This window comes from Entelurus aequoreus, linkage group LG16 (assembly GCF_033978785.1).
Source record: "Entelurus aequoreus isolate RoL-2023_Sb linkage group LG16, RoL_Eaeq_v1.1, whole genome shotgun sequence".
Lineage (NCBI taxonomy): Eukaryota > Metazoa > Chordata > Actinopteri > Syngnathiformes > Syngnathidae > Entelurus > Entelurus aequoreus.
The window spans coordinates 45,131,586-45,203,674 of NC_084746.1; the positions used below are offsets into that span (position 1 = coordinate 45,131,586).

At 38.5% G+C, this 72,089-nt stretch overlaps 4 protein-coding genes across 11 annotated transcripts in view; 1 reads left to right on the plus strand and 3 right to left on the minus strand.

Moving 5' to 3' along the window:
- Positions 1–5,049: 5,049 nt before the first annotated feature.
- On the minus strand, positions 5,050–10,217 carry LOC133631215 (gap junction delta-4 protein-like). The gene is made up of 2 exons (XM_062023373.1): positions 10,160–10,217; positions 5,050–5,915 (listed from the first exon to the last, which is right to left on the minus strand). Exons 1-2 carry the CDS (start codon positions 10,215–10,217, stop codon positions 5,050–5,052), a joined length of 924 nt encoding a protein of 307 aa, XP_061879357.1.
- A 4,082-nt stretch (positions 10,218–14,299) lies between these two features.
- Positions 14,300–34,234, minus strand: LOC133631073 (cyclin-Y-like). 2 transcript variants are annotated; one of them, XM_062023101.1, is made up of 10 exons: positions 33,979–34,234; positions 22,731–22,805; positions 22,362–22,396; positions 22,172–22,269; positions 20,507–20,542; positions 20,387–20,441; positions 20,189–20,308; positions 17,029–17,195; positions 16,795–16,957; positions 14,300–14,467 (listed from the first exon to the last, which is right to left on the minus strand). In XM_062023101.1, exons 1-10 carry the CDS (start codon positions 34,118–34,120, stop codon positions 14,351–14,353), a joined length of 1,008 nt encoding a protein of 335 aa, XP_061879085.1. In that variant the 5' UTR covers positions 34,121–34,234; the 3' UTR covers positions 14,300–14,350. The 2 variants fall into 2 exon arrangements, with proteins under 2 accessions (XP_061879085.1, XP_061879086.1); XM_062023102.1 differs by lacking the exon at positions 22,362–22,396 and having other exon boundaries at positions 22,172–22,255; positions 22,676–22,805.
- Positions 34,235–39,394: 5,160 nt separating this feature from the next.
- On the minus strand, positions 39,395–57,139 carry LOC133631074 (cAMP-responsive element modulator-like). Of its 2 annotated transcripts, XM_062023103.1 has the most exons (8): positions 57,005–57,139; positions 56,368–56,466; positions 53,174–53,236; positions 53,024–53,097; positions 52,818–52,951; positions 52,575–52,745; positions 41,647–41,806; positions 39,395–41,544 (listed from the first exon to the last, which is right to left on the minus strand). In XM_062023103.1, the coding sequence occupies exons 2-8, from the start codon at positions 56,452–56,454 to the stop codon at positions 41,400–41,402; spliced, it is 834 nt and encodes a 277-aa protein (XP_061879087.1). In that variant the 5' UTR covers positions 56,455–56,466; positions 57,005–57,139; the 3' UTR covers positions 39,395–41,399. The 2 variants fall into 2 exon arrangements, with proteins under 2 accessions (XP_061879087.1, XP_061879088.1); XM_062023104.1 differs by lacking the exons at positions 52,575–52,745; positions 52,818–52,951; positions 53,024–53,097; ... (1 more) ...; positions 56,368–56,466; positions 57,005–57,139 and adding an exon at positions 49,567–49,770.
- A 14,180-nt stretch (positions 57,140–71,319) lies between these two features.
- Positions 71,320–72,089, plus strand: part of LOC133631076 (partitioning defective 3 homolog) — a 412,449-nt gene continuing 411,679 nt past the window's right edge. For all 6 annotated transcript variants that reach the window (XR_009821393.1, XR_009821392.1, XM_062023105.1 and 3 more), the window contains exon 1: positions 71,320–71,678. Coding sequence is in view for 4 of the 6 variants with exons in the window: in XM_062023105.1 (XP_061879089.1) it covers positions 71,559–71,678 (120 nt within the window). In the remaining 2 variants the exon portion in view is untranslated. The remainder of the gene's footprint in view (positions 71,679–72,089) is intronic.

Consider the following 72,089-nt stretch of genomic DNA (forward strand, 5'->3'; position numbering starts at 1 on the left):
TTCTTTGTTATGCATTTTCGGCAGGTGCGACTTATACTCCGGTGCGACTTATACTCCAGTGCGACTTATATATGTTTTTTTCCTTCTTTATTATGCATTTTCGGCAGGTGCGCCTTATACTCCAGTGCGACTTATATATGTTTTTTTTTCCTTCTTTATTATGCATTTTCGGCAGGTGCGACTTGTACTCCGGTGCGACTTATACTCCAGTGCGACTTATATATGTTTTTTTCCTTCTTTATTATGCATTTTCGGCAGGTGCGACTTATACTCCAGTGCGACTTATATATGTTTTTTTCCTTCTTTATTATGCATTTTCGGCAGGTGCGACTTATACTCCAGTGCGACTTATATATGTTTTTTTTTTTTTTCTTTATTATGCATTTTCGGCAGGTGCGACTTATACTCCGGTGCGACTTATACTCCAGTGCGACTTATATATGTTTTTTTCTTTCTTTATTATGCATTTTCGGCAGGTGCGACTTATACTCCGGTGCGACTTATACTCCAGTGCGACTTATATATGTTTTTTTCCTTCTTTATTATGCATTTTCGGCAGGTGCGACTTATACTCCGGTGCGACTTATACTCCAGTGCGACTTATATATGTTTTTTTCCTTCTTTATTATGCATTTTCGGCAGGTGCGACTTATACTCTGGTGCGACTTATACTCCAGTGCGACTTATATATGTTTTTTTTTCTTCTTTATTATGCATTTTCGGCAGGTGCGACTTATACTCCGGTGCGACTTATATATGTTTTTTTCCTTCTTTATTGTGCATTTTCGGCAGGTGCGACTTATACTACGGTGCGACTTATACTCCGGTGCGACTTATATATGTTTTTTTTCCTTCTTTATTATGCATTTTCGGCAGGTGCGGCTTATACTCCGGTGCGACTTATACTCCAGTGCGACTTATATATGTGTTTTTCCTTCTTTATTATGCATTTTCGGCAGGTGCGACTTATACTCCAGTGCGACTTATATATGTTTTTTTCCTTCTTTATTATGCATTTTCGGCAGGTGCGACTTATACTCCGGTGCGACTTGTACTCCAGTGCGACTTATATATGTTTTTTTCCTTCTTTATTATGCATTTTCGGCAGGTGCGACTTATACTCCGGTGCGACTTATACTCCAGTGCTACTTATATATGTTTTTTTTCCTTCTTTATTATGCATTTTCGGCAGGTTTGACTTGTACTCCGGTGCGACTTATACTCCAGTGCGACTTATATATGTTTTTTTCCTTCTTTATTATGCATTTTCGGCAGGTGCGACTTATACTCCGGTGCGACTTATACTCCAGTGCGACTTATATATGTTTTTTTTCTTCTTTATTATGCTTTTTCGGCAGGTGCGACTTATACTCCGGTGCGACTTGTACTCCAGTGTGACTTATATATGTTTTTTTCCTTCTTTATTATGCATTTTCGGCAGGTGCGACTTATACTCCGGTGCGACTTATACTCCAGTGCGACTTATATATGTTTTTTTCCTTCTTTATTATGCATTTTCGGCAGGTGCGACTTATACTCCGAAAAATACGGTACTCAAGCGCATAGGCGCAGGTCTACATTTCTGCCAGTGGGTGCTCGGTGTGTGTGTATTTAAAAAAAACAATAGACGTTCAGCGAAGTTAATATCCCATATGATTTTAGGCTTCAGACCAAACTTGCCACAAAATTTATTTTTCAAAAATTATTTTAAAGATTGAAAGTTGCCATCAATCCCACGTGGGTGCTCGGGCCCCGAAGCACCCACAGGATCGGCGCCTATACTCAAGCGAATTTGATTGAGACTTTTATTAGTAGATTGCACAGTACAGTACATATTCCGTACAATTGACCACTAAATGGTAACACCCGAATAAGTTTTTCAACTTGTTTAAGTCGGGGTCCACTTAAATTGATTCATGGTATAAATGCCAACACATTAGCATTAAATTGTGCATAGGTACCTTATGAAGTGGTCAGACTAGTAACAGTCATGTGTATCTAATGCCTGCAAACTCTTTATGGACAAATAATTCAAGCATGTTGGTTTTGGGTCAAATGTCTTCTGAGGTGATTGACAGCAACGACAAATAGATGTGAAATGGGGTCAGGGACGTGTGAACAGTTCAGAGGTCGGCCGGGCCTCATCCGACAGCTGAGCTCTGCGAGAACAACCTGCTAAGGTCAGCTCGCTCTTAAGTATCCTATTTTGATTTGTCTACAGCAGTGATTCTCAAACCGTGGTACATGTACCACTAGTAGTACGCAAGCCCAGTCTAGTGGTACGCCAAAGAATCACTTGATTAAAGTACAACGTTTTGTTTTCCTTTCTTTAAACTCAGTGTTACTGTTCAAACTGTGTGTTACAGTGGCCAAAAATATTACATATACTTTGCCTTGTTTTTAATCAATACTTAGCTCTACTGCGCTACTATATTTTAATGATGGTCATAATTAGGGATGTCCGATAATGGCTTTTTGCCGATATCCGATATTCCGATATTGTCCAACTCTTTAATTACCGATACCGATATCAACCGATACCGATATCAACCGATATATGCAGTCGTGGAATTAACACATTATTATGCCTAATTTGGACAACCAGGTATGGTGAAGATAAGGTACTTTTTTTAAAAAATTAGTAAAATAAGATAAATAAATTAAAAACATTTTCTTGAATAAAAAAGAAAGTACAACAATATAAAAACAGTTACATAGAAACTAGTAATGAATGAAAATGAGTAAAATTAACTGTTAAAGGTTAGTACTATTAGTGGACCAGCAGCCCGCACAATCATGTGTGCTTACGGACTGTATCCCTTGCAGACTGTATTGATATATATTGATATATAATGTAGGAACCAGAATATTAATAACAGAAAGAAACAACCCTTTTGTGTGAATGAGTGTAAATGGGGGAGGGAGGTTTTTTGGGTTGGTGCACTAATTGTAAGTGTATCTTGTGTTTTTTATGTTGATTTAATAAAAAAAAAACAAAAAAAAACGATACCGATAATTTCAGATATTACATTTTAACGCATATATCGGCCGATAATATCGGCAGGCCGATATTATCGGACATCTCTAGTCATAATGCATACTTGCCAACCTTGAGACCTCCGATTTCGGGAGATGGGGGGGGGGGGGGGGGGGTTGAGGTAGGGGGGGTGGGGTTTGGTGGTAGCGGGAGGTGTATATTGTAGATGGGGGGGGGGGAGGTTTGGTGGTTGCGGGGGGTGTATATTGTAGCGTCCCGGAAGAGTTAGTGCTGCAAGGGATTCTGGGTATTTGTTCTGTTGTGTTTATGTTGTGGGGACGCCGTGGCGAAGTTGGGAGAGTGGCCGTGCCAGCAATCTGAGGGTTACTGGTTCAATCCCCACCTTCTGCCATCGTAGTCACGTTCGTTGTGTCCTTGAGCAAGACACTTCACCCTTGCTCCTGATGGGCCTGGTTAGCGCCGTGCATGGCAGCTCCCGCCATCAGTGTGTGAATGGGTGAATGTGGAAAATAGTGTCAAAGCGCTTTGAGTTCCTTAAAAAGGTAGAAAAGCGCTATACAAGTACGACCCATTTACCATTTACGGTGCGGATGTTCTCCCGAAATGTGTTTGTCATTTTTGTTTGGTGTGGGTTCACACAGTGTGGCACATATTTTTAATAGTGTTAAAGTTGTTTATACGGTCACCCTCAGTATGACCTGTATGGCTGTTGACCAAGTATGCATTGCATTCACTTGTGTGTGTGAAAAGGGACGGCACGCAAAGGCAGTGCCTTTAAGGTTTATTGTCGCGCTGTACTTCTCCCTACGTCCGTGTACCCCTCCGTACAGCGGCGTTTTAAAAAGTCATAAATGTTACTTTTTGAAACCGATACCGATAATTTCCGATATTACATTTTAAAGCATTTATCGGGCAATAATATCGGCAGTCCGATATTATCGGACATCTCGGGGGGTGTTTATTGTAGCGTCCCAGAAGAGTTAGTGCTGCAAGGGATTCTGGGTATTTGTTCTGTTGTGTTTATGTTGTGTTACGGTGCGGATGTTCTCCCGAAATGTGTTTGTCATTTTTGTTAAGTGTGGGTTCACACAGTGTGGCGCATATTTTTAACAGTGTTAAAGTTGTTTATACGGTCACCCTCAGTGTGACCTGTATGGCTGTTGACCAAGTATGCATTGCATTCACTTGTGTGTGTGAAAAGCCGTAGATATTATGTGATTGGGACGGCACGCAAAGGCAGTGCCTTTAAGGTTTATTGTCGCGCTGTACTTCTCCCTACGTCCGTGTATCCCTCCGTACAGCGGCGTTTTAAAAAGTCATACATTTTACTTTTTGAAACCGATACCGATAATTTCCGATATTACATTTTAAAGCATTTATCGGCCGATAATATCGGCAGTCCGATATTATCGGACATCTCGGGGGGTGCATATTGTAGCGTCCCGGAAGAGTTAGTGCTGCAAGGGATTCTGGGTATTTGTTCTGTTGTGTTTATGTTGTGTTACGGTGCGGATGTTTCCCCAAAATGTGTTTGTCATTCTTGTTTGGTGTGGGTTCACAGTGTGGCGCATATTTGTAACAGTGTTAAAGTTGTTTATACGTCCACCCTCTGTGTGACCTGTATGGCTGTTGACTAAGTATGCCTTGCAGTCACTCATGTGTGTGTAAAAACGCATAAATTATGTGACTGGGCCGGCACGCTGTTTGTATAGAGGAAAAGCGAATGTGACAACAGGTTGTAGAGGACGCTAAAGACAGTGTCTTTAAGGCACGCCCCCAATATTGTTGTCTGGGTGGAAATCGGGAGAAATTCGGGAGAAAGGTTTCCCCGGGAGATTTTCGGGAGGGGCACTGAAATTCGGGAGTCTCCCGGGAAAATCGGGAGGGTTGGCAAGTATGTCATAATGGTGGAGAGCCAAGTTCTTCCTGAGGTGGTACTTATACCAGTTGACTTGAGTCACAATCCTTTTATTGGTTCTGTGACTCAAGAAGTGTTTGGATGTAAACATAAAAGACTACATGAGTAGAATTGAAGTAAAGTCTAGTCGCCATCAAACCCACGCCCTCTTGTCTTTGGCAGACCAGTTGTTACTGGACCTGACCCGGCCCGGCTCTTTGGGTGTTGCAGGTCTGCTGCAGAGCGACACGGGAGATCTGGCCTGGTCGTGGAGGACAAAGTGCATCACAGAGAAAGGCGATACGTCCGTCTGAGCTTGCCTGCGATCTTGAAGCTTCTTGAGTTGACCGTTTGGAAGAGGCGGCTCCTCCTTGTGGTCGTTCATGGAGGTTCCGCTGGTGCTTGTTCTTTGGGTTAGGAGCCCATCAGGGACGCTACCTTGTTCTCCTTTGCACAGCTGGTCACTCAGCATGTGTCTCGCTCTCCTCCGGCTCAGCGTGGCTTTGATTGTGCAGACCAAGTCCAGCAGACTCAACATGGCTGACAAGGATGCCAAGGCCAGCATCAGGTGGAGCATCAGGGTCTTCTCTGTAGGTCTGGAGACGAAGCACTCCACCCCCGAGCTGCAGGGGGCCTCGTAGCACAGCACGCTCTTCGGGATGGACAAACCAAAAAGGAAGAACTGTCCCGCACCAAAAGACACTTCCAGAAGGATGCGAAGAATGACGGCGACGACGTAGGCGCAGGAGAACCTCGGCACCCCTCCACCTGGGTAGCCAGCGGTGGTTCTGTGGGTGACGTAGGTGGCGAACAGGATGTGGGGCAAACACAGCAGGATGAGCTGGAAGAGCCACAGGCGCAGAAGACACACCGGAGACAAGACGTCAAAGCAGACCACCGAGCAGCCCGGCTGGAGGCTGTTGCACACAAACCTCGCCTGGTCGTCTTGGAAGAGGCTCGAGGCGCCCAGACACAGCACCAGAACGCGGCCCAGAACCATCAGAACCCACCACACTTTGCCTGAGGAACACAGGTACACTTCATCAGGTACACCTTCCTAGGAGCTCCAATAGAAACATGCTTCAGTTATGTAACAGTGGTGGTCATCCCGCACAGTACTGCCCTGCACACGCCAGGCTCGAACCAGCAACCCACACATCCCTGCTGATTGAGAGTGAAGTGGAGCAACACTAGCCAAGAGCAACAGGCGGTCAGCTCCTTGTGCAGCACAGCTCTTAAAGGTGAGCCATGATGATTTTAATCTAATTTACAATGTGTTGTGCATTACAAACTCAAATCTGTATTTATATTATTCACATGTGAATAATGCTGTATAAAAGACTATTTATATTATTCACATGTGAATAATGCTGTATAAAAGATTGTATTTATATTATTCACATGTGAATAATGCTGTATAATAGACTGTATTTATATCATTTACATGTGAATAATGCTGTATAATAGACTGTATTTATATTATTCACATGTGAATAATGCTGTATAATAGACTGTATTTATATTATTCACATGTGAATAGTGCTGTATAATAGACTGTATTTATATTATTCACATGTGAATAAGGCTGTATAAAAGACTGTATTTATATTATTCACATGTGAATAATGCTGTATAAAAGACTGTATTTATATTATTCACATGTGAATAATGCTGTATAAAAGACTGTATTTATATTATTCACATGTGAATAATGCTGTATAATAGACTGTATTTATATTATTCACATGTGAATAATGCTGTATAATAGACTGTATTTATATTATTCACATGTAAAAAAAATACCTAAGTGTTTATTGTGAGCGAACTGTGGTGCTGAATTTCCCCCAGGGATCAAAAAAGTACTTTCTATTCTATTCTAAAAGCATTTTAGCTGCTGATGCAAAAAGCCAGCGTATGGCTAATGACATTGAAAGGCGATGTGTTACTACGCTAGAAAAACAAAGTTGCTACAGCTGTGCTGATCCGTTGCCCGGATCATGTTTTGTTTTAGTTTAAGACTCCCTTAGTTCTGTCTCAGCACCCTGGGGTTTGTGTTTCGTGGTTGCCATGGGTGCTGATTATTTTCACCTGCCTCTGATTAGTGTTTGGGACGCTCACCTGCTCTCGGGCACTAATCAGAGAGCTATTTGTTCCTGCCTTTCGCCACACTCGGTCTGACTGTTTTGTTTGCTCCCTAGCTTCTTGTTCCCGTTCCTGTGCTTAGCTCTACCCTAGTTTCCCGTGCAATCGTCATAGTTTTCTGTTCTTGTTTTCTTGCCTGATTTATGAAAATAAATAATTTTTTCCTACCTGGTCGCTGCTTCCCGAGTTCCGTCTGCATCTTGGGAAAACAACCTGCGCATAACTATGCAACCCCCCCAACCGTAACATCTTGGTTGTTACGCAGGTTACGGAACGTAAATTAAGTATTGTTGGCGGTTTTTGAAAACATTTTTAAAGTGAATTAGAGGCAAAATGAATTATACCTATTAGCTGCATTGCTAGCCACCAAGAACAAGCCGATTATTACAAATTAAAATAAGGAATGTCCGATAATGGCTTTTTTTCCGATATCCGATATTCCGATATTGTCCAACTCTTAATTACCGATACCGATATCAACCGATACCGATATATACAGTCGTGGAATTAACACATTATTATGCCTAATTTGGACAACCAGGTATGGCGAAGATAAGGTCCTTTTTTCAAAAATTAATAAAATAAGATAAATAAATTAAAAACATTTTCTTGAATAAAAAAGAAAGTAAAACAATATACAAACAGTTACATAGAAACTAGTAATTAATGAAAATGAGTGAAATTAACTGTTAAAGGTTAGTACTATTAGTGGACCAGCAGCACGCACAATCATGTGTGCTTACGGACTGTATCCCTTGCAGACTGTATTGATATATATTGATATGTACTGTAGGAAACAGAATATTAATAACAGAAAGAAACAACCCTTTTGTGTGAATGAGTGTGAATGGAGGAGGGAGATTTTTTGGGTTGGTGCACTAATTGTAAGTGTATCTTGTGTTTTTTATGTTGATTTAATAAAAAAAACAAAAAATAAAGATACCGATGATAAAAAAAACGATACCGATAATTTCCGATATTACATTTTAAAGCATTTAACGGCCGATATTATCGGACATCTCTAATTAGAATGCAAACTTGGAGGATTGTGAACAATGGGCAAAAAGTGCAGTTCCCCTTTAAATATTAATTGTGAAGTTGTCCACTGCTACACTTTTTCCAGACGTGGTCGAAAATTAACATTATATAGATTCACCAGGTCACAACATTAGGTTCACCTGCACACACTCTGATCAATTGTGAATTATATTTATATAGCGCTTTTCTCTAGTGACTCAAAGCGCTTTACATAGTGAAACCCAATATCTATATTACATTTAAACCAGTGTGGGTGGCACTGGGGGCAGGTGGGTAAAGTGTTTTGCCCAAAGACGCAACAGAAGTAACTAGGATGGCGGAAGTGGGAATCGAACCTGGAACCCTCAAGTTGCTGGCACGGCCACTCTACCAACCGAGCTATTCAGACTCTGCTTTAAGAAATTGCCTTTGGCAGCATTAATGTCACTTCATGTCGCACTTTGGTGTTATTGTGTGCATGCCACGATTAGTTAAACATATTACTTTATCTTACCTTTATGTATGTGTCCACATAGCCTAAAGCAGTGTTTTTCAACCTTTTTTCAGACAAGGCAAATTTTTTGCGTTGAACATATCCGGAGGCACACCACCAGCACAAATCATAAACTCAGTTGACAGTTAAAAGTCATTGTCGCAATTGTTGGATATGACTTTAAAGCATAACCAAGCATGCATCACTATAGCTCTTGTCTCAAAGTAGGTGTACTGTCACCACTTGTCACATCACACCCTGATTTATTTGGAGTTGTTTGCTGTTTTCCTGTGTGTAGTGTTTTAGTTCTTGTCTTGCGCTCCTATTTTGGTGGCTTTTTCTCTTTTGTTGGTATTTTCCTGTAGTAGTTTCATGTTTTATATTTCCCGCATCTACTTTGTTTTAGCAATCAAGAATATTTCAGTTGTTTTTATCCTTCTTTGTGTGGACATTGTTGATTGTCATGTCATGTTCGGATGTACATTGTGGACGCCTTCTTTGCTCCACAGTAAGTCTTTGCTGTCGTCCAGCATTCTGTTTTTGTTTACTTTGTAGCCAGTTCAGTTTTACTTTCGTTCTGCATAGCCTTCCCTAAGCTTCAATGCCTTTTCTTAAGGGCACTCACCTTTTGTTTATTTTTGGTTTAAGCATAAGACACCTTTTTACCTGCATTTACAAAGCAATTAGCTACCGGCTGCCACCTACTGACAGCACTGACACTCAGCAACAACACATAATTTGCAGACTATAATTACTTGTTTGCAAAAAATGTTTTCAACCCAAATATGTGAAATTAGATAATCTCCCACGGCACACCAGACTGTATCTCACGGCACACTAGTGTGCCGCGGTACAGTGGTTGAAAAACACTGGCCTAAAGCATAAGGGGAAGAGCTCCTCCCCCCCTGGCAAAAATGCATGAACCTTATAATTTGATCATTTGGCATTGTTTAACACGAGTATCCAACAATGTAACATTTATGAGACAGAAAAGACTAAATTTATCATAGGTCCCTTTTTAAAGTGAGATTTTCACAGAGTTCTATAACACAGCCAGACGAACTGGCAGACGTTACTTTTACAAAAAATAACATTAACTAACTTAACAATTATTTATCGTTCTGCTTAGAACGGTCTTTGAAACACTCGTACAATCAAGTACTCGAGTAGTACATAAAAACGTACTGCTTCTTATTATGTTCGTAGTAGCATTTGCCTATTAGCCGAAATATCTCCGCTATTGATTCAGTTGACCTTTGTAGTCCAGAGAACATTCCATATGGTGATCTGTTACGATACAATCTATATCTAAGTTAGCATAAATATGCCATTCCTGAGTTACTAGCATTAGCTTGTGTTCGCATTATCTTAGTACAAATACTCAATCTTAGTTAAATCTAACAGACACATCTACTTCCACAAAGATAATAATGCTCATTTCAACTATTGAATCAACACTATGTTTATTTTACCATCATGTCGTTCGACATGGCACAATACTGTAAATTAATTTGAAAAAATAATAACTTTTAGAGGCCTATTTATTATTTTGTTCTCATTGTATCCAGTAGGTTTTGTCGTGAATTCTTGGAAATAAAATAGCGAGACTCACCGATGAAGGATACGTTGTGACTGATGGTGATGAAGACCAGATCGTAGAGTGTCACCATGGCTCAGCGTGGACATAAAAACACGGGAGTTCTTGAACAGACCCGATTCACTCTGCTGCACTCCTCCTCGGCCGCTGACTCGTATTGAGGAGTCCAAGACCTGTGCGGCTATTCTTACCCAGATGCCTTCAAAGCATTGTTGGCATGACGAGGTACAATGGAGGACCACCAATCATACTGGACAGCTTATAGAGCAGCATCTTAGATGTTCTTCCATTAACACCTTAGAAGTAGAGACGTTTAGAAATATGGGCAAAATACGGCCCGTGGGCCACATTAAGTTCAAAGTTAAAGTACCACTGATTGTCACACACACACTAGGTGTGGTGGAATGTGTCTTCTGCATTTAACCCATCCCCTTGTTCACCCCCTGGGAGGTGAGGGGAGCAGTGGGCAGCAGCGGTGGCCGCGCCTGGGATTCATTCTTGGTGATTTAACCCCCAATTCCAACCCTTGATGCTGACTGCCAAGCAGGGAGGTAATGGGTCCCATTTTGATAGTCTTTGGTATGACTCGGCCGGGGTTTGAACTCACAACCTATTGATCTCAGGGCGGACACTCTAACCCAGGGGTCACCAACGTGGTGCCCGCGGGCACCAGGTAGCCCGTAAGGACCAGATGAGTAGCCCGCCGGCCTGTTCTAAAAATAGCTCAAATAGCGGCACTTACCAGTGAGCTGCCTCTATTTTTTAAATTGTATTTATTTACTAGCAAGCTGGTCTCGCTTTGCTCGACATTTTTAATTTTAAAAAAATTTTTTTTTTTTTTTTTTAATAATGTCCTGCCCAGCTTCTCAGGCATATCATATAGTAGATGTAGATGCCCATATCGGCTGTTCAGATTTTATCGGCTGTTCAGATTTATTTATTATTTATTTATTTACATTTTTAATTCTAAGAGAGACAAAACTCAAATAGAATTTCAAAATGCAAGAAAATATTTTAAAGACTTGGTCTTCACTTGTTTAAATAAATTCATTAATTTTTTTTTACTTTGCTTCTTATAACTTTCAGAAAGACAATTTTAGAGGAAAAATACAACCTTAAAAATGATTTTAGGATTTTTAAACACATATACCTTTTAAATCCCTTCCTCTTCTTTCCTGGCAATTTAAATCAATGTTCAAGTAAATAAGTACATTTTTATTGTAAAGAATAATAAATACATTTTAATTTAATTCTTCATTTTAGCTTCTGTTTTTTCGACGAAGAGTATTTGTGAAATATTTCTTCAAACTTATTATGATTAAAATAAATAAAAAATGATTCTGGCAAATCTAGAAAATCTGTAGAATCAAATTTAAATCTTATTTCAAAGTCTTTTGAATTTCTTTTAAAATTTTTGTTCTGGAAAAACTAGAAGAAATAATGATTTGTCTTTGTTAGAAATATAGCTTGGTCCAATTTGTTATATATTCTAACAAAGTGTAGATTGGATTTTAACCTATTTAAAACATGTCATCAAAATTCTAAAATTAATCTTAATCAGGAAAAATTACTAATGATGTTCCATAAATTCTTTTTTTTAGTTTTTCTCTTCTTTTTTTCGGTTGAATTTTGAATTTTAAAGAGTCGAAATTGAAGATAAACTATGTTTCAAAATGTAATTGTCATTTTTTTTCGTGTTTTCTCCTCTTTTAAACCGTTCAATTAAGTGTAAATATCATTAATTATTAATAATAACATAGAGTTAAAGGTAAATTGAGCAAATTGGCTATTTCTGGCAATTTATTTAAGTGTGTATCAAACTGGTAGCCCTTCGCATTAATCAGTACCCAAGAAGTAGCTCTAGGTTTCAAAAAGGTTGGTGACCCCTGCTCTAACCACTACGCCACTGAGTTGGGCCCGTTAAGATTTTCAATCCGGCCCGCCGGACGTTCTACATAATTTTTTTAGACCTTTAACATTAAAACTGCAGTGCAGTACTGTTTTTAAATGACCGTAGGTCTTGAACTATAGAAAGTATTTCAATGGTTGAAATCTGCACTTTTGAGTGTTATACGAGGAACAAACCAGAGTGGGCGGGGTTTGTTTTCAGAGCACCCAGCCCAAAACGCGTGTGTCAGAAACAGCCGCGGAAGCAGATTTTTACCTCATAATATATCATATTGTAGGTGTTGATTACACTTTGCCTTCATATTTTGCTGTTTGTTACATTTTAGTTGTGTTTTGCTTGATTGTAAAAGACGTCTATCAAAGATCTGGTCTGAGTAGTAAAAGAGGTGTCACGATTGGGTCGCATCTGTCAGGTTCAAACACTGATGACATATATTAAACAAGACAAAAAGCAAGGAATTAAACGGAGACAGAATTAAATTTGGCTCAATTGAGGAGAGCCGCTTGGACGCTGTACCCTCGAACAGTGTCTCACCACGATCTGGCGAAAGATTGTACGCCTCCTCTTTTATTTGGACTTTCCCTGATTACATGGCAACAGCTGTTTCTAAGGGACGGGGGTCGTAAACAGCCATCGCCTTTGATTAAAACAGTTCAAAGAAAAGATCGTAAAACAGTTCACAGAATAGGTCGCCTTGATGGGAGTCAGGCCCTGCTTCCTCTCCGCTTTGTAGTTTTTGGGTCACGACAATATCTTTCTGTTGATTACAATACATGAAAAAAACAACACCTTCATGTTGCTTCCCATCCTACACAGTGGAGTTTTACAAGCCTTCTTCTTGGTAGGTTCAAAGACAGCTTTTGTCTTCTCGCCGGGAACTCATTTCAACACAAAGTTTTGTGATAACTTAGATACAATTATTCTGACAGCATCTTACTGCGGGGGTCGTTCTCCAAGGATGCAGACGGAAAACTCTGGACGATATGATTTATTTTTCATGAATCGTACAACATACAAAAAAAACAGGAAATAAACAAAAGAGAAGCACGGGGAGCTAAGGTCAAACTTAGCACAGGAATCAAAAGAATCAACAAGCATAGAAACGAGAAGCAAGGTAAACATCCAACGTGACTGTTGCATAAAGCAAACAAGGAAACCAGACCGAGTGTGGCACACAACGTGAATAAGTAGCTCTCTGATTAGTGCCCGGCAGCAGGTGAGCATGCCAAGCACTAATCAGAGGCAGGTGAGACTACCCGTGGTAACCAAAACACTAACCCAGGGGTGCTAAAAAACAGAACTTAGGTAGTGGAACTAGTAGAACAAAACTAAACATGATCCGGGCAACGGATCATGACAAGAGGAGTGATGTTCATATGTTGTTAATATTCAGTGTTTTATGGTTAATAGTTAATATATATAAATCCCACTTTCTTTATTTTAATGTACAATTTGGGTCTCTTTCAGTAAAAAAAACTGTAAAATTCCAATCCGTTTTTTTGAGGTGGTCTATCATAATGTTTTTAGAACTCTATCGGACATTGTGACTTTTGGTATTAGTGTTCCTGAAAAAAAGGGACCCAAACACATACACTGTACAGCAGATTTTTACAGCTACATGTGTATTTATCATTTATATACACATACACCTTGGCCCCCCTGACACATTTTTTTCTCTAAATGTTGCCCCCCCTTAGTCAAAATATTAGCCCACCTCTGGTTTAGAAAATAGTGAGGGATTGTTGACAGTCATTGATTGATTGATTGAAACTTTTATTAGTAGATTGCACAGTACAGTATGTATTCCGTACAATTGACCACTAAATGGTAACACCCCAATAAGTTTTTCAACTTGTTTAAGTCTGGGTCCACGTGAATGTAGTATGTAGTCCAAGGAGGGCAGACCAAGGCACTCATTTTGGATCATCAGCACAGGTGTGGATCAGAAGTGATCATACAGAGCTGATGTCAAACAACAGCAAACATACTAAATCCGAAAATATTTCCTTCTCTAGTCGAGGTAATAAGCTAGAACACCGGAATTACTTGACAAAAACCTCTGAAGACTCATTTTCAATGTTTTTATTTTTCTAGGAATGAACAGAACACGTAGAAAGTCACTCCACTCTACCAGCTGTTCAAATATAGAAATAAAAAGGAACTAAAAAAATAAAGTTTCTGTTAAATGTCAGAGGCGATTTGTTCTAGAAAGTCTATTTGCGTCAGACCTTTCTCTCAAACCCAGACATCCCCTGACATTCAAGATGGAGTCCAGCACGCCATCAGTCCAGTCTGTGTTAGGAGAGGATAGCGGGAACCCAGGTGACCCCGTATAGGTCGTCCTGGCTGGCGGAGTGCTTCCTGGCGGCTCGCCGCGCGTCCTTGAAGCTGTCGTCACACAGTCTGGAAATAGCCTGGAAGGCGGGGAACGCAATTTCACTTACCAGGTCTTCCTGCTCACCTCAAGACCACCACTGCTGTTAGATTTCAAAACATGGAGACTTTCTTGGGCTGTTGACAATGTACTCAGAGAACTTGTAAACGTGTCCACATGCTGCTTGGTGAGGTAGTGATGACATATGCAATGCTTCAACAGGACACTAGAGCAGTGGGCCGAGGCCATAACATATTTGCTACAGGACCGCACAGAAATACAAAATAATTTACTGACGACCGTATTTTCTGACTTAACAGTTGCCTGTCCCACTAGAACACACCAGTAAGCGTCTTCATAGATGTACAAACCCAAAACCAGTCAAGTTGGCACCTTGTGTAATTAGTAAATAAAAACAGAATACAATGATTTGCAAATCCTTTTCACCTTATATTCAATTGAATAGACTGCAAAGACAAGATATTTAATGTTCGAACTGAGAAACGTAATTTTTTTTTTGCAAATATTCGTTAACTTAGAATTTAATGGCACCAACATATTGGCAAAAAAATTGGCACAGGGGCATTTTTACCACTGCGTTACATGGCCTTTCCTTTTAACAACACTCAGTAAACTTTTGGGAACTGAGGAGACCAATTTTTAAAGCTTTTCAGGTGGAATTCTTTCCCATTTTTGCTTGGTACAGCTTAAGTTGTTCAACAGTCTCCGTTGTGGTATTTTACGCTTCATAATGCGCCACACATTTTCAATGGAAGACAGGTCTGGACTACAGGCAGGCCAGTCTAGTACCCGCACTCTTTTACTATAAAGCCACACTGTTGTAACACGTGGCTTGGCATTGTCTTGCTGAAATAAGCAGGGGCGTCCATGATAACGTTGTTTGGATGGCAACATAAGTTTCTCCAAAACCTGTGTGTACCTTTCAGCATTAATGGTGCCTTCACAGATGTGTAAGTTACCCATGCCTTGGGCACTAATACACCCTCATACCATTACAGATGTTGGTTTTTGAACTTTGCGCCTATAACAATCCGGATGGTTCTTTTCCTCTTTGTTCCGGAGGACACGACGTCCAAAAACAATTTGAAATGTGGACTCGTCAGACCACAGAACACTTTTCCACTTTGCATCAGTCCATCTTAGATGAGCCCGGGCCCAGCGAAGCCGACAGCGTTTCTGGGTGTTGTTGATAAACGGTTTTCGCCTTGCATAGGAGAGTTTTAACTTGCACTTACAGATGTAGCGACAAACTGTAGTTACTGACAGTGGGTTTCTGAAGTGTTCCTGAGCCTGTGTAGTGATATCCTTTACACACTTACGTCGCTTTTTGATGCAGTACCGCCTATGGGATCGAAGGTCCGTAATATCATCGCTTACGTGCAGTGATTTCTCCAGATTTCCTGAACCTTTTGATGATATTACGGACCGTAGATGGTGAAATCCCTAAATTCCTTGCAATAGCTTGTTGAGAAATGTTGTTCTTAAATTGTTTGACAATTTGCTGACGCATTTGTTCACAAAGTGGTGACCCTCGCCCCATCCTTGTTTATGAATGACTGAGCATTTCCCTGGAAGCTGCTTTTATACCCAATCATGGCACCCACCTGTTCCCAATTAGCCGGTTCACCTGTGGGATGTTCCTAATAAGTGTTTGACGAGCATTCCTCAACTTTGTCAGTCTTTTTTGCCACTTTTTTTAAACATGTTGCAGGCATCAAATTCAAAATAAGCTAATATTTGCAAAAAAAAACAAAGTTTTCCAGTTCGAACGTTAAGTATCTTGTCTTTGCAGTCTATTCAGTTGAATATAAGTTGAAAAAGATTTACAAATCATTGTGTTCTGTTTTTTTTACGATTTACACAACGTGCCAACTTCACTGGTTTTGGGTTTTGTAGTGATAATATTTAGTGATGTACTTTTTTTTAAAGCGAACGTTGTGATGCATTTTTTAAATTAATGCTTAAAATGGTCAAAATATGTAATTATGTTATTATTGTTGTTATTATTGTGTATGTTACCACATTACACATATAATTACATAATTTATATAAAACCTTAATGGACGTGTTTGGATGTTTTTTTTAAAGGCCTTTATAGGCAGAATAGAGCGTCTCCCTGAAGGCTCCATTGTAAGCGGAATTTTAATCGCATTCATTTAATATTAAGATTGCATTTTTTTTAAATGCATCCGTCTTTCATAATGATTGTGAACGACAGGCAAGTGATGTTCCCCTTGTGTTATTGCTGTTGTGTGCATGTCATGAGCATGTAATTGTTGTGTTATTATAATACTGTATGCAAATATGCCTCAATGTTGTTGGTTGATTCACCGTGGTCTGTCTCACCTCCAGTTTGCCAGCCTTGTCGCGGCTGAGTGGCTCCAGGGGGATGCTGAGGTCGTTGGCCTCTGAGAGGGAGCGTAGGTCAAAATAATACTTGACATAAACGCTCGAGGGCACGTTGATGTTGAACTGCAGAAGCTCCAAGAAGTGACGCTCCAGCTCATTCCTGGTGGGGGGAAGAAGGTGGCGAGCGCGTCAAGCGTGGCTTCAGTGATGAAAACGTGGCGTGTCACGTACATGTCCTCCACCGCCATGTCTTTGAGGATCTGACAGTAGTCCACGTTCCACACGGCCTGGTCATCCCACACCTTGGAAGCCAGCAGGACGGCACCCAGCACCATCCTCTTCCACGTGCCGGGACTCATGGAGATGTCTGCGTACGTCAGCAGCCTCTCCAGGTACACCTACACAGGACACACAATCTTATTAACAATCACCTGTTTTTTTTCTTCTTTGTACATACAGAGGAGTTTCCTCACCTGTCATTACCTTACCCTCATTCTTGGTAAGTTTGAAGCTCTACCATGAACTTCTTTTTTACACTTACATGCCAGTTCTGCTCAACATGAGCAGGGCCGGCCCGTGGCATAGGCCGTATAGGCAAATGCTAAGGGCGCCGTCCATCAGGGGGCGCCACGCCAGTGCCACAAATGTTGGAGGAAAAAAAATAAAAAATAAAAAAAGTTGGTACTATTATTTCTAAATACATAAAATAATCCCACGTTAATTAAAATGCAAAGTAAAGCCTATTTAATAGAAATATTATTTGTTACAACAGTGCGCCCCCTCCCTTCCCGTATCATGACTCTTTTTGGACGTCACCACATAAAAAAAATCAACACAAGATGTCAAAACGGCCAAAACTGTCAGGTGCCCAGGGGAGAAAAGAAGAGGAGGAGAAACGAGAAAAAGACAGAGGTAGCAGGTAGGTAACGTTAGCCTACATGAAATTATTTGTCTGTTACAGAATGTGATAGTAACCTGTCTTTTTAGCATTAAGCTAATGTTACATGATTCGGCAATTGCTAATCAATAAATAGCTAGTTCTGTTTTAACGTCGGGTTAATATTGTGGAGGGGGCTAAATTGTTATGGAAAATAATAATGTAACGTTAGGTAATTACAGTACTCCCTGGTGTACAGTAATTTGTAAGTCATTCTAGTTAATGCAATATTAAAAAGCACAAATAGAGAACTCTGTAGGATCCCTTTTTTTGTAATATAGTTGTTAAAGTCATACTGGTTTGATATCTTGTTTTGTGCAGTGCCTTATTTATATTGTATTTTTAATTTATTTTATGCAACTTGTTGGCACGTTTTATTTTGTGTTTATGTATGTAAAAAACATTGTATTTCATATATTCATTTTTTATTTTTTGTATTCATTTATTTATCCATATTTTTTTTATCTTGTTAACTATTCTGATTGTTAATTTGCTTTCTTTAAGTAAAAAAAAAGGTCAAAGACAAAGCTATTCGGTTTCTTGTGAGTATATACACTTCACTGCCGATGTGGGGGGGCGCCACCTAAAATCTTGCCTAGGGCGCCAGATTGGTTAGGAACATGAGCTAATTAGAGGTCTTATTTTTGCGTTCGGGTCGCATGTCTACGATGGTTGTGTACTCAGGAAGCGGAAGAAGCAGTGTGCAGGTAAGGTGAAGTTAAAGTACCACTGATAGTCACACACACACTAGATGTGGTGAAAATTATCCTCTGCATTTGACCCATCCCCATGTTCACCCCCTGGGAGGTGAGGGGAGCAGTGAGCAGTAGCAGTGGCCGCGCTCGGGAATAATTTTTGGTGATTTAACCCCCAATTCCAACCCTTGATGCTGAGTGCCAAGCAGGCAGGCTTTTATAGTCTTTGGTATGACTCGGCCGGGGTTTGAACTCACGACCTTCCAGTCTCAGGGCGGACGCGCTTACCACAAGGCCACTGAGCAAGATCTTTTACTTCCACTGGCAAGGCAAAAAGACAAAAACAAACACCATGGCGCTAGGAGGCGCACGGGATGCCCAAGGCAAAGCTAAACGTAGATTGACGAATATTAAAAATTATAATAGCACAAAGCTAGCAAGAATGTAAACATTCGCCTGTGGCGAGCATTGATCCCGCAAGGACTGGCGAGGTCAGACCGGAATAAGAAGCCTTCTTATTAGTAATTGGCAGCATAGTTGCTAATCATAGGCAGGTGGTGAAAACCAGGGTGAAGTCACTGCAGGACAAAAACACACCAAACAGGAAGTGGGAACAGAAAATAAGAGCGTTAACCCGGAAATAAGAACTACCGTATTTTTCGGACTATAAGTCGCAGTTTTTTTCATAGTTTGGCCGGGGGTGCGACTTATACTCAGGAGCGACTTATGTGTGAAATTATTAACACATTAGCGTAAAATATCAAATAATATTATTTAGCTCATTCACGTAAGAGACTAGACGTATAAGATTTCATGGGATTTAGCGATTAGGAGTGACAGATTGTTTGGTAAACGTATAGCATGTTCTATATGTTATAGTTATTTGAATGACTCTTACCATAATATGTTACGTTAACATACCAGGCACGTTCTCAGTTGGTTATTTATGCGTCATATAACGTACACTTATTCAGCCTGTTGTTCACTATTCTATATTTATTTCAAATTGCCTTTCAAATGTCTATTCTTGGTGTTGGCTTTTATCAAATACATTTCCCCCAAAAATGCGACTTATACTCCAGTGCGACTTATATATGTTTTTTTCCTTCTTTATTATGCATTTTCGGCCGGTGCGACTTATACTCCGGAGCGACTTATACTCCGAAAAATACGGTAAACATAGGAAAAATATTGTCAAAATCCGTTGCTCGGATCATGTTTTGTTTAGTTAAAGACTCCCTTAGTTCTGTTTCAGCACTCCTGGGTTTGTGTTTTCCTGGTTGCCATGGGTGCTGATTGTTTTCACCTGCCTCTGATTAGAGTTCGGGACGCTCACCTGCTCCCGGGCACTAATCAGAGAGCTATTTATTCCTGCTTTTCGCCACACTCAGTCTGGCTGTCTTGTTTGCGCCATGCAACAAGTTACCTGTTTATACCGTTTGATTCCTGAGCTAAGCTTCGCCATTTGTTTGCTTGTTTTCCATGCTATGCTTTCCTGTTAGCTTTTCCGTAGTTACCCGTGCTATCGGCACGCTCTCCTGCATTTTTGGATTTTGCCTGATTTATGAAAAATAAATCATTGTCCTATCTGCACGCTGCCTCCGGAGTTCCGTCTGCATCTTGGGGAAACATGCGACCCCGCCGTATAAGAACTAGAACAAGACTTGACAGGTCTTGACTGGACCCTCGTGGATTAGTTTAGGTTTTCATCATTTTTTGAAGTGCACAATTCCGATCGTGACCATAGATGTCATCATACCAGCGAGACGATGGCGCACTCGGACGCCAGTTGAGCAGCACAGAAGAGCGTACGCACAAAGCGGTATGTCTGCCTCTGGTCTGGGTCACGCCGGTCGTAGTCCGCCATCACTTGGGATCTCTGTAGGAGGGAGCAGTAGGATGGAGGACTAAGGGAAGCGTTGTGTATCTACTGTAGGAAGAAACGTGGACATCTCACTGAGATAGGATGGAGCTTCTCATCAAAAATGTCGAGTGGTGTTCCATCTTTGTCCCTGAAGGCAGACGCCCAAACTCACTATTTATGCACGATAAACATACAATACACGAGCTGCCTCACCTGTTTTTTATGTGGTAGTAAATGGCCAGCGCCACGCTGTAAAAAGACACGCGTGTGTTCAAATGAATCCTGTTTACTGTAAAAAGTTGTATTGATGTACAAAACCCTAAACCAGTGAAGTTGGCACGTTGTGTAAATGGTAAATACAAACAGAATACAATGATTTGCAAATCCTTTTCAACCTATATCCAATTGAATAGACTGCAAAGACAAGATACTTAACGTTCGAACTGAGAAACTTTATTTTTTGCAATTACTAGCTCATTGGGAATGTGATGCCTGTAACATGTTTCCAAAAAAGCTGGCACAAGTGGCAAAAAAGACTGTGAAAGTTGAGGAATGCTCATCAAACCCTTATTTGGAACATCCCACAGATGAACAGGCTAATTGGGAACAGGTGGGTGCCATGATTGGGTATAAAAGCAGCTTCCATGAAAGGCTCAGTCATTCACAAACAAGGATGGGGCGAGGGTCACCACTTTGTCAACAAATGCTTAAGCAAATTGTCGAACAGTTTAAGAACAACATTTCTCAACAAGCTGTTGCAAGGAATTTAGGGATTTCACCATCTACGGGCCATAATATCAACAGGTTCAGAGAATCTGGAGAAATCCCTGCATTTAAGCAGAAAAGGACAAAAACCAACATGACCTTCGATCATGTTGCATCAAAAACCGACATTAGTGTGTAAAGGATACACATGGGCTCAGGAACACTTCAGAAAACCACTGTCAGTAACTACAGTTCGTCATTACATCTGTAAGTGCAAGTTAAAACTCTACTATGTAAAGCGAAAGCCATTTATCAACAACACCCAGAAACGCCGCCGCCATCTAAGATGGACTGATGCAAAATGTAAAAGTGTTCTGTGGTCTGACGAGTCCACATTTGAAACTGTTTTTGGAAACTGTGGACGTCGTGTCCTCCGGACCAAAGAGGAAAAGAACCATCCGGATTTTTATAGGCGCAAAGTTGAAAAGCCAGCATCTGTGATGGTATGGGGGTGTATTAGTGCCCAAGGCGTGGGTAACTTACACATCTGTGAAGGCACCATGAATGCTTAAAAGGTAAATACAGGTTTTGGAGCAACATATGTTGCCATCCAAGCAACATCTTTTTCATGGACGCCCCTGCTTATTTCAGCAAGACAATGCCAAGCCACATTCTGCACGTGTTACAACAGCGTGGCTTCGTAGTAAAATAGTGCGGGTACTGCCTGTAGTCCAGACCTGTCTACCATTGAAAATGTGTGGTGCATAATGAAGCCTAAAATACCACAACGGAGACCCCCGGACTGTTGAACAACTTAAGCTGTACATCAAGCAAAAATGGGAAAGAATTCCACCTGAAAACCTTCAAAAATTGGTCTCCTCAGTTCCCAAACGTTCACTGAGTGTTGTTAAAAAGGAAAGGCCATGTAACACAGTGGTAAAAAATGCCCCGATGCCAACTTTTTTGCAATGTGTCGCTGCCATTAAATTCTAAGTTTGTGATTATTTGCAAAAAAAAATTACGTTTCTCAGTTCGAACATTAAATATCTTGTCTTTGCAGTCCATTCAATTGACTATAAATTGAAAAGGATTTGCAAATCGTTGTATTCTGTTTTTATTTACGAATTACACAACGTGCCAACTTGACTGGTTTTGGGTTTTGTACTCTGGTACCATTTGATGGTGTATTTCAGGTGTGGCCTACTGACGGTGTTGTCATCAAGAAAGATGGTGGAGCAGGAACTGTACTTGCACCTGGTGATCGGACCGTACTAACACACACACACACACACACACACACACACACACACATTAGAGTGCCAGTGACAGCTGTCAATCAGCTTGTGATGATGAGGATACTCACATATCGTATAAAGTGTATCCTTTGTTTTTCTGTCACTGCAAATACAAACAGTTTGGTCACAAAATTGGCTTTTTACAGCAGTAAAATGGAAAATGTGAATAACTCTGGACTCAAACAGGACGCAGTGAGGTCATTTGGACACAAGAGGGAGACAAAACCTTTCTACCAAGAATGAGGGGGAAAACTACTGGTAAGTCTAAAATGTGATTACTCCTCCGAGCAAGATAAATGTATTTATATGATGCTTCCATCATCAGATTTATGAGGCTGCATTTGACCTTGACTGTTGACCTAAACAACAGATTAGCATCGATAGCCAATATGAAAAGTGATTGTTGAATTTGACGTGAAACAATAGAAACACCTCACCATCGTTGAGAGACTTGCTTAGGAACATGGTGCTGGTCTGTGGATGATCTGCAGGACTGACCAACGTGTCCAAGTCTGTCAGGACATTAAAGATTTGGACAAAAGGTATAAAGCGGTGTTTCACACATTAACATTTGCTTCTCAAAATATGGGACATTTGCAAAAATTGACGAGGGGTGTCCCGATTCAATATTGATATCAGTCCAATATCAGCAAAACATAAGTATGGAATGATATCGGCTTGCATCTAAAATGTCCGATAGAATTGCTTCTGTGTGTTTACTTGGACAGCCAGTTAACATTGGAATGTCCTCCTATAAGCACGCAAGGTTGGTCTTTTCTTGTTTTTAGTCAAGTCTTAAAGGCCTACTGAAATGAATTTTTTTTATTTAAACGGGGATAGCAGATCTATTCTATGTGTCATACTTGATCATTTCGCGATATTGCCATATTTTTGCTGAAAGGATTTAGTATAGAACAACGACGATAAAGATTGCAACTTTTGGTATCTGATAAAAAAAAGGCTTGCACCTACCGGAAGTAGCGTGACGTAGGCAGTTGAACATATACGCAAAGTTCCCTATTGTTTACAATGATGGCCGCATGAAGTGAGAGAGATTCGGACCGAGAAAGCGACAATTTCCCCATTAATTTGAGCGAGGATGAAAGATTTGTGGATGAGTAAAGTGCAAGTGAAGGACTAGTGGGGAGTTGAAGCTATTCAGATAGGGAAGATGCTGTGAGAGCCGGGGGTGACCTGATATTCAGCTGGGAATGACTACAACAGTAAATAAACACAAGACATATATATACTCTATTAGCCACAACACAACCAGGCTTATATTTAATATGCCACAAATTAATCCTGCATAAAAACACCTGCGTGTTTGTTATGCTAGCTCCTAGCTCCTCTGCTAGCTCCTAGCTCCATAGAACACGCCAATACCATTCAAACACCTGATCAACACACACAATCACTCAGCCCAAAAGACCGTTTACCTAACCCAAGGTTCATAAAGCTTATATATTTTTAAAAAGTTACGTACGTGACGCGCACATACGGTCAAGTTATCGAATGTTTAGCAGCCAAGGCTGCATACTCACGGTACCTGATATTCAGCTGGGAATGACTACAACAGTAAATAAACACAAGACATATATATACTCTATTAGCCACAACACAACCAGGCTTATATTTAATATGCCACAAATTAATCCTGCATAAAAACACCTGCGTGTTTGTTATGCTAGCTCCTAGCTCCTCTGCTAGCTCCTAGCTCCATAGAACACGCCAATACCATTCAAACACCTGATCAACACACACAATCACTCAGCCCAAAAGACCGTTTACCTAACCCAAGGTTCATAAAGCTTATATATTTTTAAAAAGTTACGTACGTGACGCGCACATACGGTCAAGTTATCGAATGTTTAGCAGCCAAGGCTGCATACTCACGGTACCTGATATTCAGCTGGGAATGACTACAACAGTAAATAAACACAAGACATATATATACTCTATTAGCCACAACACAACCAGGCTTATATTTAATATGCCACAAATTAATCCTGCATAATAACACCTGCGTGTTTGTTATGCTAGCTCCTAGCTCCTCTGCTAGCTCCTAGCTCCATAGAACACGCCAATACAATTCAAACACCCGATCAACACACACAATCACTCAGCCCAAAAGACCGTTCACCTAACCCAAGGTTCATAAAGCTTATATATTTTTAAAAAGTACCGTACGTGACGCGCACGTACGGTACGGTACGTGTTATGCTAGCTCCTAGCTCCTCTGCTAGCTCCTAGCTCCATAGAACACGCCAATACAATTCAAACACATGATCAACACACACAATCACTCAGCCCAAAAGACCGTTCACCTAACCCAAGGTTCATAAAGCTTATATATTTTAAAAAAGTTACGTACATACGCAAAAAAAAGCCAAAGCTGCATACTCACAGTAGCACGTCTGCGTCTTTGTCATCCAAATCAAAGTAATCCTGGTAAGAGTCTGTGTTGTCCCAGTTCTCTACAGGCGTCTGTGTATCCAAATCAAAAGTCCTCCTGTTTAGAGTCTCTGTTATCCGAGTTCTTCCATCTTGACTGCATCTTTCGGGAATGTAAACAAAGAAGCGCCGGCTGTGTACTGTTGTGGCTGACTACGTTCGAAAAATACGTCCATTTCGCACCGACAACTTTCTTCTTTGCTTGCTCGGCTTCCTTCTCCATAATGCAATGAACATGATTGAAACAGATTCACGAACACAGATGTCCAGAATACTGTGGAATTATGAAATGAAAACAGAGCTTTTTCGTAACGGCTTCAATGTGGAAGGCATACCCGTGTTCGTCGGGCTACGTCACACGCATACGTCATCCTCAGAGGCGTTTCGAACCGGAAGTTTAGCGGCAAATTTAAAATGTCACTTTATAAGTTAACCCGGCCGTATTGGCATGTGTTATAATGTTAAGATTTCATCATTGATATATAAACTATCAGACTGCGTGGTCGGTAGTAGTGGGTTTCAGTAGGCCTTTAAACATAGTAAGCCGTGGATCACGAGGAGCGAGCAGCTACACAACAGCTAAGCCCACAATAGCACACCAGACGAACGTAATAGGGATGTAATGATTGGAGGTAATAATGATAACCCCAGTAAAGCTTCCGACGGTTTGTAATAATTCTCCAAAAAAAAACGTGATTGATAAACTCACGGGCCGACTGGCACCACCACCTTAAATGCTAACATGAAAACAAGAGACATTGACGTCTTTCCCCAATAGGAAACAATACCCCAATCAGAACTGATATAGACACATTGCTGTCTGAGCAACTAAGTTATTCAATCGTGCACATTGAACCTTCAAATGTGCTGTCTTATCGTGAGTGATCGAGGATTACGAAACAGAGGTGTTTTTACGGTGTGTTCAAGGGCCGCTAAACAAAGTCCGATGAAACAACGGCCACCCGAAATAATAATAATTCATTTTATTGGTCACAGACTTTTCATTTAAATACATATTAAAGTGCTACAGTACAAACCAATATTTTAAACAATAAACCAGGGGTCACCAACCTTTTTGAAACCAAGAGCTACTTCTTGGGTAGTGATTAATGCGAAGGGCTACCAGTTTAATACACACTTAAATAAATTGCCAGAAATAGCCAATTTCCTCTATTTACCTTTAACTCTATGTTATTATTAAAAATTAATGATATTTACACTTAATTGAATGATTTAAAAGAGGAGAAAACACGAAAAAAATGACAATTACACTTTGAAACATAGTTTATCTTCAATTTCGACTCTTTAAAATTCAAAATTCAACCGAAAAAAAGAAGAGAAAAACTAGCTAATTCGAATCTTTTTGAAAAAATTAAAAAAATAATTTATGGAACATCATTAGTAATTTTTCCTGATTAAGATTAATTTTAGAATTTTGATGACATGTTTTAAATAGGTTAAAATCCAATATGCACTTTGTTAGAATATATAACAAATTGGACTAAGCTATATTTCTAACAAAGACAAATCATTATTTCTTCTAGATTTTCCAGAACAATAATTTAAAAAAAAAAATTCAAAAGACTTTGAAATAAGATTTAAATTTGATTCTACAGATTTTCTAGATGTGCCAGAATAATTTTTTTGAATTTTAATCATAAGTTTGAAGAAATATTTCACAAATATTCTTCGTCGAAAAAACAGAAGCTAAAATGAAAAATCTAATTAAAACGTATTGATTATTCTTTACAATAAAAAATAAATAAATACTTGAACATTGATTTAAATTGTCAGGAAAGAAGAGGAAGGAATTTAAAAGGTAAAAAGGTATATGTGTTTAAAAATCATAAAATCATTTTTAAGGTTGTATTTTTTCTCTAAAATTGTCTTTCTGAAAGTTATAAGAAGCAAATTAAAAAAATTAATGAATTTATTTAAACAAGTGAAGACCAAGTCTTTAAAATATTTTCTTGGATTTTCAAATTCTATTTGAGTTTTGTCTCTCTTAGAATTAAAAATGTCGGGCAAAGCGAGACCAGCTTGCTAGTAAATAAATAACATTTAAAAATAGAGGCAGCTCACTGGTAAGTGCTGCTATTTGAGCTATTTTTAGAACAGGCCAGCGGGCGACTCATCTGGTCCTAACGGGCTACCTGGTGCCCGCGGGCACCGCGTTGGTGACCCCTGCAATAAATGTTTAGCCATTAAAACAGATATAACACCAAACTAAAACAGTATCAGTGAAGCATAAGAAACACAAACCATGCAAAATGGTGTTTTTGTCTAACAGGGTCTATATTACATATTTACACTGCAAAAAGTCAGTGTTCAAAAACAAGGAAAAAAAAGTACAAAAATTAGGGGTATTTTATTTGAACTAACCAAAATTATCTGCCAATAGAACAAGAAAATTTGGCTTGTCAAGACTTTCCAAAACAAGTCAAATTAGCTAACCTCAATGAACCTAAAAATACCTTAAAATAAGTATATTCTCACTAATAACAACTATACTACTATATGAGTATGTATTTTCTGTTGTGTTTTTTTTTGATTGATTGATTGAAACTTTTATTAGTAGATTGCACAGTACAGTACATATTCCGTACAATTGACCACTAAATGGTAACACCCGAATACGTTCTTCAACTTGTTTAAGTCGGGGTCAACGTTAATCAATTCATGGTTTCATTGAAAATAAAAACAGCAAAGTCCATTTGCCTGTCATCTGTTTTAATGAGACACAATTGTGTCAAAGTCATGATTTTTTTTTTATGCTTTGAAATAAGAAACTATTACTTTGAAAAAGTAGTTTTATACTTGCGAGTGTTAATGACACAGCCTTGCAACACCGGATATTCTAGTTTCAAGCATGTTTTACTCAATATAGGTCATAAAATCTCAGCAACAAGCTGTAATATCTTACTGAGATCATTTAGGACCAAAACACTTAAAACAAGTAAAACACTCTAACATAAAATCTGCTTAGTGAGAAGAATTATCTTATCAGACAGAAAATAAGCAAATATCTCCCTTATTTGATATATTTAATCTTACCTACATTTCAGTTTTTGCAGTGTAGTAATAATAATTTGGTCAACAAATTTCAGTTTGCGTAAAAGTACTTTTTTAACACATTCTACGATATCGCAATATTAAAACTGTGATAGTTATCATATTGTTACATCCCTAATACGTGACAGGTCTACTTAATTGAACAATATTGCATTTTAAAACAGCCAAATATAAACAAGTGTCAAATAGATATAGGTCCTTATTTCTTACGTCTTCAAGGGAGAAGTGTGTTAAAAAGTATCCAGTAACAAACGTGTCACCCCACTTTCTGCATCATGAGCTTAAATTAATAAATCATTGTGGCCACTAGGTGTCACCAAAAACATACAAAATATCACTCCACTTGTTGCAAGGGGCCCTATTATGTAAAATAAACTTTTCTTACCTTTTGGTACATGTTTTTATGTATTTGGGAACCCTTAAAAGTTCCCAAAACGTGAAATCAAATCATGAGGGCATTGCGGCGATATTTATAAAATAATATTGCCTTCTCCAAAACATGCACAAAACGAGCCGTTTTGAATTTGAGACTTTTGTGACGTATTTTGCCTTGGTTACATCAAAGGATATCTCCACGAATGGTAGCAGGTTTACCCAAAGAGCTTTGTGCGAGTCTGCCATTTTATCCCGTTTTAGTTCAAAGTTGTAGTCCATAAGTGTTACAATCGGAGGCGCTAAATAACTGCAACATGGCTGACGGGGAGAAGACGCAGTCCAAGTGGGCTTGGCCTGGAGGAGGGCTTTGGCCCGTAAATAAGGCCCACAAAACGGCGCATCCTGAAGAGCAATCAGAGAGCGGCTTGAAGATGGTCTGTAAAACAAAACTTATGTAAAATTTGGACCAAAGAACGACCATTACATGTTATGTAGACCAGTGTTTTTCAACCACACTAGAAAAAGTCAGTGTTCAAAAACAAGAAAAAAATAAAAATAAAATGAGGGGTATTTTATTTGAACTAAGCAAAATTATCTGCCAATAGAACAAGAACATTTGGCTTGTCAAGACTTTCCAAAACAAGTCAAATTAGCTAACTTCAATGAACCCAAAAATACCTTAAAATAAGTATTTCCTCACTAATAACAAGTGCACTTTTCTTGGTAGAAAAAAAAGAGACCTTTTTGCTCAATATGTTGAAAAATATTCTTAAATTAAGTAAATGCTAGTGCCATTATCTTGACATAATGATATGCGCTCGGCATTACATTTCTTGAAACTTATACTAAAAACGAATTTATTGTTCTTAATGGAAAGGCAACAAGGCAACCGCTTGTTACTCTCGGGGTCTCCTAGCCGCTCAGGCAAATCATATGGTCTAAAAATGCATTTTTCCATTGATAACATGACATCATCGTGCCAAGCGCGTGCTCTTTCAGTCAATTAGTGTGCATATATACAGCCCGGCCCCCGGCCAAAATATTTTTAATTGTAATTTTGAGGAATTTATCTGAATGTGCATGAACTATTTCTGTTCAAAATTGTTTGAAATGTCACCTGTTAAATGTTTAAATATTAACTGTCAGTTTACTGTACTGTGCCAACTGTACTACTATATGAGTACTTATTTTCTATTGTTTCATTGAAAATAAAACAGCAAAGTCCTTTTGGCTGTCATGTGTTTTAATTATGAGACACAATTGTGTTAAAATCATGATTTTTTTGTTCATGCTTGAAATAAGAAAATATTACTTTAACAAAGTAGTTTTATACTTGTGAGTGTTGATGACACAGCTTTGCGACAGTTGATATTCTAGTTTCAAGCATGTTTTACTCAATATAGGTCATCAAATCTCAGCAACAAGCTGTAATATCTTACTGAGATCATTTAGGACCAAAACACTTAAAACAAGTCAAACACTCTAACATAAAATCAGCTTAGTGAGAAGAATTATCTTATCAGACGGAAAATAAGCAAATATCTCCCTTATTTGAGATATTTAATCTTACTTAGATTTCAGTTTTTGCAGTGCACTGTAGGGAAATTATGCAACTTCACCTAATTGGTCCAAAAAATATTTTTTGCAAATCAATAATTAGAATAATGTGCCGTTGTCTAGTGCCTGTGCTGTGTAGAGCTTGGCAGGGTAACCATGTAAAACTCCATATCGGTAGGTGGCAGCAGGTAGTTCATTGCTTTGTAGAAGTCGGAACGCGTCGAGGATGGTTTGTCAGAATCCCGAAATGCAGAGCACAGCGGGAGACAGTGTGCAGGTAAAAAGGTATGTAACGCTTAAACCAAAAATGAACAAAAGGCAAGTCCCGCTAGGAAAAGGCATTGAAGCATAGGGCTGGCTATGCAAAACCAACGTAAAACTGAACTGGCTATAAAGTAAACAAAAACAGAATGCTGGACGACAGCAAAAACTTACAGCGTGTGGAGCACAGACGGCGTCCGCAAAGTACATCCGTACATGACACGACAATCAACAATGTTCCCACAAAGAAGGATAGCGTGCGCACAACTTAAATAGTCTTGATTGCGAAAACAAAGCAGGTGCGGGCAATAGCGCTCAAAGGAAGGCGTGAAGCTGCTACAGGAGAACGCCAACAAAACTGGAAGGGTCACCAAAACAACAGCGCAAGACAGAAACTAAAGCATTACACACATATATGCTGCAGCTGTCACATATACTGTAATATTGTACATGGTAATTGTTATATATTGTATATATGATATAGACATAATATAATATAATGTATCAGTATATATAATATACTGTACATATATTATGTAAATATTACGTATATATGTTTTATTTTATATTGCTATATTTAGTCTATTTATACCTGCATTGTCCTTTCCATCCTTACACTTTCCATCATTGTAACTGAGCTACTATGTGGAACAATTTCCCTTGTGGATCATTAAAGTTTGTCTAAGTCTAAGGAAACAACAACAAACTCAAACTAATTTAATTTTTTAACCTTTTCTGCTGGTGGTGTGCCTCCGAATATAATTTTATGAAAAAAATGTGTCTTGGCTCAAAAAAGGTTGAAAAACACTGATGTAGACCACAAGGAAGAGTTGGAAATGTAGAAAAAATAGATCATAATATGACCCCTTTGAAGACAGCATAAATCCATTCCAGCTTTTCTGCAACATTCCACTTAACAGAACTATAAAAGTGTATGATTTGTGTTAATATCGTATCTGATCAATATCGCAATGACAAAGAATGTCAAAAGCATAAAAAATATGTATTGAGATACAAATTAACTTTCTTATTTTGCTTCTTTTCGTGTTTATTGCTTGCTTTGGATTGCACCCGCTGCTCGTTGAGAAGAGCAAAATGTGCTTTTCATGTCCAAAAGTAAAATAAAGCAACACGGATCCCTCCTGCTACGTCTTCTTATTCTCTGGCAGAGCAGGTGTGTATGAGCTGTAGGGATGATACTCGAAACCGGTTTTCCCGGTTGTTTGATAAGAAAAGAACCGAGTCCTCGGACTCGAATCCCTTTTTGAGAACCGGTACCCGTTATCGAGACCACTATAGTAAAGGAAAAGAGTTGATTCTTTATTCGAATCCCGTCCCGACCAGAAATGCTCCGTGGGACATCACAATAAATGACGTCACGTAGCTCAGTCATTAGGCGCAGATAGCGAAAGCAGGAAAACAATGGACGGGAAAAAGTGCTCCAAGGTGTAATAAAGTTCAAAACAAAAGCTATAATCCATCGAATAACTTTACTGAGAGATTTTAGCAGGGTAAAACACATGACGAACACTTTTACGACCAACCGGAAACATAGCAACCAGGCTAGCAACGCACCTCCTTTACGGCAGCTGTCGCAACGTTCTTAAAACAACCGCAGCACATACATATATATACAACATATCTCCCTTTTTTAACTTTTGTTTTTCTTTCCTTGTAAACAAAACAAAATCACACTGTAGATGTGTTGTCTGTCTAATTATAAATAATGCAGACGAGGCGTGTTGGCTGAGTTCTTGACGTTTACTTTCACAGCGTGGCAACATGCAACACTTTTCGGGGCTACCTCGCATGCTCGTAACTCCCGTTGCATGCTGGGTAGTGTAGTTGTTATATTCTCTAGCTCATCACATTTTTCCCCCATAAAGAAATAATGTTAACTCAATAAAGTGTATTTCTTTTTTTAGCTTTAACTTTTCATTTATTAGCATTGTAACCACATTTGCAAAGAACTTTTCTCTTCATAGAATGTTCTTTCAATAAAGAAATAAAGTGCAAAAATGTCAAAGCATCATAACAAACAGTTATGTCAAATAGCAGCAGAAGTGCACTTTTTGGAGAGCTGTATTATTTTCAGTTTTGTGCCCAAGGGACTGATTTTATTTAACACTATATTATTATTTATACACCTATAGTGATCACAGAGACAGCTTGTTTTTGTGTTACTGTATATATTTGTTTCTCTGAAAAATCCCACTTAATATACTTTGGGTAACAACAGTCAATATTTATTTATTTTATTTTATTTTTTTAGGTGGGTAACAGTCAATATTTATTTATTTATTAGATTATTTTTTTTATATATATAATAAAAGTGAGCTTTTGTTAAACCAAATATTGTGTGTTTTTTTCCATATACAACAACCTATCTGGAATCGATAAGAGAATCGATAAGGAATCGGTTCGATAAGAGGATTCGATAATAGGCTCGAACTCGATCATTTCTTATCAAACATCATCCCTAATGAGCTGTGTTAAAAAAAAAAAACAGCGATAAGATACCGCCTACTGTTCAGAGTTGGAACCACAAGCTACACTAATAATGTGGGTGTAGCGCCATATTTGTTTGGGACGACCCGCAGGAGTACATCAGTGTGTGGTAAACATTACAAAAAGGCCTTTTCTGGACGAGGATGTTACATGTTTGTTTGACAGCTTTACACTTTGCAGCCTTTGCTTCCTCCAGTAAACTTTAAAGAAGACTGCTGGAGGCTGAAAGAGGAGATGCTTGTCAATAATTCAACAACAAGACAACACCTCCTGACACAAAAAAGTCAACTATTGCCCCCCCCCTCCTCTGAACAAATGTTTATTTCAGTTTGAAGCATGTCACAGCGTCACATGACGACACACACCAGCAGCTTTGTCAAAGTCACATGACCCCCATGTCACACTAAAAATGTTTGCGGTTTTTTTAGTTATTGGTGTCAAATATTGAGACAAGATCAATTTCAAACCTTTGATTTCATACATACATTAAGTCTCCATACTGTTAAATAAGCATAGTAGTACATGTCCCATAGTACATGAGTACATAGTACATGATACATAGTGCATGTTACATAGTGCATGTTGCATAGTACATGGTACATAGTACATGGTACATAGTACATGGTACATAGTACATGTTACATAGTGCATGTTGCATAGTACATGGTACATAGTACATGAGTACATAGTACATGATACATAGTGCATGTTACATAGTGCATGTTACATAGTGCATGTTGCATAGTACATGGTACATAGTACATGTTGCATAGTACATGGTACATAGTGCATGTTACATAGTGCATGTTGCATAGTACATGGTACATAGTGCATGTTACATAGTGCATGTTGCATAGTACATGGTACATAGTACATGTTGCATAGTACATGTTGCATAGTACATGGTACATAGTACATGTTGCATAGTACATGATACATAGTGCATGTTACATAGTACATGGTACATAGTGCATCTTGCATAGTACATGTTACATAGTGCATGATACATAGTGCATGTTGCATAGTGCATGTTGCATAGTGCATGTTACATAGTGCATGATACATAGTGCATGTTGCATAGTACATGTTACATAGTGCATGATACATAGTGCATGTTGCATAGTGCATGTTGCATAGTGCATGTTACATAGTGCATGATACATAGTGCATGATACATAGTACATGTTACATAGTGCATGTTGCATAGTACATGTTACATAGTACATGATACATAGTGCATGTTACATAGTACATGTTACATAGTGCATGATACATAGTGCATGTTGCATAGTGCATGTTACATAGTGCATGTTGCATAGTGCATGTTGCATAGTGCATGTTGCATAGTACATGTTACATAGTGCATGTTGCATAGTACATGTTACATAGTACATGATACATAGTGCATGTTACATAGTACATGTTACATAGTGCATGTTAGAGTGCAGTCACCAAGCTTACCATCCATGTTCTCTCTGTCACTGATGTGTTGCAGGCTGCTCTCAGTCTCCTCCAGGCTTGGTTCCACTTCCACTCGGTGCTCCTCCAGTCTAGAGTGGAGCTGTGGAGTGGAAGGAAGACAGCAAGAGGCGATGCTGCCCATGACCAGGAAGCAGGCTGAGGGCTGTCTTCTTGCAGTAAGTTGAGACTCCACTCCAGGTCACACGACCGGATGATCGGTGGATCACCGGAGCCAGCCAGGTATGTCCTCCTTCTCCTTCTCATCCTCCTCTTTCTTCTCCACCTCCTTCTCCCCTCCTTCTTCTCCTCCTTCTCCTGCTCCTGCTCCTCCTCCCCTCTACTTCTCCTCCTCTTCCTTCTCCTTCTTTTTCTCCTCCTCTGTCTTCTCCTTCTTCTTTTCCTCCTCTACCTCCTGCTCATCCTCCTCCTTCTCCTCCTTCCCCTCCTTCTCGTTCTTCTTCTCCTCCTCCTTCTGCTCTTCCTCTACCCCCTCCTTCTCTTCCTCCTTTTGATCCTCCTCACCCTCCTTCTCCTCCTCTACCTTCTCCTTCTTTCTCTCCTCCAATTTCTTCTCCTTCTTTTCCTCATCCTCCTCCTTCTCCTCCCCCTCCTTCTCGTTCTTCTTCTCCTCCTCCTCCTGCTCTTCCTCTTCCCCCTCCTTCTCTTCCTTCTTCTGGTACTCCTCCTCCCCCTCCTTCTCCTCTTCTCCCTTCTTCTCTTTCTCCTCCAATTTCTCCTCCTCCTTTTTTTTCTCCTCCCCCTCCTTCTACCCCTCCTTCTCGTTGTTGTTCTCCTCCTCCTCTTCCCCCTCCTTCTCGTTGTTGTTCTCCTCCTCCTCTTCCCCCTCCTTCTCTTCCTCCTTCTGATCATCCTTCTCCTCCCCCTCCTTCTACCCCTCCTTCTCATTCTTGTTCTCCTCCTCCTCCTCTTCCCCTTCCTTCTCTTACTCCTTTTGATCATCCTCCTCCCCCTTCTTCTCCTCCTCTCCCTTCTCCTTCTTTTTCTCCTCCAATTTCCTCTCCTTCTTTTCCTCTTCCTCCTCCTCCTCCTCCTCCCCCTCCTTCTCATTCTTCTTCCCCTTCTCCTCTTCCTTCTCCTTCTTTTTCTCCTCCAATTTCTTGTCATTCTTCTTTTCTTCCTCCTCCTCCTTCTCCGCCCCCTCCTTCTCCCCCTCCTTCTCGTTCTTGTTCTCCTCCTCTTCCCCCTCCTTCTCTTCCTCCTTCTGACCCTCCGCCTACCTCTCCTTCTCATCCTCTCCCTTCTCCTTCTTGTTCTCTTCTCCTCCCCCTCTTTCTTGTTGTTCTTCTCCTCCTCCTCTCCCTTCTCCTTCTTTTTCTCCTCCAATTTCTTCTCCTTCTTCTTTTCCTCCTCCTCCTACTTCTCCTCCCCCTCCTTCTCCCCTTCCTTCTTGTTCTTGTCCTACTCTTTTTGCTCCTCTTCTCCCCCCTCCTTCTCTTCCTCCTTCTGATCCTACTTCTCCTCCTCTTCCTTCTTCTTCTTTTTCTCCTCCAATTTATTCTCCTTCTTCTTTTCCTCCTCCTCCTGCTACTCCTCCTCCTCTTCCCCCTACCCCCCCTTCTCCCTTTCCTTCTCGTTCTTCTCCTTCTCCTCCTTCTCTTCCTCCTCCTCTTCCTTCTCCTCCCCCTCCTTCTCATTCTTCTTCTCCTCCTCCTCTCCCTTCTCCTTCTTTTTCTCCTCCAATTTCTTCTTCTTCTTCTTTTCCTCCTCCTCCCCCTCCTTCTCCCCCTACTTCTTGTTCTTGTCCTCCTCCTTTTCCCCCTCCTTCTCTTCCTTCTTGTTCTTCTCCTCCTCCCCTTCCCCCTCCTTCTTCTCCTTCTTCTTTTCCTCCTCCCCCTCCTTCTTGTTCTTGTCCTCCTCTTTTCCCCCCTCCTTCTCTTCCTTCTTGTACTTCTCCTCCTCCTCTTCCCCCTCCTTCTTCTTTTCCTCCTCCTCCTCCTTCACCCCCTCCTTCTCCTCCTTCTCCTCCTTCTATGTCTCCTCCTTCTCCTCCTTCTCTCCCTCCTCCTTCTTATTCTCCATGTCCTCCTCTTTCTTCACCTTCTCTTCATCCTCCTTCTTGTCCCCCTCTTTCTCCTTCTCCTCTTCCTCCTTTTTCCTCCTCTTCTTCTTTCTCCCCCTCCTCCTTCTTATCCGCAGCAGCAGCCATGGATGCTGGCAGTCCTGAGAGGACAGCAAAAAAGCATCAACTATCCCCATCAGATCAGCCTGTCAGCATCCTCCTGGTCCCTGACTGGGATTCTGTCATGAAGTTGACCAACTTGTTGAAGGTAATAACTTGGTAGTTTATGTTCTGTGTTTTATAACAACAAACAATATGTTTATTGATCAGTGAGCAAAAAGTGTCTTGTAGTGATGAAACAGTGAGATTGTTGAAAGGAAACAATTAGCTTTTCTCAACGCGTGGTTAAATTACAAGAGAAATGGCGACATCTAGTGGTGAGTTGGTGACAGTGCTTGTCATAAAATAACTGAGTATGACGTCGTTTCCTTTTTCATATTCGAAGCACTAGTTTTTCCACGAAGTGCTCATTTTACTCATAAGTATGTATAAGTGCAGGTACATTTTGAATATAGTATTAAGCACAGATCACTGCTTCAAATAACGTTTTTTTTTTTTAAACTTCCTCATTTTTAACCACATCATTTCCCAACAGTCATATGACGACATGACACAATTCATAACTTCCTGCTATATTTCAAAGTAAAGCAAAAATAGAAAAACGAAGTTTGTTTTACAGCTTAATGTCATTTCAAATGTAAAGATGACAATTAGTACAGTTTACTGCAGGGGTCACCAACGCGGTGCCCGCGGGCAACAGGTAGCCCGTAAGGACCAGATGAGTAGCCCGCTGGCCTGTTCTAAAAATAGCTCAAATAGCAGCACTTACCAGTGAGCTGCCTCTATTTTTTAAATGTTATTTATTTACTAGCAAGCTGGTCTCGCTTTGCCTGACATTTTTAATTCTAAGAGAGACAAAACTCAAATAGAATTTGAAAATCCAAGAAAATATTTTAAAGACTTGGTCTTCACTTGTTTAAATAAATTCATTAATTGTTTTACTTTGCTTCTTATAACTTTCAGAAAGACAATTTTAGAGAAAAAATACAACCTTATGATTTTTAAACACATATACCTTTTTACCTTTTAAATTCCTTCCTCTTTTTTCCTGACAATTTAAATCAATGTTCAAGTAAATTAATTTTTTTATTGTAAAGAATAATAAATACATTTTAATTTAATTCTTCATTTTAGCTTCTGTTTTTTCGACGAAGAATATTTGTGAAATATTTCTTCCAACTTATTATGATTAAAATTCAAAAAAATTATTCTGGCAAATCTAGAAAATCTGTAGAATCAAATTTTAATCTTATTTTAAAGTCTTTTGAATTTCTTTTAAAATTTTTGTTCTGGAAAATCTAGAAGAAATAATGATTTGTCTTTGTTAGAAATATAGCTTGGTCCAATTTGTTATATATTCTAACAAAGTGCAGATTGGATTTTAACCTATTTAAAACATGTCATCAAAATTCTAAAATTAATCTTAATCAGGAAAAATGACTAATGATGTTCCATAATTTTTTTATTTCATTTTTTCAAAAAGATTCGAATTAGCTAGTTTTTCTCTTCTTTTTTTCGGTTGAATTTTGAATTTTAAAGAGTCGAAATTGAAGATAAACTATGTTTCAAAATTTAATTGTCATTTTGTTCGTGTTTTCTCCTCTTTTAAACCGTTCAATTAAGTGTAAATATCATTAATTATTAATAATAACAGAGTTAAAGGTAAATTGAGCAAATTGGCTATTTCTGGCAATTTATTTAAGTGTGTATCAAACTGGTAGCCCTTCGCATTAATCAGTACCCAAGAAGTAGCTCTTGGTTTCAAAAAGGTTGGTGACCCCTGGTTTACTGTATACGGTATAGTTGAGAATGACCAGTAGAGGGCGACCTTGCCTGCCGGGCAGACTGTTTAAAGTGTGAGCGTGTGGAAAATTCCACTCCAAACAAGCTTGTGTCGAAAGGTCAACACAATATTTGAGAGCAAGAAATGTAAAAAAAAAAGATCGTTAAAAATGTACAAAAAAAAGTTGTTTGGAGGTACAGTATAGTATAACTTATTTCCCCGTTAAGAGCCATTAAGTAAGAAATTAATAAAGTTAGGCCTTCATAAAGGTGCATAACATTTGTGGCGTCACAACATAAGTGACGTGTGTGTGTTGCTTGGTGAGTTAGAACGTGCTAAAGCAGGCTGTGCACTTCATTAAACATGCACAGCAATTCCCAATTTCATCAAAAAAATACGTTATTTCCTGCGTCATCCATTCCTCCAAGCTACGCTCCACGGCTCCACGGTTACCACGGCAACCGCTCAAAGCATCCTTTGTGCAGGGAGATAACACATATCTCAAAACCTTCCACTGCTGCTTGGTGTGATACTCTACAGCTGTACACACAACATAACAAACATACTGGTGAATGAACGTGAGCGTTCTTATCTTTGTAAAGAGGGATGAACATGGTGGCTCTAAATCATCTTTAAGAATGAAATGTGAGCAAGCAGACTTGGAAACGTCACATTCAAATATTTTTTATTACATACAGATTTGAACAACGCAAACAAGGAAGTGGCCTCAGAAGACGACGAAGGCTGGTGAGTTGAACTTTGACCCCTGACACCAACATGTCTACACACACACTGCCGCCCTCTATAGCCACAAAATCAACTTTATTTACACCATGATGGAAAAAAACGACAAATGTACAAAAAGAGAGTCGGGGCTCTTGTGTTTAAAATGTATAAAACTTCATTAGTGATGGTATTAATACACATTTTGCTGCTGTGAATGCTTGTGATTGATTGTGCTTTGATGGATGAGGAGCTGTTTTGTTAACTTACGATACACAGGGGTCCCTAAACTTTATGACTCGGGGGCCACATTGGGTTAAAATAATTTGGCTGGTGGGTTCAGGTCTAGCTTCTGTGTGTATATATATTAGGGCTGCAACAACTAATCGATTAAAATCGATTATAAAAATAGTTGCCGATTAATTTAGTCATCGATTCGTTGGATCTATGCTATGCGCATGCGCAGAGGCTTTTTTTTTTTTTTTTTTAAATAATTTTTATTTTTATAAACCTTTATTTATAAACTGCAACATTTACAAACAGCTGAGAAACAATAATCAAAATAAGTTTGCTGTTTTTTTTCTATAAAATACTGGAAAGGATATAAATGTAGTTTGTCTCTTTTATCCGATTATTAATCGATTAATCGAAGTAATAATCGACAGATTAATCAATTATCAAATTAATCGTTAGTTGCAGCCCTAATATATATATATATATATATATATATATATATATATATATATATATATATATATATATATATATATATATATATATATATATATACACACACACACACACTACAGGCCAAAAGTTTGGACACACCTTTTCATTCAATGCGTTTTCATTATTTTCATGACTATTTACATTGTAGATTGTCACTGGAGGCATCAAAACTAGGGATGTCCGATAATGGCTTTTTGCCGATATCCGATATTCCGATATTGTCCAACTCTTTAATTACCGATACCGATATCAACCGGTACCGATATCAACCGATATATGCAGTCGTGGAATTAACACATTATTATGCCTAATTTGGACAACCATGTATGGTGAAGATAAGGTACTTTTTAAAAATAATAATAAAATGAGATAACTAAATTAAAAACATTTTCTTGAATAAAAAAGAAAGTAAAACAATATAAAAACAGTTACATAGAAACTAGTAATTAATGAAAATGAGTAAAATTAACTGTTAAAGGTTAGTGGACCGGCAGCACACACAATCATGTGTGCTTACGGACTGTATCCCTTGCAGACTGTATTGATATATATTGATATATAATGTAGGAACCAGAATATTAATAACAGAAAGAAATGGGGGGAGGGAGGTTTTTTGGGTTGGTGCACTAATTGTAAGTGTATCTTGTGTTTTTTATGTTGACTTAATAAAAAAAACAATAAAAAAAAAAACGATACAGATAATAAAAAAAACGATACCGATAATTTCCGATATTACATTTTAACGCATTTATCGGCTGATAATATCGGCAGGCCGATATTATCGGACATCCCTAATCAAAACTACGAATGAACACGTGGAGTTATGGTGAAATACGTGAAAACATGTTTTATATTCTAGTTTCTTCAAAATAACCACCCTTTGCTCTGATTACTGTTTTGCACACTCTTGGCATTCTCTCGATGAGCTTCAAGAGGGTTTTCCACTTCACAGGTGTCATAGTTTTGATGCCTTCAGTGACAATCTACAATGTAAATAGTCATGAAAATAAAGAAAACACATTGACATGAGAAGGTGTGTCTAAACTTGTGGCCTGTACTGTGTGTGTGTGTATATATATATATATATATACTGTATATATATATATATATATACACACACACACACACACACACATTTTTGTCCTGTCCTCCTCTCCACAATTTCTCCCTCCGTCTTCTTTTTTCCGGTCCGGCTGCGCAAATCCCTAAATATATTCAAACATTTAAGAAAGTCCAATACAAATAAGGTATCCCACACTTCTCTTCTGTAAGGTACATCTGAATAGCAGACAGGGGGAACAACATCAACAATATAAATTTGCCTGAGAGGATTTGTTCTGACGTATGCCGCTTTTTTTGGGGGGGCCAGATTGTTGACGCTGGCGGGGCCGCAGCTGGGGGACCTCCGTACTATACAATATATACCGACGATATGTGAGTTTAAACCGAAAATAATAAGCTGTGTGGCATCACTCTGGTTACCATGGCAACATCCACATTACCTGTTTTAACACTCGGGATAGGTGGGTGGACCAGCCTGCACACATCGGGTGTCAGCTGGTTAAGAACATTACAAAACAGATGAGTTCTGTTAGCATTTAGCACAAAAGGCTAACAGCTTAGCATGTTGAGCTTCTAAATGGTGTCACATGTTTATCAGCTTCCTGTACGCACGCACAACAATGGCTTCTGAATTCAATCACAGCTTACACCAAAAAGAAACGACAATTATTCCTTTCTTCAGCTTTAAAAACGAACACTTGCTACTTCCTGTCTCTTGGCGTCTTCAGGGTGAGTGTAGCGTAACGCAAAAGGTGCGTTCGGGTTCCTGGGAGTCTCCGGTGTTCCTCTCATCTTGCGCCAGGAGCGTGTGCGACGCTTTTAAGTTCCTCTGTGTGGGGGAAAAAAAGCCGCAAAGAGAACTGGAGCATTCCCATGACACACTGGGGTGGGGGGTGGGGGTGCAGCATTAGGAAAGGCCTGAGTGAGCGGATACAGTCACGGCGGTTTGACGGGCGGCAGGCGGCGGCAGGTGTGAGGGCGCCCTTACTCCCCCTTGTGGCAGTAAATGTCCTTCAGAGCTTTCAACTCCTCGATCAACGTCTTGTTTTGGTTTTCCAGCACAGCCACGCGGTTTTCTAGACATTTCACGTACTCTTTCTTTTTCCTCCGGCACTCTCGCGCCGCCTCCCTGCGGAAGAGGAGAATAGTTGGTCAGGAGGCGCCAACGAGTGGCCTGGCGTGGAAAAGTCAAGGAGGTTGTCATGGAGACGTGGAGCTGATGAATACGGACCTGTTTTTCATGAGCCGCACTTCCCTCTTGCGCGTGACCTCCTCGGTGTGATGCGACGACGGGCTCTGTGTGGCGCTCGGTGACGGCGCCATCACGATGCTGTGGCTCAAACCTGTGTTGGGCGAGCGCAGCTGATAGGCGGGGATGTCTCCAGTGGCGGCTGCGGACAGAGTACACAACTTTTTTTTACCTGCGCCGAGCACAAGTCATATGAACTGATGTTTGTTTGCATGCAGAATGAGGCAACAACGAACCATTTCCACAATACTTTTTGTAGCTTCATATTTGTGTTTGTAAACTAGGAAACTACTAGTTTGTGTTGCGGCTTTTGTGTATCGGTTACACATACAGAAGACTCCCGCTATTTACACGGGAAGATATGAACATCCCATACGTCGGCATCCCAGTGAGAGCAGACATTGTACAGTAAGTGATTGTTTTATTATGTTCAGAGTACAGATGTCTGATAATATCGGCCGATAAATGCTTTAAAATGTAATATCGGAAATCATGGGAATCGTTTTTTATTATCGGTATCGTTTGTTTTTTTTATTTTATTAAATCAACATAAAAAACACAAGATACACTTACAATTAGTGCACCAACCCAAAAAACCTCCCTCCCCCGTTTACACTCATTCACACAAAAGGGTTGTTTCTTTCTGTTATTAATATTCTGCTTCCTACATTATATATCAATATATATCAATACAGTCTGCAAGGGATACAGTCCGTAAGCACACATGATTGTGCGTGCTGCTGCTCCACTAATAGTACTAACCTTTAACAGTTAATTTTACTCATTTTCATTAATTACTAGTTTCTATGTAACTGTTTTTATATTGTTTTACTTTTTTTTTATTCAAGAAAATGTTTTAAATTTATTTATCTTATTTTATTTTATTAATTTTTTTTAAAAGGACCTTATCTTCAACATACCTGGTTGTCCAAATTAAGCATAATAATGTGTTAATTCCACGACTGTATATATCGGCATCGGTAATTCAGAGTTGGACAATATCGGAATATCGGATATCGGTAAAAAAAGCCATTATCGGACATCCCTAGTTCAGAGTTTGTATTTCTTGTTTAGCTTGCTGGATCCTCTTATTACTCAGCTTCTAAAACTTGTAGCTCATATATTAAGTAAAAAAATATATAAGGTTCTGGATCATCATTTGTCCCAAAGTAGTATTTGTCTCTCATGATTAGCAAAAGTGTTCTTGTTTTACATAAAGATTGTGAATGATATGTAAAGTTCCAAAAACAGTTCAGTTCTCCTTTAAAGTACATAAAAGAAACGCAAATGTGCGGGAGACTATGTGGGCATCTACCGTATTTTTCGGACTATAAGTCGCAGTTGTTTTCATAGTTTGGCCAGGGGTGCGACTCATACTCAAGAGCGACTTATGTGTGAAATTATTAACACATTACCGTAAAATATCAAATAATATTATTTAGCTCATTCACGTAAGAGACTAGACGTATAAGATTTCATGGGATTTAGCGATTAGGAGTGACAGATTGTTTGGTAAACGTATAGCATGTTCTATATGTTATAGTTATTTGAATGACTCTTACCATAATATGTTACCTTAACATACCAAGCACGTTCTCAGTTGGTTATTTATGCGTCATATAACGTACACTAATTCAGTCTGTTGTTCACTATTCTTTATTTATTTTAAATTGCCTTTCAAATGTCTATTCTTGGTGTTGGGTTTTATCAAATAAATGTCCCCAAAAAATGCGACTTATACTCCAGTGCGACTTATATATGTTTTTTTCCTTCTTTATTATGCATTTTCGGCCGGTGCGACTTATACTCCGAAAAATACGGTAGTTTGTGTTGCGGCTTTTGTGTATCGATTACATATACAGAAGACTCCCGCCATCTAAACGGGAAGATATGAACATCCCATCCGTCGGCATCCCAGTGAGAGCAGACATTGTACAGTAAGTGATTGTTTTATTATGTTCAGAGTTTGTATTTCTTGTTTAGCTTGCTGGATCCTCTTATTACTCAGCTTCTAAAACATGTAGCTCATATATTAAGTTAAAAAATATATAAGGTTCTGGATCATCATTTGTCCCAAAGTAGTCTTTGTCTCTCACGATTAGCAAAAGTGTTCTTGTTTCACATAAAGATTGTGAATGATAGGTAAAGTTCCAAAAACCCCTTTAAAGTACATAAAAGAAATGCAAATGTGCGGGGGACTATGTGGGCATCTACTGTATATACACAATCATTGAGTTTAATTAACATACAGTCGAGTAACAGTGCAATGTTTATGTCAGGTACATTATTTCGCTACACGCACAATTGAAATTTTCTGCGCAATCACTTCCTGTAGCTGCACGTTTACCCAGATTCTCACCACGGACCATAAAGTTTTGCATTACTCTGTTACGCCGTTTTTAGCGTAACTCCGCACGCTAATCAACGGACATAAAAAAAAGATACCGTATTGCAAAGACATTTTCAGCCATAAAGGCTAAGTTGTAGACGTGACAAGTGGATAAATACGTTGGGTTAAAAAAAAAAAAAAAAAGATAAAATAAGTAATTGTGTTTTTTAAAACATAACATTTCATTTTGAGTTATGTAAATGGCTGAGTCAGCTGTTTGGTGGCCCCTCGACTTTCTTGTCTTGCCTGCTTTCCCCTGCAATTCCTACACACACACACACACACACACACACACACACACACACACACACACACACACACACACACACACACACACACACACACACACACACTCACACACACATATTCTTGTATTTGTTACCTTCTTGAGACCTGTGAAAAATACCTCCCTCTTTACAACCACCCTTTCTAGATATATAAATATTTGTATTTACAACATTAATAATATATACATACTATGCAAATATAAAAAGGTAAGCTTTTAGTTAATTATTTTTGAATGTTTTGTTTGTAATTGGTTTTTAATCTTCATTATTTACTTCAAGTTATTACAATATGTCTCTAAATACATATTCATTTAATTGTTTTTATTAATTTTGGCCAAAGGGGGCGCATTTCAACTTCTTACACACACTTGTTATTACATATGTTGACCAGAGACCTTTAAAAACCGACACACAGTCAATTTGAAAAATCCCTCCTTTTTGGGACCACCCTAATTTTGATAGATTTCACCAAATCTCTTTTTTGTTTTAGTAATGTGCTTAAGGCCGATGACAAACGAGTCACGGACCACAGATGGCCCCTGTGCCGCACTTTGGGCAACCCAGCTTTAGAAGCTAACTGTTAATGGCCACTATAATCTTAGTGTATTTGTTCATCTTATGGTCACATATGGGACACGGGTTGTCTTACGTCAGCACCGGAAGTCGTAGAATCAGCTGTTCACCTGACGGGGGTTTTCGGGGATGAATAGGGAAGTCCTTCTTTAGCTGCCGTCTTGTTTTATCATATATTGCTGCCTTTGCACCTGTCCATGTTCACTTTTGTATGCACATTAAATCAACAAAAAATCCTGACTTTGGATCAATGTTCACGGACTCTAGTATTTGGCTCTCTATTAGATGCAGTGGTTTTCCGTATTGGGACCATGATTTGGGTCCTGACTTGTTCACCGGTCCTCATATGGAAGGTACTTTTTCTTGTTGATGTCTAAAGGAAGGGTAGAAATACAAGAACACACACACACACACATTCTTGTGTTTGTTACCTTCCGAAAAATGCCTACCTCTTTAGGACCACACTTTCTAGATATGTAAAGATTTGTATTTACAACATTAATAATATATACATACTATGCAAATATAAAAAATCTTGTTGTGAAAAATGAGTTGGAATTTCACAAGAAGAAGGTCACAATTTCACAAGTAAAAACTTTTTACTCTTAGAATTTTTGCATTTTGATAATAAAAGTCACAATTTTACTCAACGCAAGTCAAAATTTTACAAGAAAAACTGAACATTTGTGCAATATTATGATAAAAGTTGGAATTTTACTCAATAACAGTAGCAATTTTACAAGAAAAGCTTAAAATGTTGGCAATTTCATGAAAGTGGTTAGAGTGTCCGCCCTGAGATCGGTAGGTTGTGAGTTCAAACCCCGGCCGAGTCATACCAAAGACTATAAAAATGGGACCCATTGACTCCCTGCTGGGCACTCAGCATCAAGGGTTGAAATTGGGGGTTAAATCACCAACAATAATTCCCGGGCGCGGCCACCGCTGCTGCCCACTGCTCCCCTCACCTCCCAGGGGGTGATCAAGGGTGATGGGTCAAATGCAGAGAATAATTTCGCCACACCTAGTGTGTGTGTGACAATCATTGTTACTTTAACTTTAAAAGCGTCGTAATTTTACTCGACAAAAGTCTCCATTTTATAAGAAAACTTTAAAATGTTGGCAATATTATAATAATAATCAGAATGTCAAGAAATGTCACTATTTTACAAGAACAACAAAAAAATTGCAATATTGTGATACAAATCAGAATTTTAGACTTAGAATTTTATATGACAAATGTCACCATTTTGCTTTAAAAAGTAATCATTTTACGAGAAAATATTGCAAAATTACACAAACAGAAATAACATGAGAAATTGTTCCCAATTTTATAAGCAAAAAGTTGACACATTGTGAAAAAAAGACTGATTTTAGTTAATTGTTTGTTTGTTTTTTTCTGGGGGGGGGGGGGGATTTTTTGTTTGTAATTGGTTTCTAACCTTCCTTATTTACTTCAAGTAATAACAGTATGTCTGTATATACATAATTATTTTATTTTTTTCAAATTAATTTTGGCCAAAGGGGGGCGAATTTCAATGTCTTACACACACTTGTCATTTCATATGTTGACCAAAGGGAGAACACTTCAAATTTTTTACACACACTTGTTATTTCATATGTTGACAGTCAATTTTTTTGGGGGGACCACCCTAAATTTGATAGATTTCACCACCAGGGGTGCAAATTAGACATTCTCTATCAGATGCAATGGTTTTTCCTTATTGGGACCATGATTTATGTCCTAACTTGTTCACCGCTCCTCATATGGAAGGTACTTTTCCTTGTTGATGTCTCAAGAAGGGTAGAAATACAAGAACACACACACACATTCTTGTATTTGTTACCTTCCGAAAAATGCCTACCTCTTTAGGACCACCCTTTCTAGATATGTAAAGATTTGTATGTACAACATTAATAATATATACAAACTATGCAAATATAAAAAAGCTTGTTGTGAAAAATGAGTTGGAATTTCACAAGAAGAAGGTCACAGTTTCACAAGTAAAACTTAGATCTTTGGCATTTTGATAATAAAAGTCGTAATTTTACTCAATGCAAGTCAAAATTTTACATGAAAAACTGAACATTTGTGCAGTCCATCCATCCATCCATTTTCTACCGCTTATTCCCTTTGGGGTTATTTGTGCAGTATTATGATAAAAGTTGGAATTTTACTCAATAACAGTAGCAATTTTACAAGAAAAGCTTAACATTTGGGCAATTTTATAAAAAGAGTTGTAATTTTACTGGACAAAAGTCCCAATTTTATAAGAAAACTTTAAAATATTGGCAATATTATAATAATCGGAATTTTACTTGGCAAAATTATGACAAAAGTCATAATTTTACTCAAAAATGTCATTATTTTACAAGAACAAAAAAAATGGCAATATTGTGATAAAAGTCAGACATTTATATGACAAATGTCACCATTTTGCTTTAAAAAGTAAAAATGTTACGAGAAAATATTGCAATATTACAGAAACAGAAATAATATGAGAAATTGGTCCAAATGTTATAAGCAAAAAGTTGACACATTGTGAAAAAAAGTCGGATTTTAGTTTATTTTTTATTTTTTTTGTAGGGGGGGGGGGGTTTGTTTTATAATTGGTTTCTAACCTTCCCTATTTACTTCAAGTAATTACAGTATGTCTCTATATACATATGTATTTTTTCTCAAATTAATTTTGGCCAAACGGGGCGAATTTCAATGTCTTACACACACTTGTTATTTCATATGTTGGCCAGAAGGGGAACACTTCAAATTTTTACACACACTTGTTATTTCATATGTTGACAGTCAATTTTTTTGGGGACCACCCTAAATTTGATAGATTTCATCACCAGGGGTGCAAATGAGACATTCTCTAATAGATGCAATGGTTTTTCCTTATAGGGACCAGGATTTATGTCCTAACTTGTTCACCGCTCCTCATATGGAAGGTACTTTTCCTTGTTGATGTCTCAAGAAGGGTAGAAATACAAGAACACACACATTCTTGTATTTGTTACCTTCCGAAAAATAGCTACCTCTTTAGGACCACCCTTTCTAGATATGTAAAGATTTGTATGTACAACATTAATAATATATACATACTATGCAAATATAAAAAAGCTTGTTGTGAAAAATGAGTTGGAATTTCACAAGAAGAAGGTCACAATTTCACAAGTAAAACTTAGAATTTTGGCATTTTGATAATAAAAGTCGTAATTTTACTCAACGCAAGTCAAAATTTTACATGAAAAACTGAACATTTGTGCAGTCTTTCCATCCATCCATTTTCTACCGCTTATTCCTTTTGGGGTTATTTGTGCAGTATTATGATAAAAGTTGGAATTTTACTCAATAACAGTAGCAATTTTACAAGAAAAGCTTAACATTTGGGCAATTTTACAAGAAAAGCTTAACATTTGGGCAATTTTATAAAAAGAGTTGTAATTTTACTAGACAAAAGTCCCAATTTTATAAGAAAACTTTAAAATATTGGCAATATTATAATAATCGGAATTTTACTTGGCAAAATTATGACAAGTCATAATTTTACTCAAAAAATATCATTATTTTCCAAGAACAAAAAAATTGGCAATATTGTGATAAAAGTCAGAATTTTATATGACAAATGTCACCATTTTGCTTTAAAAAGTAAAAATTTTACGAGAAAATATTGCAATATTACAGAAACAGAAATAATATGAGAAATTGTTCCAAATTTTATAAGCAAAAAGTTGACACATTGTGAAAAAAAGTCGGATTTTAGTTTATTTTATTATTTTTTTTGTAGGGGGTGGGGGTGTTTGTAATTGGTTTCTAACCTTCCTTATTTACTTAAAGTAATTACAGTATGTCTCTATATACATATTTATTTTTTCTCAAATTAATTTTGGCCAAAGGGGGGCGAAATTTCACACTTGTTTTTTCATATGTTGACCAAAGGGAGAACACTTCAAAATTTTTACACACACTTGTTATTTCATATGTTGACAGTCTATTTTTTGGGGACCACCCTAAATTTGATAGATTTCATCACCAGGGGTGCAAATGGGACATTCTCTAATAGATGCAATGGTTTTCCTTATTGGGACCAGGATTTATGTCCTAACTTGTTCACCGCTCCTCATATGGAAGGTACTTTTCCTTGTTGATGTCTCAAGAAGGGTAGAAATACAAGAACACACACACACACACACACACACACACACACACACACACACACACAAGGATAACAGAAGGCAGTGCTGACGTCAGCGTGTGCGTCTCACTCGCCACTCTGCATTCCCTCCCGCCTGCCCGTGTTGTGTTCCAGGAAACCATGGTGACGTCAAAGCTGCAAATCCCCCCCCCCCTCCCCTTCCCCCTTCCTCCGCCCCCATCCTGCCTGACAACAACGATTAAACCATTTTACTGTACACTTGTTCACTTCGCCACAACAACCCAGCTTCCCCTTTTTTGTCGCCATTAAACCACACAGCCAGCCATGTCGTCTACTAGTTAACAAACTAGTACTAGTAGCACTGAAGCAGCACACAAAATCATCCAAACACTGTAGTTTGTAAAGTTGCTACCATGCTGGTTAGCTCGCGCGCAAAAACCGGAAGAAGAAGAAGTAAAAACGTTTAAAAAAAAATAAGATGAGGAAGTTGACAAAAGTTTACCTGACTCTGTCTCGTCCCCCGTGACGGCCATGTTAACCCTCCAGTGTTCCAGTGCAAGTATTCCACTCAAACAGTCCGTCCGCGGTGACTCGCTCGCCGGCTAAAAGTCCGAGTGACGCCTCCTCGCTCCTCTTCTCCGTCTGGACCGTCAACTTCGCGGCGGGATTACAATTACCGGCATTGACGTCACCGTGACGTCACCGCCGACCGCTGAAGTCAACGAAGACGCGCTGGGTTAGACGACACGCCCCCTCCTCCTCTTCCCTCCGCATGGAGGGGGCGAGGGGGGGGGAGGGTATTTTTGGAAGCAATGACGCAACTGGACAGCCTTGGCAAACAACGGGCGGCTCTGATTGGCTGAGTCTAAAGAAGGAGGCGGAACTAATGACACACCATTAACCTTTAACTTATTTATGTCGAGCAGAACTTTAACTATTTTCCACACTGCTGGTTTTTATTTCATCTATTAGTCATTACATTCTATGTTCAATTTTCATTCTTTTATGACTTTACCTCCAAGGTACTTTACTTACGTGTTTGTGTGTATTGCAAACATTTGGTGGTATAAATAACTAATTGAACTATTATTGGGGGTGAGCAGCGGGGGGGGGGGGGGGGGGGGGGGTGAATGTCAGTAAGCAGTTAAATCCTTACATTTCTAAATAACAGTTTGGAAAAAATTGCAGTGGCATAATATAAAACCTTAAAAGTCCTCATTTGGTGTTTTTGTCTTTCAATCCATATTATAATATAAACTATTGCAAACAGTACGACACATTTGAACAACCATAATAACATTGTTCATTAATAGTTCAAATAGTATGGAGGGTCAAATGAGACAACGCTTAATAAATCTTTAAATAATTACTTAAATGTGTCATTAATTCATTATAATTTGAATTAAATGCATAGATGTAATATTAAATGTGTAATTAATTTAATGTAAAAGTACATTTAATTTATCATTTCTATAGTCATGTCAATTATTTTGTGATTTAATTGATTATTTTATGAACCTGTGTGTCACCACTTCCATCCATTCATTTTATACCGCTTGTCCCTTTATTTTTATCTGTCAAACTCAGCCGTGATTGGTTGCACGGCACTTTTACTCGCTTGCGTAATTTAAATTTAAATATTTTAATTTAAATACCCTAATATTTGTGCACAAATACAGTTTTATGGTCAGAATGTCATCCGGGAACCTTTTTAAATGTTTTACTTGAATGCATGTCATTTATTTGCACTAAATTTGGCAACAGTTCTTTCAGGCTATATTTTGGAGTGAAATGTGCCAGCGAGCACACGAGTCCGATTCTTCTCACTCATTTTTGCCTTGACATATGCATTGATCGGATCACTGACCATATTGCATAAATTGCATGATTAATAAATGTGAACATAATTAAAGTGATTATTTTTGTGATTTATCATAAGTTAACTCATTAGTTTTTAAAATTAATTAACTATTTAAATATTAAATTTTGTCCAATTTGACCCGCCACAGAATGAAATATGTGTTATTAATTAATATATTTTTCAGTGTTTTCTATTCAGACAAGATTTAGGTACAGTAGAGAGTGTTGGTCTTGAATAAGACAGCAGATTTTCAATATTATCTTTGTAAGGGAAGATTACTTGTTTAGATCTTCATAAGGCTGTGTACCTAATCAAGTGGCCAATGTGTGTGTGTGTTCTTGTATTTCTACCCTTCTTGAGACATCAACAAGGAAAAGTACCTTCCATATGAGGAGCGGTGAACAATTTAGGACATAAATCATGGTCCCAATAAGGAAAACCATTGCATCTAATAGAGAATGTCTCATTTGCACCCCTGTTGGTGAAATCTATCAAAGTTAGGGTGGTCCCAAAAAGGAGGGATTTTTCAAATTGACTGTGTGTCGGTTTTAAAAGTGCTCCCCCTCTGGTCAACATATGAAATAACAAGTGTGTGTAAGAAATTGAAATGCACCCCCTTTGGCCAAAATTGTATATAGAGACATACTGTAATAACAAAGTAAATAATGAAGATTAAAAACCAATTACAAACAAAAAATTAAATTAACTAAAAGCAGTCTTTTTCTCACAATGTGTCGACCTTTTTTCTTATAAAATTGGGAACTATTTCTCATATTCTGTCTGTTTCTGTAATATTGCAATATTTTCTTGTAAAAATATTACTTTTTTATGTAAAATGTTTTACTTTTTAATGCAAACTGGTGACATTTGTCATATAAAATTCTGACTGTTATCACAATATTGCCAATTTGTTTGTTGTTCTTGTAAAATAGTGACATTTTTTAAGTAAAATGATGACTTTTGTCATAATCTTGCCAAGTAAAATTCTGATTATTATTATAATATTGCCCAAATTTTAAAGTTTTCTTATAAAATTGTGACTTTTGTCAAGTAAAATGACGACTCTTTTCATAAAATTGCCAAGATTTTAAGCTAGTCTTGGAAAATTGCGACTGTTATTGAGTAAAATTCCAACTTTTATCATAACATTGCACAAATGTTCAGTTTTTCTTGGGAAATTATGACTTGCGTTGAGTAAAATTACGACTTAGTATAATACTGCCAAAACTCTACGTTTTGCTTCATTGATTGATTGATTGATTCTTGTGAACCTGTGACCTTTTTCTTGTGAAATTCCAACTCATTTTTCACAACAAGCTTTTATATATTTGCAGAGTATGTATATATTATTAATGTTGTAAATACAAGGCTTTATATATCTAGAAAGGGTGGTCCTAAAGAGGGAGGCATTTTTCGGAGGTCTCAAGAAGGTGACAAATACAAGAATGTGTGTGTGTGTGTGTGTGTGTGTGTGTGTGTGTGTGTGTGTGTGTGTGTGTGTGTGTGTGTGTGTGTGTGTGTGTGTGTGTGTGTGTGTGTGTGTGTGTGTGTGTTGTTGCAAAGTTCTTTAGGAGACCATTAGCAGCAAACATAGAATTTGTCCCTGCTGACAAGAAAAAATGAACATTTGACAGCCAGACATTAGCTACCATGAATGAGCATCTGTCCTCCCTGGATGAAGAACTGCTTGGGGGCATCGCCCTGTGAGGCAGCACACTGCAGGATGGCACCACCAGGTTGCGGGTTCAGAGTTTGACTCCCCTGAAGAGCCTCAGCTCCGGTGCCACTCAACTGGATGGTTCTACCCTGAGCGATGGCGACTGTGGAGAAGACGCGGACCTCAGTCAGTATGTTGGAATTATGTTGTGTTGTTATGCTGACTGTGCACTGACTGTATTGTCCTGAGCTGTTCTGGTAGATGGTTGGCTTGGAACCAGAGTCCACGCTTGCGATCGCCGCCTCCTCCTCCTCCTCGTCGATTTTAGGAACCGACGAAGCGTCCGATGCGAGCTCGTTCAGGATTTTTCTGTGGACCACAAGAAGGTTTGGTGAAAAAGGACGTCTCGCTCTTTCTGACGGCGACGTTCAATGTTCTCACCGATAAGATGGACGTCTGGAGAGCAGCTCTCGTCTCTTGTGAGTGACGCCGTCTGACTCGTTAGACGAAGTTACCTGATGACGTTTCATAGGAGCATGATCTTGTGTGACCTCAGACTTGAATGGAATGACTCAGTCAGTGTGTGCTTACCTCAGGAGTTAGAGGGTGTGGTGACTGTATGACGGAGGTCTGAGTCTTCCTGTGAGGAGAAACCTATACCAGAAAAAAGGAGAAGCTCAGCTAGAACAGAAAGTGGATGAAGGTACTCTTGTCTAAACCACCTCTATGGAGCCTAATCATATATGGCTTGGTTTTTAGCATTGGTATTTTTCGTCTGCATATGCAGAAAACACCTTCTAATTTGTTCTGACACTCCGCAAAGGTTTGAATTGTGCGCTAACCGTCACTTACAGGACTCAAGTGGATCAGCGTAAAGTTGAACGTAGAACACTTGAGTCGTTAGAAGGGCCGGCCCGTGGCATGACCATTCTATGCGGTTGTTTAGGGCTACAACCGCTAAGGAAACCAGGGGCCGTACTTATCAAGCTTCTTAGAATTACTCCTAAGAAGTCTGCTAAGAGTTGACTTAAGAGTAAATAAATTATTCGCTGAAAGCTGCACTTAAAATTCAGTTATCAAGCGTCTTACTCACACTTTCAGCGAAGTGTAGGACTGAATCTTAAGTGTCACACTCAGAACCGAATTACGACATTACTATGTGCCGTAAACGGAATTTTAGGTGACGTCATTTCTGTGTCCATAGAAATGACCAATCACGGAAGGGAATCCGTTGTCTAAGAATAAAGAAATATCTTGGAAATATTTAAGTGGACAATGGGAGTGTATATTTTGACAATAAACTACAAAATAATACAAAACAAACTAGTCCCCGCCGGCACTCACGCTACCGCTCCCTCTCTTCTCTCGCCCACACACTCACTGACGTCACTCACCTCACGGCCACACACATACGCTACTCTCATAAAATTTTATTTCCAATTCATTAATTAGGCAACTAATTTGAAACTGGTGTGGGTGGCTCTATATATACTAGCCCACTGCAGCCACATGCAGAAATCAACAAGGAATCGAAAAGTATTAAATCTGTGACAAAAATAATACCCGCTCTGTCTAAACGATACCGTTTGATCAGCTGCTCGTCATCAAACAAATCCAGGACATCGTTCCGCTCCCTGAACGTTCGCGCACGTCTCTCTCGCCTCAGTGCCATCCCCTGCTGGCAACTCCTAACCACTTAAGACACCTTTGAAGGTCTCTTAAATATCGTGGAGAGTAGGAGTGATTCTTAGACTTAAGAACGTTGATAAAAAGCTTTTATTCTTAAGTTTGAGAGTAGAACTAAATTTCGCAAATTCTCAGGACTTAAGTGTAAAATGGCACTCTAAGAAGCTTGATAAGTACGGCCCCAGATGATTAAGGCCTGGGTTTTTTTACAGATTTTTTACAGGGTGTGTGTGGACAAGGATAAGGTTAGGTGGGATATAGCCTGGATAACCTTACTGTAGAAGGGGCATAAGATTTATTTCTTTCATTTAAGTTTGTCAGTTATAAAATACAACATCAAAAAATTTAAGATAAAATCAATTTTGCTATCAAAGTCACGCAATAAAGTAATTTGAATCAAATTGGGAATGATTGTGTAACACAACGCCCACTCGCAAAAATGTAAAATGGTTCATTGTTCCTGGTAGCGGTAAACCCTTCACTGTTCACCCAGCACACACAATCTTCAAAACTCACTTTTTTTACATTCACACACAGCGCCAACATTTGAGATCCAGATTGAAGTGATAATAGGAGAAAGATAAAAAATATGGTAAAACTATTTGCGGCAGCATCGTACAAAGTTATGTTTAAGTTTTACTTTTGCATCCCTGTAGCACATAATTGTAATGGGTTCAAGGAATCTTGATTAAAGTTCTCAACAGAGGCGTCACTAGTGTTTATAGACAGGGGAGGCTTAAATCCCAGTAGATGCACTAATAATAATAATTATAATAATACTATATTATGATTATTATTATCCACAAATGATTATCTTACATGAATCAGCTCATTTCTAGCTTTCACTGTGAATTAAACGGAAATTTGGCATAATGTATTTATAATCATTTTTAAGTGAAAAATTATCAAAATTCACATTCTGGCTACTGTATGATAAACATACTTGCCAACCTTGAGACCTCCGAATTCGGGAGATGGGGGGCGGCGGGGTTGAGTTGGGGGGGTTTGGTGGTAGCGTGGGTGTATATTGTAGCGTCCCGGAAGAGTTAGTGCTGCAAGGGGTTCTGGGTATTTGTTCTGTTGTGTTTATGTTGTGTTACGGTGCGGATGTTCTCCCGAAATGTGTTTGTCATTCTCGTTTGGTGTGGGTTCACAGTGTGGCGCATATTTGTAACAGTGTTAAAGTTGTTTATACGGTCACCCTCAGTGTGAGCTGTAGGGCTGTTGATCAAGTATGCCATGCATTCACTTGTGTGTGTTAAAGCCGCATGTGTTATGCAAATGTGCCGGCACTCTGTTTGTATGAAGGAAAAGTGGACGTGACGACAGGTTGTAGAGGACGTTAAAGGCAGTGCCTTAAAGGCACGCCACCAATATTGTTGTCCGGGTGGAAATCGGGAGAAATTCGGGAGAATGGTTGCCCCAGGAGATTTTCGGGAGGGGCACTGAAATCCGGGAGTCTCCAGGGAAAATCGGGAGGGTTGGCAAGTATGATGATAAATCCCATCTAGATCAGTGATTCCTACACTGAGGTACACAGACTCCATCTAGTAGTACGCCAAAGAATCACTTGATTCAAGTACAGTGTTTTATTTTCCCATATTCAAACACAGTGTTACTGTTCACAGTGTGTGCAATGATACAGTGGCCAAAAGTATCAAATATACATGTTGAATTAAACCTGCCTTGTTTTTAATGAAAACGTAGCTATGTTGGTCATAGTGGTGGTACTGGGAGAGCCAAGTGTTTTCTGAGGTGGTACTTGCTAAAAACACGTTTGAGAACCACTGTTCTCGATATGTTAATCCCATCTTTAAAAAGTCAAAAACCTTATAAAAGATTTTTCATACAAATTTTTGGAGACATTACAAGCTGCATGCAAAAATCATATTATAGTTTTTAGGTGTCTTTTAAATATCTATTTTCTTCAGCTATTTAGGGGTCCGATTATAAAAAATAAATAATATTAAAGCCCTAAATGGGGCCACACAAGCCCGGTTGGTAGCTTTGACTTTGTCTCGCGGTCCACTCATTCCTGCAGTGTTTTGGTTTTTACACACTTGCAAAACAAAACACCTTGCTTAGCTCGAATTGTTTACTTGGGAAAAAGATTCTTCATCCTGGTCCTCCTCCTCGTCGGAGAGCGAGTCGTTCATGCTGTCATCCAGTTGGGACGAGTCGTCCATGGTGGCTTGTCTCTGAGGACAAACATCAGAATCAGAAATATTTTATTAAGTATTTCTTAATATTATTACTAATATTATTATCCATAAACATGTGGATTGAAGTTACCAACAAACATGTCTTTATGACTGTTGAATAGGTAATCTCATTTAATTCAATCATATCAAATGGGGGTTTCAAAGTGTTTTGTTTATTTTTGGGATCTTATTTATTTTTAGTGTAAGTGACTTTGAAATACATTTGGTCGAATCAACTTCTCTATTCTGGGTAGCAGAAAGTAATCTTGTTTGAAATGTTTCCATTAATGCGGATCAACTGCATCCGTTTCCGGGCGATTTAGTTTGAAGGTGCAACTTCCGGCCTTGTTACGGTGTCCAACTTAAAAAGTGCAGCTCGCTGAGTCATCACAGGCCACTTCTTCCCTCACCAACTCGCTGCGTTATTCGTCTTCATACACACTGAAGTTTTCCTAACTATCTCTATGCCGCCTACGTGCGCGTCTCGTACGCGCATGCGCCCCACGGGTGACCGTGGCATCTCGTCGTGACTTACCGAAAAGTTTTCACGTCGAGTTCGTCGTCACCGGTGACGGTGCGGCTGGATGTCGTCGCTCCACGTCAGCGCAGATCATCCACTGACGACACCCTGGCAGCAGCGGCCGCCTTCGAGAGTAGGCGCGCAGCAGCGGTGGCAAGATAGTTCACGGCCATCGCTACTCACTTCCGGGTTCGCTCTGCTATGCCGTCGACACCAACCAAAACGACAGTTTAGTCCAGAAGCTTCTCTACTTTTGTGCCGACGAATGTTTTACATTTAACTATAAGACATTTAACGTAAAAATATGAATGTGACTGACAGTAAAAAGTAATTCGTGTGTCAGCCTAACATTCAGTACACAGTGTTGGTATAGCTTTTGTCGGCGTTCAGACATGTTACGTAAAATATGAACGCATATGACTGGAAAAAGTAACTGAAGTATCAGCCAAACATTTGGTACATATTGTAAATATTGCTTTTGTAGTACATTCAAACTCAAATTTAGAAAAATAAACGGAACAGGTGAGATATTATTTTCTAAGGCGACATCGCACTCATCCAGTCATATGAGTCTGACGTCATCACTATGCTCGCACAGCCATCCAATCAGATGACTCTGACGTCATTTCTATGTTTACTTTTTATAAAACTTTATTAATAATATGCAACATTTACATACAGGCAAAGACATAATAATAATTAGAACAAGTACAGAAACAGTATAAAACAGCGCCAGGGGGTTGTAAACTCAAAGTAACTAAAGTAGAATGCAAAATATATATATATATATATATATATATATATATATATATATATATATATATATATATATATATATATATATATATATATATATATATATATATATATATATATATGTGTGTGTATATATGTATATATATATGTGTGTATATATGTATATATATATGTGTGTATATATGTATATGTATATATATATATGTATATATATATATATATGTATATATATGTATATATATATACATATATATATATATATATGTATATATATATATATATATAATGTTTTATCTAGTGTGTGTCATGATTTCATTTCTATTTTGATTTTTTATTATACTTTCTATTTTTATTTTTAATACTTTGTAGCACTTTGAGATTTTAAGTGCGCTACAAATGCAATTTATTATTATTATTAATACACATATTATTAATAGTACATATTCTGTACAATTGACCACTAAATGGTAACACCCGAATAAGTATTTATGTTACCATTTAGTGGTCAATTGTACGGAATATGTACTGTACTGTGCAATCTACTAATAAAAGTCTCAATCAATCAATCAATCAATATGCGTAACAAAGTGTAAAGCCATAGACTCTTTCAAATTTTCTTGTAATCAGACATTATTTTCAGTATATTTACATGGATAAATACACCGAAAATAATGTCTGATTACAAGAAAATTTGAAAGAGTCTATGAATAAGAAAACATTATGAACCTTTTTGAGCAATGTAAAGCCATAGACTCCCACAAGTTCCGTAAATAATTCAAATTTGGAGCACAGCAATTTCTATGCTGTTATGGCCATACAGTCTACTCATTTTTTCTTTTTTTTTACTTTATTTTGATAACATAAAAAACATTTAAGAATTCCAATAACGATAATCAAGTTGTTTCATGTAATAACAAGAAGTAACACCTAAACATAAAGTAGTTACAAATAATACACAAAAATATTTAAAAAAATAAAACAAAGAAAATGACATGTGCAAGGGATAATACTGAATACAAGCACACATGTTTCTTACTAAGGTCCCCGGCATCCCCGGCCATGTGTGAAAGTGAAAAGAAAAAGTCCCTATGGGGAAGGGTAGTTCCTATAACTAAACTCGAGTGTGGTAGTTCTTAGGACTGTGTCCAGAGAACTAGTACATGCGAATCCAGCTATGGTCCACTCCACAGAGGCTGCATTGACCGCAACTGCCTATTGTCGCCGACGAGTCGTGGGGCAGCCGTCTTAAACCGATCAACATCTCTATCCACTGACAGGATGATTGAAGTGTCATCATAACTTTCTCCATATTAAACTGATTTTCACACTTTTTATGCAAACTTCATACATGAAGCTATGATACATTGGAAATGATTTGTCATATTTTGATATTAACAGTGGGATTAGTCGTTTTCCGATTGTAGGGACTTTTTGGAGTTCCTATAACCTTTTTAGTCCCCGGGCCGTCTTTCGTCGTCTTCCGTAATACGGGAACTAGGGACTACGGCCCTCAGATCCTGGAACCATTTTAGCTCCTTCTCTGAGGTGGGGTCTAAACTGATTCCCACAGGAACTAAAATACATAGGTGTTTGGTGATTGGTTGAACTGACGAGCTACGCCCCTTGATATGCGCTTCTCCGAGCCACAACACAGACCCGTCATTTTTAAAAAGTCCCACAGAGTTGTTCACGAGATCGCAACAGCAACAAAAAAAATGGACACAGCCAGCGATAAATGGGTAATTTATTAATTACATTTCCAATTCACTGCTCATCGGTAAAACTGGGGACAACCCTTCTCCACCAGTCTACGGACGGCGAGGAGTGTTGCGCAATGAGTTGCAGCCACATCTGAAATATAACTAGAATATATGTGTTACACAATGCATAATGTCTAAAATATCCACACATTGTAATCTGCTCAATACTAATAGTCAATTAGAATGTTTACTTATTGCAGTGTTTTTCAACCTTTTTTGAGCCAAGGCAATTTTTTGCGTTCAAAAAATCCAGAGGCACACCATAATCATTAAAAAATGAACTCAGTTGACAGTAAAGAGTCGTTGTCACAATTGTTGGATATGACTTTAAACCATAACCAACTCTGCATCACTATAGCTCTTGTCTCAAAGTAGGTGTACTGTCACGACCTGTCACATCACGCCGTGACTTATTTTAAGTTTTTTGCTGTTTTCCTGTGTGTAGTGTTTTAGTTCTTGTCTTGCGCTCCTATTTTGGTGGCTTTTTCTCTTTTTTTGGTATTTTCCTGTAGCAGTTTCATGTCTTCCATTGAGCGATACGTCCCTCATCTACTTTGTTTTAGCAATCAAGAAAATTTCAGTTGTTTTTATCCTTCTTTGTGGGGACATTGTGGATTGTCATGTCATGTTCGGATGTACATTGTCTTTGCTCCACAGTAAGTCTTTGCTGTCGTCCAGCATTCTGTTTTTGTTTACTTTGTAGCCAGTTCAGTTTTGGTTTTGTTCTGCATAGCCTTCCCTAAGCTTCAATGCCTTTTCTTAGGGGCACTCACCTTTTGTTTATTTTTGGTTTAAGCATTAGACACCTTTTTTACCTGCACCCTGCCTCCTGCTGTTTCCGACATCTACAAAGCAATTAGCTACCGGCTGCCACCTACTGATATGGAAGAGTATTACACGGTTACTCGGCCGAGATCTAGACAGCACCGACACTCAACAACAACACATATTTTTCAGACTATAATTACTGGTTTGCAAAAAATATTTTTAACCCAAATAGGTGAAATTCCATAATCTCCCACGGCACACCAGACTGTATCCCCGTGGTTGAAAAACACTGACTTATAGGATATGTAGGCCTATACAATCAGCACATATGGTAATTAATAATAACAAGTGACTTACTTGTCGTCTTCTTAGTCTGCGGCGCGTTGCTATCCTTTCGTCCTCCATGAAACAAAAATATATCGCCTGTCGCAGGATTCTTCGTGCCTTTACTCCCTCGGTGTGCTCTTCCATTAACGTTATCGGATGCCGAATTTTAGCACCCATTGTTATTATTCCTTGCAAGCAGACGATCCTGAACACAGTAGCCTCCGAGGTCTCCATTCTTGCTTGTGTTGTTTCTTTGTACACTTTTCGCGGGCGGGTTTTTGGTTGTTTTGCAGTGGTGGGTGAGGCGCTGAGGTAATACGTCACGTGTCGCAGGCGGATATGCGTCACACATGTTTCTTACCAAGGTCCCCAGCATCCCCAACCACGTGGGAACGTGAAAAGGAAAAGTCCCTATGCGGAAGGGTAGTTCCTATAACTAAACTCGAGTGTGGTAGTTCCTAGTGAACTAGTATATGCAAATCTGGCTTATAATACAATATTCAGACTATAGACAGGTATTTTGCAAACACATATATACACTTTTCTATTTATAATATATATTTTTATACCATATAACTTATGCTTTTTATAACATACTCTACACATTTCTTCATAAATGATGTTGTAGTTATACCAGTGGTGGGCCATCAGGGTCAGCAAGGCTTTCTCTGCTGGCCTAACATAACCAGACATCATGATCATAATTAAATAATTTTTATTTTTTTAATTTACTTTCCCTAAATATCTAAAAGTATTCATATTCTCTTCATGTCATATTATGCTTTTTCCAGTGCTGTTTTTTTTAGGTTAGTGTTTGTATCCAATCAGAATTCAGCTAGCTTATGTTGCCATGCTGTACCAAATCTGCCCGTGGCCTTCAGAATCAACAATGCAGGCGTCTGTGCACTGTAAGTGAACTGGCCCATACAGTTGATAGACAGTTGCGATAACCAATCAGATCACGAGTTGTTGTCAGTAAGGCCTTCTAGATGGCCTCACGTTGAAAGTGACATTTACGCGTCATGTGATTGGATACTCACCGGGACCGTTGAATGAATGAATTTAAAACACAAAGACTTGACAGACAGTTGTGATAGCCAATCAGATCACAAGTTGTTGACAGTAGCCTATCTAAGTAGCCTGATGTTAACGAGACTGTGATTGGATGCTCACTTGTCTTTCCTGCTAAGTTGCAACTTAGCAGGAAGCAGGAAGTGTTGACCCACAAAGAAGGAGAACAAAACGTTGATTAGGTGGCGGTTATATATTTGCAAGGCCATTTTCAAGAAGGATATTCAAAGAGAAACTACATCTTGTCAGACGATGTCGGCGATGAAATGGGGAAATGCTCGCCATTTCCACTCGAGTCAGCCGACTACGAGGGGTAGCACTGGCTTACACGGCGTCGAATGGGTGCTACAAATGGTGAGTTCAAAAAATGTTTTACTTTAATTTTTCACGTTTAATATATTTTTTGCAATTTAAATTTTTGACAGTACCACATAATATATATTTTAATTGCTGACGCGGGTTTATTGATTTTAAATGCGCCAGAAAATAACCCGTTTTGTACAATGCCCAGTAGTGCATAAATGTGTGTCTGTTTAGTATTTCTCCAGCAATGGTCATGTGGTGACATCAATGATGGTATTTTGAGAGGTAATTATTGAAGTCGGACATCACTGAAGGCCTAGGTGGGAAACGCACGGCCCGCCACCGCACAACATCAATCTTATAGATGGTAAGTATGTTTATATAATGATGTCCTTTAAATGATTATCAATATGCAGTTTTGTTCTTGTTGGATTGATCTTGTATTCAGTGTGTTTAGATCAGGGGATGTTGTTGTGAATTTGTGAAGCCCTTTGAGGCGCTTGTGATTAAGAGCTGTATAAATACATGTTGATTGATTGTTTCAGGTCCTACATGTGTCTAAGTGGTATGTATTACACAACATCAAGTACATGATGGTACTGTATGTATTACATGTGTTCACGTTCTCTCTTGTTCTCGCATCACTGCTCTCATTTCTGCAATGACATTGTTTCATTGTCTTAAAAGCATATTTTGTAGGCTAAACAAGATACTGATCCCATTCCTAAAAACACAGAAGCAAACTAATTATCTAGCCGCCCTGGTAGATGTTTACAATTTTCATTCTCTGTGAGTTTACATCTCTGCGATAGGCACTCAACAATTGTTGATTACACATTACCGGTGGATGTGGTGAAAATTCATTGAACTGCATTGAATGAACAACATTACATGGTGCTTTCTTTGAGGTTATTGTTTCGCTATGATCAAAGTAATACGACTATTTTATTTTGTGTGTGACCAGTTATCTTCCCACTCGGTTTGCTGGTCTGGTGGACAATGCTCTGGGGCCGTACTTATCAAGCTTCTTAGAATTACTCCTAAGAAGTCTGCTAAGAGTTGACTTAAGAGTAAATAAATTATTCGCTGAAAGCTGCACTTAAAAGTTAGTTATCAAGCGTCTTACTCACACTTTCAGCAAAGTGTAGGACTGAATCTTAAGTGTCACACTCAGAGCTGAATTACGACATTACTATGTGCCGTAAACGGAATTTTAGGTGACGTCATTTCTGTGTCCATAGAAATGACCAACCACGGAAGGGAATCCGTTGTCTAAGAATAAAGAAATATCTTGGAAATATTTAAGTGGACAATGGGAGTGTATATTTTGACAATAAACTACAAAATAATACAAAACAAACTAGTCCCCGCCGGCACTCACGCTACCGCTCCCTCTCTTCTCTCGCCCACACACTCACTGACGTCACTCACCTCACGGCCACACACATACGCTACTGTCATAAAATTTTCTTTCCAATTCATTAATTAGGCAACTAATTTGAAACTGGTGTGGGTGGCTCTATATATACTAGCCCACTGCAGACACATGCAGAAATCAACAAGGAATCGAAAAGTATTAAATCTGTGACAAAAATAATACCCGCTCTGTCTAAACGATACCGTTTGATCAGCTGCTCGTCATCAAAAAAAACCAAAACAAAACATTGTTCCGTTCCCTGAACGTTCGCGCACGTCTCTCTCGCCTCAGTGCCATCCCCTGCTGGCAACTCCTAACCACTTAAGACACCTCTGAAGGTCTCTTAAATATCGTGGAGAGTAGGAGTGATTCTTAGACTTAAGAACGTTGATAAAAAGCTTTTATTCTTAAGTTTGAGAGTAGGACTAAATTTCGCAAATTCTCAGGACTTAAGTGCAAAATGGCACTCTAAGAAGCTTGATAAGTACGGCCCCTGGTCTACATAGCAGGATTTGTAGTCTGGCAGATAATGCATAATTTGTCCTGTGATGTGTGCCTTGCAAGCTTGGTCGGAGCGTCATCAGTTGACTCGAGGTACCCCTTCCTAGCCCTGAAAACCAACCTAGTGATTCCATCACAAGGCACAGTGAAAATTTGACATTCTTTTGTTGTACCTCCGAGTCTTGTCACGAGTGAGCCAGATGAAGTGGTTCGGACATCTGGGGCCGTACTTATCAAGCTTCTTAGAGTGCCATTTTACACTTAAGTCCTGAGAATTTGCGAAATTTAGTCCTACTCTCAAACTTAAGAATAAAAGCTTTTTATCAACGTTCTTAAGTCTAAGAATCACTCCTACTCTCCACGATCTTTAAGAGACCTTCAGAGGTGTCTTAAGTGGTTAGGAGTTGCCAGCAGGGGATGGCACTGAGGCGAGAGAGACGTGCGCGAACGTTCAGGGAATGGAACAATGTTTTTTTTGTTTTTTTGATGACGAGCAGCTGATCAAACGGTATCGTTTAGACAGAGCGGATATTATTTTTGTCACAGATTTAATACTTTTCGATTCCTTGTTGATTTCTGCATGTGTCTGCAGTGGGCTAGTATATATAGAGCCACCCACACCAGTTTCAAATTAGTTGCCTAATTAATGAATTGGAAAGAAAATGTTATGACAGTAGCGTATGTGTGTGGCCGTGAGGTGAGTGACGTCAGTGAGTGTGTGGGCGATAGAAGAGAGGGAGCGGTAGCGTGAGTGCCGGCGGGGACTAGTTTGTTTTGTATTATTTTGTAGTTTATTGTCAAAATATACACTCCCATTGTCCACTTAAATATTTCCAAGATATTTCTTTATTCTTAGACAACGGATTCCCTTCCGTGATTGGTCATTTCTATGGACACAGAAATGACGTCACCTAAAATTCCGTTTACGGCACATAGTAATGTCGTAATTCAGCTCTGAGTGTGACACTTAAGATTCAGTCCTACACTTCGCTGAAAGTGTGAGTAAGACGCTTGATAACTAACTTTTAAGTGCAGCTTTCAGCGAAGAATTTATTTACTCTTAAGTCAACTCTTAGCAGACTTCTTAGGAGTAATTCTAAGAAGCTTGATAAGTACGGCCCCTGGTCAGGATGCCACCCGAACGCCTCCCTAGGGAGGTGTTTAGGGCACGTCCGACCGGTAGGAGGCTACGGGGAAGACCCAGGATACATTGGGAAGACTACGTCTCCCGGCTGGCCTGGGAACGCCTCTGGATCCCCCGGGAAGAGCTGGACAAAGTGGCTGGGGAGAGGAAAGTCTGGGCTTCCCTGCTTAGGCTGCTGCCCCCGTGACCCGACCTCGGATAAGCGGAAGAAAATGGATGGATGGTTTTACTTCTGTGGCTGTATGTAGAAGTGGCCGGTTGCATCAGCTCTGCTCTTTTAATGTCTTTAATGTCTCTTACACACATTTTCATGTGTGAGTTTTTTTTTTTCTCCCTGGCCCCCCCACTTCTGATTCTAATCCAGATTTTTTCACACTCAAAATACTCCTTTTTATGTTAACATTTTAACTGCCACATGTAACTAATCAATTACATTTGTCAGTTTCTTCGAACTTCATCACCCCCCTATGTCCTTACTCGCATGTCTTCCAGATGGTCCAGCAGGGGTGTCCTGGACTGGGAGACCACCTCCCTGACAACAGGCAGCCAAACATGACCCGCATCGCAGGCCCTTTGATGACAATATGAGCCTGGAACGAAGCACGGCACAATGACACGTTGGTAACACCATCAAATGGTCTTCATTGTCTCTCTTTGCAGCTTAACAGGATCCCTGCACAGCTGCTGCCGCTGCAACGAGCTAACTTGGAGGAATGACGGACGTCACACAGCTGCTATGTGTCACCAGTCAACATGGGACACTTTAACTATGCTTATGTGACGCACAAAACTTTAACTATACTTATGTGACGCACAAAACTTTAACTATACTTATGTGACGTACAAAACTTTAACTATACTTATGTGACGTACAAAACTTTAACTATACTTATGTGACGCACAAAACTTTAACTATACTTATGTGACGCACAAAACTTTAACTATACTTATGTGACGCACAAAACTTTAACTATACTTATGTGACGCACAAAACTTTAACTATACTTATGTGACGTACAAAATCTATATGTTCAAATTAAAAAGAATAAGCGTTAGAAATGGATGGATGGATGAAATGGGATTTATCCAAGGATAGGAACCCACATTAAACGTCACCATAGCAACAGGACTTCCCAGAGACAGTTATTCACTACGCCTCACCACCAGAGGGCGCCACTGACTCACATATTTTGATGTCCACCAGAGGGGACACTTCGTGAAGAAAAAAGTGATCATTGTTGTTTTTGTTTTCCAGTAAAACAAAACAAAACAAACAAAAAAAAACAAATTCAACTCAACATGCACGGATGATAACGCCATGATTCCAGAAATAGGAAGCATAGAATTAACAATATAAATGTAAATGTAAATGCATCTTTACACTACTTCTACACATTTTACTGTTTGTTTTGAAACAATGAACTCAAACAAAGCAATAACAAATATGAATGACCAACTAACAAATATGACTTGCGGTTCAAATGTTGCGCCCTTACCACATCAACTTTTGGCCCCCATATAAAGCAATTTCAAGCATAAAAATGGCTCAATAAACGGATTAATCTATCGATACTAAAGTAGTATGGGCCACTAGAGGAGACCAAACCAATCAGAGTGTGCTGTTTCAGTATCGTGGCCACTGATAGGCTCAGCCTCGACAGACAGTCAGTCAATCAAAGTTTATTTATATAGCCCTTAATCACAATATAATATAATATAATATAAAGTACTTTATTGATTCCTGGGGGAAATTCACCACCACAGTTCGCTCACAATAAACAATAAACACTTGGGTATTTTTTACATGTGAATAAAAGTTGGGTTGAAAAAAATGTACCCAAAATGTTGAGTTAAAAGTAAGTCAAATAAGGGGTTCGTCGTTTTCTGAACCAGCAGTTGGGTGAAAATAGGGTTATTTTTTTAACCCAACATTTTTTTTTAAGGGTATTATTTTAACTTACACTACCGTTCGAAAGTTTGAGGTCACATTGAAATGTTTTTATTTTTGAAGGAAAAGAACTGTACTTTTCAATGAAGATAACTTTAAACTAGTCTTAACTTTAAAGAAATACACTCTATACATTGCTAATGTGGTAAATGACTATTCTAGCTGCAAATGTCTGGTTTTTGGTGCAATATCTACATAGGTACCATTTCCAGCAACTATCACTCCAGTGTTCTAATGGTACAATGTGTTTGCTCATTGGCTCAGAAGGCTAATTGATGGTTAGAAAAGCCTTGTGCAATCATGTTCACACATCTGAAAACAGTTTAGCTCATTACAGAAGCTACAAAACTGACCTTCCTTTGAGCAGATTGAGTTTCTGGAGCATCACATTTGTGGGGTCAATTAAACGCTCAAAATGGCCAGAAAAAGAGAACTTTAATCTGAAACTCGACAGTCTATTCTTGTTCTTAGAAATGAAGGCTATTCCACAAAATTGTTTGGGTGACCCCAAACTTTTGAACGGTAGTGTAATTTCTGGGTTTTCAGAATTATGAACCATTTTTGGGTTGTTTTTCAACGAGTAACGCATTTTTGGGTAAAATGCTTTTTTTTATATTAAAAAGTTACTTTTTTCTTGAAGGGAATTTTATTATGGATTAATCTCATTAACATTATTTACAATCACCCTACATTGAGTTAGCATAACTCAACTTTTTAGTTTAATAATTCAACCCAATAGTTTGGTGGGGAATAACCCAACATTAAGTTATCATAACTCCACTTTGTGGTTAAATAAATCAACGCAAAAGTTGGGTTGAAAAAACTTAACCCAAAATGTTGAGTAAAAAATAAGTCAAATAAGGGGTTTGTCCTTTTCTGAACCAGCAGTTGGGTTAAAATAGGGTTATTTTTTTAACCCAACATTTTTATTTTAAGGGTACTATTTTAACTCAATTTCTGGGTTTTCAAAAGTATGAACCATTTTTGGGTTGTTTTTCAAGGAGTAACGCATTTTTGGGTAAAATGCTTTTTTTTTTAAATGAAAAAGTTACTTTTTTTCTTCAATGGAATTTTATTATGGATTAACATTATTTACAATCACCCAACATTCAGTTGGCATAACTCAACTTTTTGGTTAAATAATTCAAGGCAAAAGTTGGGTTGAAAAAATTAACCCAAAATGTTGAGTTAAAAATAAGTCAAATAAGGGGTAAGTCCTTTTCTGAGCCAGCAGTTGGGTTAAAATAGGGTTTCTTTTTTAACCCAACATTTTTATTTTAAGGGTATTTTAACTCAATTTCTGGGTTTTCAAAATTATGAACCATTTTTGGGTTGTTTTTCAACGAGTAACACATTTTTAGGTAAAATGCTTTTTTAATTTTTTTTAAAAAAGTTACTTTTTTATTGAAGGAAATTCTATTATGGATTAATCTAATTAACATTATTTACAATCACCCAACATTGAGTTAGCATAACTCAACATTTGGGTTAAATAATTCAACCCAATAGTTTGGTGGGGAATAACCCAACATTAAGTTATCGTATCTCAACTTTGTGGTTAAATAAATCAACGCAAAAGTTGGATTGAAAAAAATTAACACAAAATGTTGAGTTAAAAATAAGTCAAATAAGGGGTTTGTCCTTTTCTGAACCAGCAGTTGGGTTAAAATAGGGTTATTTTTTTAACCCAACATTTTTATTTTAAGGGTATTATTTTAACTCAATTTCTGGGTTTTCAAAATTATGAACCATTTTTGGGTTGTTTTTCGACGAGTAACGCATTTTTGGGTACAATGCTTTTTTTTTTTTTTTTTAATTAAAAAATTACTTCTTTTCTTGAAGGAAATTTTATTATGGATTAACATTATTTACAATCACCCAACATTGAGTTAGCATAACTCAACTTTTTGGTTAAATAATTCAACCCAATAGTTTGGTGGGGAATAACCCAACATTAAGTTATCGTAACTCAACTTTGTGTTTAAATAAATCAACGCAAAAGTTGGGTTGAAAAAATTAACCCAAAATGTTGAGTAAAAAATAAGTCAAAAAAGGGGTTAGTCCTTTTCTGAACCAGCAGTTGGGTTAAAATAGGGTTTCTTTTTTAAACCAACATTTTTGTTTTAAGGGTATTATTTTAACTCAATTTCAAAATTATGAACCATTTTTGGGTTGTTTTTCAACGAGTAACGCATTTTTGGGTAAAAGGCTTTTTTATTTAAAAGTTACTTTTTTTCTTGAAGGGAATTTTATTATGGATTAACATTATTTACAATCACCCAACATTGAGTTAGCATAACTCAATTTTGTGGTTAAATAAATCAACGCAAAAGTTGGGTTGAAAAAATTAACCCAAAATGTTGAGTTAAAAATAAGTCAAATAAGGCGTTAGTCCTTTTCTGAACCAGCAGTTGAGTTAAAATAGGGTTTCTTTTTTAAACCAACATTTTCATTTTAAGGGCATTATTTTAACTCAATTTCTGGGTTTTCAAAATTATCAACCATTTTTGGGTTGTTTTTCAACGAGTAACGCATTTTTGGGTAAAATGTTTTTATTTATTTATTAAAAAGTTACTTTTTTTCTTGAGGGGAATTTTATTATGGATTAACATTATTTACAATCACCCAACATTGAGTTAGCATAACTCAACTTTTTGGTTGAATAATTCAACCCAATAGTTTGGTGGGGAATAACCCAATATTAAGTTATCATAACTCAACTTTGTGGTTAAATAATTCAACGCAAAAGTTGGGTTGAAAAAATTAACCCAAAATGTTGAGTTAAAATAACTCAAATAAGGGGTTCGTCCTTTTCTGAACCAGCAGTTGGGTTAAAATTGGGTTTCTTTTTAACCCAACATTCTTATTTTGAGGGTATTATTTTAACTCAAATTATGGGTTTTAAAATTAAAAACAATTTTTGGGTTGTTTTTCAACAAGTAACACATTTTGGGGTAAAATGCTTTTTTTTTTATTAAAAAGTTACTTTTTTCTTGAAAGGAATTTTATTATGGATTAATCTCATTAACATTCTTTACAATCACCCTACATTGAGTTAGCATAACTCAACATTTGGGTTAAATGTTTTTTTTTTTATTTATTTAAAAGTTACTTTTTTTCTTGAAGGGAATTTTATTATGGATTAATCTCAACATTGAGTTAGCATAACTCAACTTTTGGGTTAAATAATTCAACCCAATAGTTTGGTGGGGAATAACCCAACATTAAGTTATCATAACTCAACTTTGTGGGTAAATAATTCAACGCAAAAGTTGGGTTGAAAAAAAATTAACCCAAAATGTTGAGTTAAAAATAAGTCAAATAAGGGGTTTGTCCTTTTCTGAACCAGCAGTTGGGTTAAAATTGGGTTTCTTTTTTAACCCAACATTTTTGTTTTAAGGGTATTATTTTAACTCAATTTCAGGGTTTTCCAAATTATGAACCATTTTTGGGTTGTTTTTCAACGAGTAACGCATTTTTGGGTAAAATGCTTTTTTATTTAAAAGTTACTTTTTTTCTTGAAGGGAATTTTATTATGGATTAACATTATTTACAATCACCCAACATTGAGTTAGCATAACTCGATTTTGTGGTTAAATAAATAAACGCAAAAGTTGGGTTGAAAAAATTAACCCAAAATGTTGAGTTAAAAATAAGTCAAATAAGGGGTTAGTCCTTTTCTGAACCAGCTGTTGAGTTAAAATAGGGTTTCTTTTTTAAACCAACATTTTCATTTTAAGAGTATTATTTTAACTCAATTTCTGGGTTTTCAAAATTATGAACCATTTTTGGGTTGGTTTTCAACGAGTAACGCATTTTTGGGTAAAACGCTTTTTTAAAAATTGTATTTAAAAGTTACTTCTTTTCTTGAAGGGAATTTTATTATGGATTAACATTATTTACAATCACCCAACATTGAGTTAGCATAACTCAACGTTTGGGTTAATAATTCAACCCAATAGTTGGGTTGAAAAAATTAACCCAAAATGTTGAGTTAAAATAACTCAAATGGACCAGCAGTTGGGTTAACATTGAGTTGTTTTTTAACCCAACATTTGTTTGTGTGTATACTAGTACATTTAGTGTTAGGTAATTATGTAAATATGATGAGGCCACCCCATGACTCTTTTGTTTTTAGTAGTGTTAGTATGTTTAAAAATGATCTTCAATGTAGATGATCTTTTATATTACCCCAAATACTGTTTGAAGTAACCTGAAAAGTCATCTCCAATATGATGATCGGTTGAGTTCGAAACGAAATACAAGAAATGAAAAGTCCAAAGGGGTAATTTCCGCGTGTTCTTGAACGCAGCAGGCCGCCGGCCACGAGCAAAGGGAGTCTCCGGGAGCGCGCCTGAGCAAGTAAAGCGGCAGAGAAGCTAAACAGGTGGTCAGCTAACAATGTCGTCCTGCGGGGGGAGGCGGACAGACGTGGAATAGCGGTAATCGAACCCCCCCCGCCAACGCTCGCCGCGCACCCTCATGCTTCTTGTGGCCCGCTGGTGGGGGTCTTCGCGGTCTTCGCTGCGCCTGTGGACGCGCTACAGTGGACGGGACAGTCGGACGAGCGCGCCATGAAAGTCACGGTGTGTTTTGGCCGGACGCGCGTGGTCGTGCCGTGCGGGGACGGCAGCATCCGAGTGCGCGCGCTCGTGCAGCAGGCTGTCATGAGGTACAAGAAGGCCATCGCCAAGGTAAGACAACAACAACAACAACAACAATTCGTGCATGCATTCTGTGCACAGACACAACAACCAGCATGGCTCTGTGCTCGTTTTGCATCCCGGTGCACGCAATATTGCAAACAATCACAAAGTCCATCTCGCCGTTTTTACGATCTTTGCATTGCACTTTTGTGGAGTCCTGGTTTCCGTGGACGCCAAAATGCTGTAAAGAAAGGGGCAGCGCCATTGTGCTTCCTCCCAAGTGTGTGTGTGTGTGTGCAAAACCTCCCTACTACACTGGCAAGTTATAACTTGGAGCTAGTTTGCATCCTATCATCTGTTCTGAGATGTCAGGTTCTATTGAACTCTTTGCACCGAATATGCAAAGTTGGACTCACTGTGAAAGTCTGGGGGAAACTATCCAGCAGATGTTAGCCGGCT

What these genes read in the sequence shown, in the direction of transcription:
- LOC133631215 (XM_062023373.1), bottom strand. Translation starts at nt 10,217, where the DNA reads ATGGTGACACTCTACGATCTGGTCTTCATCACCATCAGTCACAACGTA. An exon ending in TCACAACGTATCCTTCATCG is followed by an intron (nt 5,916 to 10,159) that starts GTGAGTCTCGCT and finishes TGTGTTCCTCAG; the next exon opens with GCAAAGTGTGGTGGGTTCTG.
- LOC133631073 (XM_062023102.1), bottom strand. Translation starts at nt 34,120, where the DNA reads ATGGGCAGCATCGCCTCTTGCTGTCTTCCTTCCACTCCACAGCTCCAC. An exon ending in GACATGGCGGTGGAGGACAT is followed by an intron (nt 16,958 to 17,028) that starts GTACGTGACACG and finishes TCCCCCCACCAG; the next exon opens with GAATGAGCTGGAGCGTCACT. An exon ending in ACAAGGCTGGCAAACTGGAG is followed by an intron (nt 14,468 to 16,794) that starts GTGAGACAGACC and finishes CCCGCCTTCCAG; the next exon opens with GCTATTTCCAGACTGTGTGA.
- LOC133631074 (XM_062023103.1), bottom strand. Translation starts at nt 56,454, where the DNA reads ATGGACGACTCGTCCCAACTGGATGACAGCATGAACGACTCGCTCTCC. An exon ending in TCCAGACGTCCATCTTATCG is followed by an intron (nt 52,952 to 53,023) that starts GTGAGAACATTG and finishes TGTGGTCCACAG; the next exon opens with AAAAATCCTGAACGAGCTCG. An exon ending in GTGCGGCTCATGAAAAACAG is followed by an intron (nt 41,545 to 41,646) that starts GTCCGTATTCAT and finishes CCTCTTCCGCAG; the next exon opens with GGAGGCGGCGCGAGAGTGCC.